The 71,351-nt window shown below is 38.3% G+C and overlaps 6 protein-coding genes and 1 pseudogene across 9 annotated transcripts; 4 read left to right on the top strand and 3 right to left on the bottom strand.

The window, feature by feature from the left end:
* Window positions 1–993: 993 nt before the first annotated feature.
* Window positions 994–6,355, top strand: LOC143597417 (glucose-6-phosphate 1-dehydrogenase, cytoplasmic isoform-like). 2 transcript variants are annotated; one of them, XM_077075924.1, is made up of 14 exons: window positions 994–1,069; window positions 2,009–2,289; window positions 3,184–3,250; window positions 3,333–3,519; window positions 3,604–3,761; window positions 3,863–3,990; window positions 4,113–4,149; window positions 4,240–4,311; window positions 4,409–4,556; window positions 4,672–4,767; window positions 5,302–5,372; window positions 5,461–5,576; window positions 5,661–5,706; window positions 5,998–6,355. In XM_077075924.1, the coding sequence occupies exons 2-14, from the start codon at window positions 2,039–2,041 to the stop codon at window positions 6,163–6,165; spliced, it is 1,545 nt and encodes a 514-aa protein (XP_076932039.1). In that variant the 5' UTR covers window positions 994–1,069; window positions 2,009–2,038; the 3' UTR covers window positions 6,166–6,355. The 2 variants fall into 2 exon arrangements, with proteins under 2 accessions (XP_076932039.1, XP_076932040.1); XM_077075925.1 differs by lacking the exon at window positions 994–1,069 and adding an exon at window positions 1,224–1,238.
* A 17,186-nt stretch (window positions 6,356–23,541) lies between these two features.
* On the top strand, window positions 23,542–25,773 carry LOC143597411 (F-box protein SKIP14-like). Its single transcript, XM_077075918.1, has 2 exons — window positions 23,542–24,411; window positions 25,108–25,773. Exons 1-2 carry the CDS (start codon window positions 23,542–23,544, stop codon window positions 25,639–25,641), a joined length of 1,404 nt encoding a protein of 467 aa, XP_076932033.1. The 3' UTR covers window positions 25,642–25,773.
* Window positions 25,774–27,947: 2,174 nt separating this feature from the next.
* LOC143597413 (glyceraldehyde-3-phosphate dehydrogenase, cytosolic-like) lies at window positions 27,948–31,135 on the top strand. Its single transcript, XM_077075919.1, has 9 exons — window positions 27,948–27,986; window positions 28,052–28,152; window positions 28,476–28,591; window positions 29,133–29,232; window positions 29,314–29,460; window positions 30,210–30,270; window positions 30,360–30,457; window positions 30,541–30,683; window positions 30,777–31,135. Exons 1-9 carry the CDS (start codon window positions 27,959–27,961, stop codon window positions 30,991–30,993), a joined length of 1,011 nt encoding a protein of 336 aa, XP_076932034.1. The 5' UTR covers window positions 27,948–27,958; the 3' UTR covers window positions 30,994–31,135.
* An 8,357-nt stretch (window positions 31,136–39,492) lies between these two features.
* Window positions 39,493–41,738, bottom strand: LOC143597412 (prohibitin-3, mitochondrial-like; annotated as a pseudogene).
* A 6,682-nt stretch (window positions 41,739–48,420) lies between these two features.
* Window positions 48,421–55,019, top strand: LOC143597416 (lysine histidine transporter 1-like). The gene is made up of 8 exons (XM_077075923.1): window positions 48,421–48,482; window positions 50,986–51,143; window positions 51,982–52,368; window positions 53,295–53,688; window positions 53,790–53,895; window positions 54,395–54,486; window positions 54,553–54,621; window positions 54,712–55,019. Exons 1-8 carry the CDS (start codon window positions 48,426–48,428, stop codon window positions 54,808–54,810), a joined length of 1,362 nt encoding a protein of 453 aa, XP_076932038.1. The 5' UTR covers window positions 48,421–48,425; the 3' UTR covers window positions 54,811–55,019.
* Window positions 55,020–56,209: 1,190 nt separating this feature from the next.
* Window positions 56,210–60,722, bottom strand: LOC143597414 (transcription factor GTE9-like). Of its 3 annotated transcripts, none has more exons than XM_077075920.1 (11): window positions 60,665–60,722; window positions 58,996–60,502; window positions 58,848–58,896; window positions 58,612–58,743; window positions 58,258–58,334; window positions 57,448–57,508; window positions 57,263–57,346; window positions 57,075–57,175; window positions 56,859–56,916; window positions 56,632–56,762; window positions 56,210–56,567 (listed from the first exon to the last, which is right to left on the bottom strand). In XM_077075920.1, the coding sequence occupies exons 2-11, from the start codon at window positions 60,190–60,192 to the stop codon at window positions 56,280–56,282; spliced, it is 2,178 nt and encodes a 725-aa protein (XP_076932035.1). In that variant the 5' UTR covers window positions 60,193–60,502; window positions 60,665–60,722; the 3' UTR covers window positions 56,210–56,279. The 3 variants fall into 3 exon arrangements, with proteins under 3 accessions (XP_076932035.1, XP_076932036.1, XP_076932037.1); XM_077075921.1 differs by having other exon boundaries at window positions 58,996–60,214; window positions 60,665–60,715; XM_077075922.1 differs by lacking the exon at window positions 60,665–60,722 and adding an exon at window positions 60,549–60,605 and having other exon boundaries at window positions 58,996–60,214.
* Window positions 60,723–69,554: 8,832 nt separating this feature from the next.
* LOC143597410 (uncharacterized) lies at window positions 69,555–70,040 on the bottom strand. Its single transcript, XM_077075917.1, has one exon. The coding sequence runs from the start codon at window positions 70,038–70,040 to the stop codon at window positions 69,555–69,557; it is 486 nt and encodes a 161-aa protein (XP_076932032.1).
* Between the last annotated feature and the right edge of the window lie 1,311 nt (window positions 70,041–71,351).

Genomic DNA, 71,351 nt, shown 5'->3' with positions numbered 1-71,351 from the left:
CACCCCTAATATTAAAGCCTATAAAAGCCTATGTGGTAATGAAAACGCCAAGGTACTAAGGTAGAGGTGCACAAACCGAGTATTTATTAAGAACCAGAACTGAGTAGGAACACGTTACGAGTATGGTCAATAAAAGTCAAAACCAGGTCGGGTAGTAACCGGTTCTGGGTATAGTCAGGTATTTGACCGGATTTTTTTCTGGTAGGGTCGAGTCAGGCTTTGATCGGGTAAAGGTGAAACCGATTCCGACAGGTCCGGGTCGTGTCCGGTTCCGGGTACAAGTCCAAGAAGAAACCCAACACCAGGCCATACCCACATGTAGGAGCCGGTTCCAAATCATATACATAAGGTCAGGTCCGGAACCATGTATTTTGTGTACCTCTAGCCCAATAGCCCAAGGCGTTGTTTTGTAATTCACAGTCGTATTATATTTCACACCGTAAATAATATTTTAAAATCATATTACACTTTAGGGGTGCGTGTGGTGCAGCTCGGTACAGTTTCGGGCTAAAACCAAACCGAAAACCAAAACTTCGGTGTTTGGATTTTTGAAACCGTTCGATTTCGGTTTTCGCTTGAAAAATTTAGACGGAAAAGAAAGTTGGTCGAAAGTAATAAATTTATGTATAAATAATTTTGTTAAATGTTAACTATTAGACTATTATACATTTGAACACAAGTATTTGAGTTACATATTTATTAGTTTTTTTAAATTATTTAAAATAAAAAATAAAATCTAAAAATTCGGTTTGGTTTTTTTGATTTTTATTAAATGCAAAACCAAAATCGAACCGAAATACCATAAACCCAAGACAAGTGGTGGTATAATACTTTCCCGGTCAAAGCCCGTGGCAAACAATTTACGACACATGACGTATTGCGTCAACCGCGTGGCGGCTGTCCATCAAGGTCAACAAACTACAACCGTATTACACTCCACGTATACATAACTTCTTCTACTGTTGCATAGTTTGGTAGTTGGTGGTGACTACTACCAATATTAATATTATTAATAACAACTTAAATCTTCACGAATCAATTCCATTCTCACCACCACCATCTTCATCAGGTACTACAACTTGTAATTTGGATCTATTGTTTATAATTATATCACTGTTTGTTAAATCTTTTAATTGCTAGTGATTGAAACTACAATTACATAGTTTGGTGGTTGCTGGTGACTGCTACCAAAATTATTAATAATAATAATAATAATAACTCTTCACCATCTTCATCAGGTACTACAACTTGTTTTATTCGAATTCATTTGAGTTCATAGTTTATATCGCTTTGTGATATCAATTGTAATATAAAATTCTAATTTGGATCTATTGTTTATAATTATATCACCATTTTGAATTGTGAGTACTGAGTAATATAAATTGTAATTTGGATCTATTGTTTATTATATATCACTGTTTGTTAAATCTTTTTATTGTGAGTAATATGAATTGTAATTTGGATCTTCTGTTCATAAGTATATCACCATTTGTTAAATCTAATATAAATTAATTTGGATCTATTGCTTATAATTATATCACCATTTTACTAATTTTGACGTTATTTTACTATTCTCGTGAAAATAACGTTAAAAGTGGCGGAAGGTTAATTAGGCATCATGTGGTGACGTTGATAGCCGAAAGACAAGGGTACATGCACCAATCGGTCGATGTCCCGATGGTTAAGTGTTATGTGCCTTATGTCCAATGCTTGATGCAAAACTACTATTGAGTCGGGGGTCTCACCGGAAGCAGCCTCTCTATTCCTACGGGGTAGGGGTAAGGCTGTCTACATCTTACCCTCCTCAGACCCTACCATAGCTTTGCTATTGGTGGGATTTAGTGAGTACGATGATGATGATGTAAAATCTTTTAATTATTAGTATTATGAATTGTAATTTGGATATATTGTTTATAACTATATCACCGTTTGTTAAATCTTTTAATTGTTAGTAACTGAACATGATCTGAGTCATATAATACTAATCTAGATAGTTTGATTTTATTAGGTGTTGCTTAGGGTCTAAGCAAGCTTAATTATGGGGTCTGGTTGGACTGTTGAGAAGAGAGCTCCAATCAGGAGTGATTCTTTGTTGAGTGAGTATGTGCCGGAAGTCGGGTGCCTCTCGACTATCGTGCTTGGTGCTTCGGGTGATCTCGCAAAGAAGAAGACGTTCCCTGCACTCTTTCATTTGTATCGTCAAGGGTTTATTCAGTCTCATGACGTGCATATATTTGGTTATGCGAGAACCGCAATTGCAGATGACGATTTGAGGAATCGAATCCGCGGGTGAGATTTGATTAAATGTGTTTTGTTACAAATTTACAATCCGAAGTATGATGGTTTCAACTTTCAATGTACTTAATTACTAGTCAAGGCTAGGGCTATTCAAAAAGCCCGTGGCTCGCTTGAAGCTCGCTCGAAAATAGCTCGAAAAAAGCGCGGCTCGGAAAAGCTCGATTCTAAATGAGCTCGGCTCGATTTCTAAACGAGCCGAGCTTGAGCCATGGTCAGCTCGGCTCGTGGCACGGTCTTGGCTCGACTCGTTAGCTCGGCTCGTTGGCTCGTTTAGATTAAACCCTACATTTTAATATCTATATATAATAATAGCATGCCAAGAAATAAATAAATAAATAAAATTATACATATATTATGCCACACTCGATACCTAAAACCTTATAAAAGAATAACTAAAATAAAACATTTAAAGTTATAAATTCTCTACTTTATTAATTTTATATAATATGTATAGTAAAATTAAAATTTTTGTCTTTTATATATCAAAATTTGTAAAATATAAAATTAAAAAAATAATAAATAAAAATTTAAAAAATTAAAGGAGCCCAGCTCGACGAGCTCGAGCTTGATAAAGAAAACGAGCCGAGCTCGAGCCAGCTCGATTAAGTTTGAGCTCAAGCTCGAGCACACTCTGGCTCGACTCGGCTCGTTTACAGCCCTAGTCAAGGCCAGCTATGAGGCAGGGCCAGGTGGTCGGCCGACCCTGGTCCGACACCTCGATAAGCCCGAATTTTTATTTTTCTAAAAAATTATATATATTATTTTTAAAAAAAAATATGTATTTTTAATGTTTAAACCCAATTATTCAACTAATTTAATGCCGAAAAATTTTTCACGATTCTTGGAAACGGCCCTGTTACCAGTGTGTTTTATTTGTTATTGCAGGTATTTGACACCATGCAAAGGATTCGAGCAAACACACGAGGAAGATGTAGCACAGTTTCTGCAACTGGTAATAAAATACTCAACATCATTAATCACTATCAAACTTTGTGTTTTCGGGTTTTAAATTATTTTAAAACTTTTATGTATAGATCAAATATGTATCCGGTCCTTGTGATAAAGAGGAGGGCTTTCGTTTGCTAGACAAGGCGATATCTGAATACGAGCTCTCAAAAAACAGTATTGAAGGGTCATCGAGACGACTCTTCTATCTTGCTCTTCCTCCGTCTGTATATCCGCCTGTCTGCAAAATGATAAGAAGCTACTGCATGAACAAATGTATGCATTTTTTTTGCATTATAAGCAGTATAAAAATAAACCGGTAAAAGGTTAATAAAAGTTAGATTATAATTATTCATACAGCGGATCTTGGTGGTTGGACTCGAATTGTTGTTGAAAAGCCGTTTGGTAGAGACTTGGCGTCTGCTGAAGAACTCAGTTCTCAAATTGGAGAATTGTTTGATGAACCACAAATCTACCGTATCGATCATTATTTGGGAAAAGAGTTGGTGCAAAATTTGGTAATAGCAATGTTTAAAAAATTAATATCCTAATTTTCTTTTGAAGTTTTGTTCAAACTTCAAATATTGGTTTTTGTTGACTTTTGTTGACTAATATGCAGATGGTTCTTCGTTTTGCGAATCGCTTCTTCTTGCCACTATGGAACCGTGACAATATTTCTAATATTCAGATTGTGTTTAGAGAGGATTTTGGAACTGACGGGCGTGGAGGATATTTTGATCAATATGGGTAACTTACTAACTTCTGTCATTACCCGTATCTTGTTTTAATCGGTTATCTTTTAATATTCTTTTTGTTACTTCTCGTTACTCTTTCAAGTACTGAAATCCTTGTGCTCTATATTTTAACAGAATTATAAGGGACATTATACAGAATCATCTATTACAGGTAACATAATAATAATAATAATAATAATAATAATAATAATAATAATAGTTTATTATAGAAATATACTAAGAATTTTTGTTCATAATGTAGGTGCTTTGTCTAGTTGCTATGGAGAAGCCCGTGTCTTTAAAGCCTGAACATGTTCGTGACGAGAAAGTGAAGGTGCATACATTGACTTTTTTGTTATTATTTATTTATTTTGACTTTTTTGTTACTAATATAGTAAGCTGACCGATTAAAGTATGGTTATATGATTTAGGTACTTCAATCTGTTCTTCCGATTGAAGACAGTGAAGTCGTGCTTGGACAATATGAAGGCTATACTGATGATCCAACGGTTCCCGATGACTCAAACACGCCCACCTTTGCAACCATGGTTCTCAGAATTCATAATGAAAGATGGGAAGGTGTTACAGCTTATTAGTAGTATCTTCATATCTACATATTTTTAATACACATTCTGAGGACTTAATGCCTATATATAGTCGTTTATGCGTAATTGTATATATATATATATTGTAGGTGTTCCTTTTAATATGAAGGCTGGAAAAGCATTGAATTCAAGAAAGGCAGAAATTCGTGTGCAGTTTAAGGATGTTCCCGGCGACATATATAAATGTATGTTAAATAAATGAGTGGACTGCGGTTTCGTCTCTGTGGTTTGTCCAAATATGCGGTTTTAGTCCGATAGTTTTAAATTTGCGATTTTAGTCCTTCTGGTTTCATTTCACTTGCAATTAAACCCGAATTCATTAACTCCGTTAAGTCTGGTCGTTAAACTCATCAGCGTGCCCCTCATGTGAGGGGCATTTTTGTCCTTTTTGTCCTCAAATAAACCCCAACCGTAATTCGCAAGCCCCCCTCACCTGAGGGGCTGAGGTGTATTTGGGGAAAAAAGGACAAAACTGCCCCTCACGTGAAGGGTAAGCTGTTGGGTTTAATGACCACACTTAACGGGGTTAATAAATTCGGGTTTAATTGCAAGTGAAATGACAGAGACTAAAATCACAAATTTGAAACTACTTGACTAAAATCGCAGATTTGAGCAAACCACGGGGACAAAAACCGCAGTTTACTCTAAATAAATTTTATTTTGATAAAAATTAAACTTAAGATTAATCAATATTCAATATTTATTATATACACCTTCAGGTCAAAGACAAGGTAGAAACGAGTTTGTCATTAGGCTTCAACCTTCAGAAGCCATGTACATGAAGCTAACAGTAAGTACCCGTATTGTCGTATTTTCATCCATACTTGAAGGGCATTTTAGTCATTTGACAGTGTGTCGTAACATGATATCCGATGTAGGTTAAGCAACCGGGGCTTGAGATGACAACTGCTCAGAGTGAGTTAGATTTGTCATATGGACAGAGGTATCAAGAAACCATAATTCCCGAGGCTTATGAACGTTTGATTCTTGACACGTAAGTATCAATAAATAATTAAAAGCTTAGCTTCATAATTAGATAGCTAAAAAGTTTTAATAATTAGTTTTATTTTTTTTACAGAATAAGGGGTGACCAACAACATTTTGTTCGTCGAGATGAGCTAAAGGTATAAATCAACTATATAGTTTAGAGCCATTTAGAGTATTAACTTATAGGGGAAAGTTAACGTGCAAATGAAATTAACGTGCTAATTGTGAGAATCAAGTAGAGTAATTATGTAATTAAATCATAGCGTAATTATATAATTACTCTATGGTGTAATTACTAACTACTCTACTGTATATATAACTATATAAGTACTTTACTTGATTCTCACAATTAACACGTTAATTCATTTGTACGTTAACTTTAATATTAAATAAATGATCTAACATTATAATATCAAATAAATGAGCAGGCGGCGTGGGAGATTTTCACGCCTCTTTTGCACAGAATCGATAGAGGTGAAATGAAACCGCTTCCATACAAGCCCGGGAGCCGAGGGCCTGAAGAAGCAGACAAGTTGGCTGCAAAGGCGGGTTATGTTCAAACTCATGGGTATATATGGATACCTCCAACTTTGTAGAGTCTACACCTGGTGTCCGATACGAATAAGGTATGTCATGATGTTCTGTGTATCACTATGTGTGTTTTTCGGGGGGGTTTTTTTTATCGATGGGCCGAGATGAGTTGGAGGACATTTATGCAACTAGGCGGTATGAATGTGTGATGAACTCGAATTTGGATGCCAATAATTATAATGTTTGATCAATGAGTTACAGACTTACAGTTAGTTTGGCTAGATGTAAGTTGATTATGCGGTATGTTTGGTTAAGTACGGGTCGAGTTATAATTATATTATTTTATATACGTATATACTTATTCATATATACAATATAAATATTGAATACTTAATGAAGAAACGTGGATCTACTCACTGGTAGCAGATCTACTTTCCTCGGGTGTGATTATACTATTTCACCGATGGTTCTTCTGGATCTGTGTTCTTCCACCTACAAAATGAACAGCGCCGTTACTTACCCCTCAGAAAGGGACAGAGGGGTCCTCTTTGGGGTAACCCTCCGGCGTGAGAATCAGTATATTGTGGAGAAGATGATAATGTGTGTAAGGGAATCTCAAGGGTGTTGCTGAATAGCTCAATACCCTCTGATTGTGAGACTGTGTTTGTATGTAACTGACTGTGAGTGAATGTAATTCAATATGATTGAATATGAATATCACTGCCTGTAACTGTCAATGATTGAGTATGAATGTGTCATCAAAGTGGAGTTGATGCTGTATTTATAATGCTAGGGTTTCCACTGATTGGGCTCAACCTCGTTGGCCTCCTCCAATCGCACTGCGCCACGTGTCCTCTGGGACACCTGGCGCTTTCTCGTTGGTTGTAATCACGTGGTAACACATGTGTCATGCTGAGTTGTCGACCTTTCATTTGGCAGCTGTCAACATCAGCATATTCTTTCTCCTTAAAAAGATGCCTTCTGGAAGGTTGTCTGATGTGCACAATCAAGGTTGCCCTAATCCTGATTTGGATAAGGACGAGGTTGATTATGTGCACGTATGATATGCGCCCACCCTGAGGATGCGCGAGGTCTTCTCTTTATTCTCACGCGCAGATATTTCATGCGCAGATGTGATATGCACGAGCATGTGATATGCGCCGCGCGCTGATGCGTTGCGCCCATATGTGATGCGCGAGCATATGTGTGCCTGGGCAGATGTGATACGCACGGGCATGTGATATGCGCCGCGCGCTGATGCGCCGCGCGCATATGCGATGCGCGAGCATATGTGTGCCTGGGCATATGATGCCTGAGCATGTTTTGTATGCGCCATGCGCATAGGTTTTGGCTTTGTGCCTTCATAATGTCTTTATCTTGTGGGTTGACGCGCCTTGCTCGGTGTTGAGGCGGGTACATACCTCTTCAAGCCCCCCCAGTCTAATGTGTGTCTTATCTCGCGCGAGCGCGGTAAGATGGATATTAGACTTACTGATTTGGTCTTTTAAAGGGGTTTTGTCGTTTTATTGGTTGTTTCCATCGTTGCGCGAAGTTCTATCCATTTGGTTGAAAACGAAGGGTCCGAACACGTGGTTAGTTGGTGGTGACGTGCGCCGTAAACATGTCAGACGTTTCGTGTGCTCGAGGTGCTACAGTTGCCTTTCACGTCCCCTCACACAGCTGTCTTGAACACGTGTCGCGCTCGCATTGGTTAGCACCTGCGAGTGGGGGCGCGTCTCTGCTCCGTGGCAGGTCCGTTACGTTTTTATGTCCCCTCAACAGTGTTAGGGACACGTGCCGCGCCCTCGTTGGCTTACACCTGCGAGTGGGGGCGCGTGAAATCCCATCAGTTACCACTTTTCTCTCTCCTGGGCCTATAAAAGCAGGCCCTTAGGAAATTTTTATCTTCATCTTCATTGTTTCAAATTTTCGATTTTCTGCCTTTCATATTCTGAATTGATTTTTTTCATCGTTTCGAATCTTCTATTATTTGCTGCTGCAGTTGTATGTCTGATAGTTCAGACTCGTCTAGCCCCTCAATCACCTCTATTGCTTCTCGAAGACGCCGTGTGAAATCTGTGGTGATGTCGACACTAAAGCAAAAGGGGAAAGGGAAGAGGGTTGTTGAGACCACATCGGAGGAAGTAGGGAGGACCAAGGCCACCAAAAGGTGGAATGAAATCCCCTGCAAATTGAAGCAGGCCGATCTCGACAGCCTCATCGCCTCTCAGGGCTTTCCCACCCTGTTTGGCTGCATGTTGCCTAGGTCCGGGCAAACGGCGGCGGACCCGCCTGCCGGCTATATATCCCTATATAGCCACTTTTTCACCCACTGCAACCTTCGTCTCCCGATAACAAGGTTTGTGGGTGCACTGCTGAAGTTCTATGGGATTCATATATCCCAAGTCCATCCGTTTGGACTGGTGCGCGTGACTCACTTTGAGTTCATGTGCAAATCCCAGCGCGAGGAACCCACTCCTCGGCGCTTTCAGTATTTTTACAAGCCCAAGATCCAAGACAATTAGATCTCTTTTATTCCTCGCAGTCAGAAGGTGAAGTGCTCCACTGTTTCATTCAAGAGCCTTCATGACTGGTCTGAGAGGTTCTTTTACATAAGGGCTGGTGTGATCCCCATCCGTATGACCATGCGCTCTATCTCTTCTGCGCCTGCGGATGAGGGTGTCCTCAAGAACCCAACTGGCGCCTGGGTTAAGAAACTGACCGCCGAACCATCCCCCGCGAAGAAAATTTGCGAGGAGGCGCTGGTGGGGGTCGGCATGAGTAAGCTATGGGCCGACAGCGCGCTTGAGCCCGTTATCCAAGTCGACGGGTTGTGTAAGTTTATTTCATTGCTTTATTTATTTTTTCTGCGCGAACATAATTCTTTTGCTGATATCACTTGACTTGTTTTTGCGCAGTCACCAAGGATTATGTCCTTGCCGCTTATGATGATCAAGTGGAGGGTGGCTCCGTCGCGCTTGGCGCTGGGGAGGTTGGTTTCCCAGATCGCTTCGATGACATGTTCATCCCAGTGGATCTGGAATTTGACTTTGACAGTGACGCGCCTGGTAAGCCTTCGCACTTATGCTCATTCCTTTAGAATACCCAAGTTTATTTTTTGTTCTGTTGGTTGTTTTTGCAGATGCGCTTGAAAACTACGAGCTGGAGCTCGCGGAAGAGGAGGAGGAGGAAGAGGAGGCGCCCCTATTAAAGCGCAAAGCTAAGGGGAAATCTGGCGCAGGGGCCAGTAAGAAACAGAAGAAAGATGACACCCCTGTCGCTCATCCCCATGCTCAAACGAAGGGACCTAAGGAAACCCAGGTGTTTACCACCAAGGTTTCTTTAGCTTCCCTGCCTGTGAGAGTGGGCAGACCTCCTGTCCACTTGAGGTATGGTGGCGTCACCTCCTCCGTTCGCGCGGCTGAAGAGAGAAGCAGTGCCGCGCCTGCAACAGGTATACTTTGCTTGTCTTCATGTGGTTGAATTGTTATTAAACCTTTGTTCGTTTGAATGTTTGCAGAACCGGCGACGGTAGCAGATCAGCCGCAGGCGCCACAAGGTGCTGAGGCTGCGCCGGGTGCTGCTTCGGAGTCCCCTGTTCTACCCTCTGAAAAGGGTAGAATGAACTTTATGGCGATGTTCGCCGCGCGAACAGAATTGCGCCAAGGTATGTTTTGCACATTTGTCTTCTGATTTTTTTCTTTTGGATTCTGTCATAAACCATTTTTCCTTGTTGATTTGTTCATAGGAGTTGTAGCTGGCGTACAAGTTGCCGGTGACACTCCTGGCGCCATTGGCGGCGCCGCTGGTTCTGGTCCTGCTCCTGCTAGTGCCGATTCTCCCCTTATTGGGGTTACAAAGGAGTAGGAAGCCGTATTGCGCGCCGAACTGGCGGCGTCGAGACCTCCCTCGCCTCCTCCTACGCGCAGCCCTCTCCGCGAGGCTGGTTTGGAGCCCCCCAGGTCGCAGGAGAAGAGGCCTATTCAAGAAGATGAGGAGGATGAGGGGGCTCAAGCTGAGGACTCCTTGGGAGACCGCGCCAGCCCTGCGATGCCACAAGTCTTCGCAGCGCATACTTCTGGTGGGGCTGGCGCTGACTTTTCTGCTTCATCCCCGCAGGTATGTTTTAATTTGTTGCTCCGCTGCGCGTACCTCCATATAAGTATGTTTATGACTTAGAACATTTCTTGTGTTTTGTAGGAAGGTGACCACGTTTATCGCCCGAGATGGAATATTAATGAAGACAGTTCCTTCCAATCCATGGGCGTATGCGAGGACTTCTGGGCTCATGCCGTGCCTTTTACTGAAAGGAGGTATCAGGAGGAGCGCACCCGCGCTGACTTGCTCAACGATCACATTTTCGCTGGGTCAGCTTTCTTTGCTGCCTCCCAAGAGCTTCATCGCGATTATATTAAAGTACGCGATGCTCTTGTGGCAGCCCAGCAAGAGGCTAAGGTGGCTGCCTGGAACCTTTCTGATGCTCGCGCACGAGCTGAGAAACTCCAGGCGGAGCTCAGCGAAAACCGAGCAAGTGCCAACACCGCCTTTATTAAGCGCGGGCATGAGCTCCAAGCTGCGCGGGAGAAGTAGCAGGTGGCGGAGGCCGAAGTTGCCAAGTACGCGCGTAGGGTGCGTGTCTTGGAACAGCAGGCTGAGGCGCGTGACCAAGCTATCGTCCAGAGTATCACTGAGAAATCATCACTGGAGAGCGAGGTTGCGCGCCTGAAGAGGGAGTTGGCGGCCGCGCAGGCCGATAGAGATGAAGCCTTGGCGACGGCGGCGTCCAGCCAGGAAGCACTTGGTGCTGCGCAGGCGGAGAAAGAAAACATTTTGGCGGCAGCAGCGTCTGATAAGGAGGAGCTAAAAAAGACTAAAGAAACTGTTGAGTTATTAAACTCCCAGGTTCCTGTCCTCGAGACGTCTGTTGCTGGCCTCAGCGCAGGATCGCCAATGGCTGGTGTCACAGGGCATGACTCGCTGCGCTTTGGCGATGAAATATTCCGCCGAGTTTCAGGCCCTTGTGATGGACTGCAATGCCGCCGCGCGCTTGGTGGGCCGAGCTGAAAGGTTTACGGATGGGTATGAATATGGCATGCTGAAGAAGAACCCATCCGAGTACCCTTACAAGAGCGACGCGGCCTGCGCGGACATGGCCGCGGTGGGGGAAAAGTATATGAATACTCCCATCCCCATCCTTATGCAGGTACCTTGACCTTAATGAGTTTTACTTGACTAATTTTTCCAAGTGTTTTGTACTCAATACTTTTCTAATGATTTGTAGATAGCTGCGCTTGCTGACCAGCCCGACCTCGGCGCGCTAAAGAAGTTGCTCGATGAATGCGAGAGGGCTGGTAGCGATGATGGTGGCGCGGGGGATGTTGCCCCTGCCAGCGGCTCTGGCGCTGCGAAAGAACCTGCTCCTGACACCGTCGTGATAGAAGACTCCAATGAGGAGGAAGAACTTGACTATGGTCAGTTCGGAGATGAGGAGCAGGCCGCGCCAGATGCTGCGGGAGATGATGAGGGTGATGAAGTGGCTGACGTCGACGTGGAGACTTGAGAAGCCCTTCATGAAATTTTATAATTTTTTTTTTATACTTGTAATTTGTAACTCATCATACTTGTAAATTTCAATGCTATGGAATGAAACTTGTTTTCTCTTTTTACATCTTGCGCATTTCCATTCATCTCTTCATGTTTGCTTGTATAGATATAAGATATGCTTGCACGTTAAAATAAGAACAAGGTTGTAAGGAAATTATTCACTTAACCATAGTCCTATTTTGTAAGTGGTTTCGCAGTATCTTGTTTATGCTGACATGCGCGATAACTTTTCACAATTCCTTTTTCGCGCGTCGTTGTCGCGCGGTTTTTAGTTGGAAGTATGAGTTTTAGCCATTACATGTCAGCATGTGTTACTCAGATACCCACTATGATTCCGAGCGCGACCTCGACCAAAGACCTTAACAACTATGATATGGCATGTAGTTTGCCTTAGTTGTGTTTAAGGATTTTTATGATCAGGCTGCGCGGGATGTAAGATGGATATTTGTGAGTGCTTTGAGCTAAGGCTCTTTGTTTTGGGCTAAGGCCCTGACGTTTTAGAGTTAAGACTCATTAACGCGTCTGAGCTAAGGCTCGCGCATGTATGTTTTACTTCGTTTTATTTAGTTTTGAAGTCAATATAGTGTTGTCATATTGCTCCAAATTAATAAAGGAAGTGTGAAACATGTATGCAAAGGTAATAGAACAAATATTGAAAGATAGCGCGAATCATCATTCATGATGGCTTAAAAGCCTTGATTACATATTTGAACTTTTACATGAAGCATTTTCTAAGTTGTGCCGCGTTCCACGCGCGCGGTATCTTTTTTCCATTCAAATCTTTTAAAGTGTACGCGCCTTTCCCCAAATCTTCTGAAATTTGATAAGGTCCCTCCCAATTGGGGGACATTTTTCCTGGTGGTATCGCGCGGCTAGCTTCATTGTTTCGAAGGACAAAATCATTTTTCTTGAAGTGGCATTCTTTAACACGCTGATTATAATATTTTTCCATCTTTTTCTTGTATTTGGCTTCATTGATGATAGCCGCTTCTCTGCGCCCTTCAAGCAAGTTGAGGTCCAAACTTCTTTCGCGCTCGTTATCAGTCTTGCTCATCATGAGTACCCTATGGGATGGGCATCCAATTTCTGCTGGGATCATAGCCTCTGTCCCATAGGTTAGGCTGAATGGAGATTCGCCATTGCTAGTTTTGCTTAATGTCCTGTGCGCCCACAGGACATTAGGTAACTCTTCGACCCAAGAATGGGATTCTCCCTCCAACCTTTTCTTCAGCCCATTTAACAAACTTTGATTCGCGCGCTCCACTTGGCCATTCCCCTGAGGGTGGTAGACCGAAGTGAAGATTTGGTTGATGTGCAATTCTTTGAGCCAGCTGGATATCTTCCTGTCAGTGAATTGTTTGCCATTGTCGCTCACAATTTCCATAGGAAGGCCAAAACGGCAAATGATGTGGCTCCAGATAAATTGCTTCATCGCCTCAGCTGTGATTTTTGCTAGTGCTTGGCTTCAACCCATTTTGTGAAATAGTCTACTGCCACTACCAAAAATTTCACTCGCCCTTGCACTTGCGGCAGGGGCCCCACAATATCAATGGCCCATTTATGGAAAGGCCATGCGGAGGTCACTGGAACCAAGTTGTTCTTTGGCCGCATGGTGTTTGGCGCGTGGCTCTGACATGCCTTGCATTTTTGGATTTCTCTTAGCGCATCCAAGTACATGCCTGGCCAATAGTAGCCTGCGCTCATTGCCTTGGTAACCACCATGCGCGGGCCAGCGTGTATTCCGCAGATTCCTTCGTGAATCTCCCTAATCACATAGCTTGCGTCTTCAGCATCCAGGCATTTCATGAGCGGTCCAAGATAAGAGCGTCGATATAACGTACCCTCAAGTAGTTCATAGTTCTGCGCCTTGTGTCTTATCTTCCTCGCCTGTGCGCGATCGTCTGGTAATTTCCCCTCCTTCAGGAATTCCATTATTGGAGTTATCCAGGATGAAGGGGTTGTATGAATTACAAGGACCGATTGCGTTTGCACTGACGGCTGCTCATTACTTCCACCCTGACATCTTTGCCGAAGTGATCAAAATTAGTTGACGCCATTTTACTCAACGCGTCCGCGGACTTGTTTTCGCTGCGCGAGATGTGTATGATTCTGAAGAAGTCAAACTGCTCAACAAGCTTTTTGCCTGCTCTAGATATAGAGGCATTGTGTTCTCCTTGGCGTCATATAGGCCGTTGACCTGAGCAGCTACCAAGTAAGAATCAACATGTGCCTCTAGCCTTTTAACTCCAAACTTGCGCGCAATGCGCAGTCCAGCCAGCAGGGCTTCATACTCAGCCTCATTGTTGGTACTCTTGAAGTCCAACCTAATAGCATAAGTATATTCATGATTATCAGGGTCCACCAGTTTGAGGCCTGCGCCGGACCCTTCGCTGTTGGAGGCTCCATCAGTGAATAGCCTCCAAACATCTTCTTCATCATTTGCTCGCGGAGGGTCTACCTCGCGTTGAGCTTCTTCAATCTTTCCCTCTGGGATTTCCGTGATGAAATCCGCTAAAACTTGACCCTTTATTGCTGGACGGGGCTTATAGGTGATCGTGTGTTCACCTAATTCCAGCGCCCACTTTGTCAGCCTTCCGGATAGCGCAGGACGTCGCAAGACTTGCTGGATGTTGTAACCAGTCAGAACTTCAATAGGATGACCATTGAAGTATCTATGGAGCTTGCGCGACGCGTGTGTTAATGACAAAACTAACTTTTCCATGATGGAATAGCGCGTCTCAGGGTCTGTGAGCACCCGACTCACATAGTATATTGGCGTTTGGATCCCCTTGCGATCCACCAATAATACTGCGCCGATGGCGCGATCTCCAGCTGACAAGTACAATGTAAGGGTTTCGCCAGGAAGTGGAGCTGTGAGCGCGGGCAGCTTTATGAGACATTCTTTTATCTCAGTGAAAGCTTGCTCAGCCTCAGGCGCCCACTTGAATTGGCTCTTCTTCAAGCAGTTCCTCAAAGTGTTAACGAATGGAGTAGATTTGCTGGCGTGGTTCGCTAGGAACCTGTTGATTGACACCAGTCTACCATTCAGCTTCTGAACCTCTTTCTGGTGGATGGTGAAGGCATGTCAAGGATGGCTTCCACCTTTTCAGGGTTCACCTTGAAACCATCCTTAGTGACCATTACACCAAGAAATTTCCCCTCTTCCGCGCCAAAAGTACATTTGCTCGGGTTGAGCTTCATGTTAACTTCCGTTAGGCGCTGAAGAGTTTCCTCGATGTCTTTGAGCATTTGTCTCTCCTCCCTGCTCTTGATCACCAAATCATCAACGTAGACTTCTAGATTTCTTCCGATTTGTTCACTGAAAACCGAAACCATAAGTCTCTGATAGGTTGCGCCTGCATTCTTTAAACCAAAGGGCATTTTTGTGTAACAAAAAACACCCTTGTCGGTTCTGAAGGCAGTCTTGTCTTCGTCCTGTGGTGCCATTTGAATCTGGTGATAGCCTTTGTAGGCATCCAGGAAACATTTGAGCTTGAATGGCGCCATGGAGTCCACCTTTGCGTCGATGTTTGGGAGGGGGTAACAGTCTTTCGGACATGCTTTGTTGAGGTCCTTGAAGTCAATACACATCCTCCATGACCCGTTGCTTTTCTTTACCATCACAGGATTGGCTACCCACGTCTGGTATCGGATCGGGCGGATGATGTTTGCGCGCAACAGGTCCTCCACTTGCTCATTCATGGCCTTCGCCTTTTCATCCCCCATGATTCTCTTTTTCTGAGCAATTGGCTCTACCGACTTGAACGTGTTAAGAGAATGTTGCGCCAAGTCTCGCGGGACCCCCGTCATATCGGAGTGTTGCCACGCGAAAACCGACGTGTATTTTGTGAGCAACCTTTTCATTCTCAATCTCGTTTCGTCTGAAATGGTAGCGCCAATTGTGACCGTTTGCTCGGGGAATTTTGGGTTTAAAATCCACTTCTCTGGCGCATTGTCCGCCATTGGAAGTTTCATTCTCCCTTCCCGCGGCGTACTTGTCACTGCGCACAAATGATCGCGGTAAACAAATGTTACGCCTGTTGGTGTAGGGAACCCCAATGCGCCGTGCGCTGGCGACGGTACAGCATTAAATTGGGCAATCGTTCCCCTACCCAGGATCATATTGTGGCATGACGTGGTGGGCAAGACCAAGAAGTTGACAACTTCTGCTCGCTTGTGCTCATCATCCCCCATAGTTAGTTCAAACTGAATCTGGCCTAAGGGAATGGATGATTTCATTTGAAACACCACAGATTGGAGCGTTCACAATTTCGAGCCGCGCTTGGTCTGCCGGGTCTAACTTTCTGAAACATTGCTCATACATAATGTCAGATTCGCTTCCAGTGTCCACCAGGACTTTTGACACTTCGTAATGAGCAATGTGTGTGGTAATGACGAGAGGACTGCTTATCGAAGGGCCTCCCCTGATTCTTGGGAAGATGACTTGCTGCTCGCGCCAATCCCCGTGGATTTGCGCGCTTCTCTTTTTTGACGTCTGCCCTTGTCGTCCCCCCTCAGCCACACAGATTCTTTTGTATTTCTTACTAGCAGAGGCTCCTTCCGGTTGCTCGTCGTCTATTCTTTGGTTTTTCACCAAGTGAGCCAGCCTGCCTGATTTTACATCCTTCTCGATCGCATCCTTTAAATGATGGCATGCATCGGTGTTGTGGCCCGGGGACCTGTGAAATTCACAATATTTGCCACTGTTTTGCGGTCCCTTGTAGTGTAGCTGCTTGGGGGGCTTGAATTGGACATTCTCAGTACTTAACACCTGTGAAGGTGTTTTAGTGAGGGGTGTCCATATTCTTGGCAGAGGTCTGCTAGGATCTCTGCCGCCCTCCCTCTTGTCACCCTCCCCGCGATTACGAACCTCTTTTTGGGGCTGGGGTGAGCTTGGTAGCGCTTGTTTTCCGCGGAAGAAAAACTTGTTGGCTGCAACCTGGACCATACAGAGTTCTGTTTGGCCCTCTTCTCTTTGCTGCGCGGTGATTCAGCCTGATGCGCTCTTTCTCTTGCCCTATCTTGGGCAATCTGTTTCTCATTTCTCGCGAAAACTCGCGATGCCTCCATTAACTTGGCCCACGTGGTGGGCATACCATCTTTGCTTACGAGAGCCCGGCGGAGTTGATCACTGCGCGCAGCCTTGTATAAAGGCGACGCGCAGGAGCTGCTCAGTTATACCCCCGATTGCCAGGGATTCCTGATTGAAACGAGTGATGTAATCTTCAATCGTTTCATCATTCCTGCGTATGCAGTGCATGATGTCATCAGGATCGCGCGTGTGCCTGCGCTGCTGTACGAAGTGGGCTTGGAACTTTTCTAATAGTTCCTCGAACCCATCAATTTGCCCTGTCGGCAAGCTCTCGAACCATACCCGCGCTGCGCCCGTGAGGCAGCGAGCAAACATATGACACCATGTTGGCATCGTCCAGCTCTCTAGGTTTCCCGTGTTATAGAAACCTTGCAAAAAGTCATCTGGATCTGTTGTGCCATCATATTTGCCCAGACCACTTGGCATCTTGGTCTTGTGCTGGATGGGAGCCTGCGCGATGCGCGCAGTAAACTTTGAGTGTTTTACCAGGATGGCTGGTCTGTAGGGCGTGGTTACGTCCACTTGCCCTCTGACCGGTGGGCTGTACGGCATGTGCAGATCCAGATCTGCTCTGGCTCCAGGCGCCATGTTCACAGGCGCGCGGAGCTGTGAGCCTCCTGCATGAGTATCCCGTGTCTTCCTCATGCTATGCACTTCTTCATCACTGAACTCAGTGTGTGCAGTGTGAACAGAATGTCCTTCTTCCGGCGCGCGCGGCCTTTTTGTAGTCTGCTTATCAAAAGCTTGCCTTTGTGTTTGGTCGGCTAGCTTCTTCTGCTTGACCATTTCATTGTACTTTTCCATCAGACGCCGCTGCTCGTTTATGAGCCATTCATTTGGATCATTTGTTTCTTCTTCTGGACCCATTGGTCCTTTCAGTTTCGCGCCGGCCATATTTTGTAACGTGAGATCATCTGGAGGAGTTTCAGTCTGGCCGTGAGGGGTTGTGACGAAGGGACGGTTGCTGGTGGTACGCGTAGAATCACGCGGAACCCTCAGAACCTGCTGTCCGTCGTTAACACCCTCACGTTCAATATCCTCCAGAGCTTGATCAACGTTACGAACTCCAGAAACCATGGTGATTGATTTTTTTTTTTTTTATAGATCTGATGAGATCTGATTGCCGTTTGTAACAGTGGATGGCGCCAATGAAGAAACGTGGATCTACTCACTGGTAGCAGATCTACTTTCCTCGGGTGTGATTATACTATTTCACCGATGGTTCTTCTGGATCTGTGTTCTTCCACCTACAAAATGAACAGCGCCGTTACTTACCCCTCAGAAAGGGACAGAGGGGTCCTCTTTGGGGTAACCCTCCGGCGTGAGAATCAGTATATTGTGGAGAAGATGATAATGTGTGTAAGGGAATCTCAAGGGTGTTGCTGAATAGCTCAATACCCTCTGATTGTGAGACTGTGTTTGTATGTAACTGACTGTGAGTGAATGTAATTCAATATGATTGAATATGAATATCACTGCCTGTAACTGTCAATGATTGAGTATGAATGTGTCATCAAAGTGGAGTTGATGTTGTATTTATAATGCTAGGGTTTCCACTGATTGGGCTCAACCTCGTTGGCCTCCTCCAATCGCACTGCGCCACGTGTCCTCTGGGACACCTGGCGCTTTCTCGTTGGTTGTAATCACGTGGTAACACATGTGTCATGCTGAGTTGTCGACCTTTCATTTGGCAGCTGTCAACATCAGCATATTCTTTCTCCTTAAAAAGATGCCTTCTGGAAGGTTGTCTGATGTGCACAATCAAGGTTGCCCTAATCCTGATTTGGATAAGGACGAGGTTGATTATGTGCACGTATGATATGCGCCCACCCTGAGGATGCGCGAGGTCTTCTCTTTATTCTCACGCGCAGATATTTCATGCGCAGATGTGATATGCACGAGCATGTGATATGCGCCGCGCGCTGATGCGTTGCGCGCATATGTGATGCGCGAGCATATGTGTGCCTGGGCAGATGTGATATGCACGGGCATGTGATATGCGCCGCGCGCTGATGCGCCGCGCGCATATGCGATGTGCGAGCATATGTGTGCCTGGGCATATGATGCCTGAGCATGTTTTGTATGCGCCATGCGCATAGGTTTTGGCTTTGTGCCTTCATAATGTCTTTATCTTGTGGGTTGACCCGCTTTGCTCGGTGTTGAGGCGGGTACATACCTCTTCACTTAATTTTATTCATAATAATACTATTGCATATTATGTATTTTGTTAATTAAAAAATGTGTATGTTATAGTATTAGGCTTATGGCTAAACTCCATATGTGCAAGTTTGAACTCATTAAGACTGTGTTAGAGGAGAACCGACTAAGGAGCGCTACCAGGTGGAGCCTCTCCACCTTAGGGGCGTTAAACGGTGACGGTAGGTGTGCAGAGCAATGTCAGATTTACTTATCAACTTTGTCAGCGAAGTATAAATTAGGGCAGCTTTTGTTTATGTTTTATGTATCGGATACTCTTAAGCAAAATATTATGACACCCAAAAATCTAAAACATTATTTAGGATACTTTTGAAATTTTCTTCCAGATGTGTTAGGGGAGTAAAAGAGGAGAGGGCGATAGCACAATAACGCCTGAAGGGGTGGAGGTGGTAGCGCAAAGGGGACGTTACAGGCCCCTACGGACGGTCTAATAAATTTAAATTAGAGCCCTTTTGACTTTACTTTGTTTTAATTTGATTCTTCTCGTTCAACCATAGGCATTTAAATATTAAGTAACCATCGGCGGCTATAATTAGAGGTTCATGATTAGCTTAATCGTCATATATTCATATAAAACAAACGTAAAAGAAATAAAAAAAAAAGTTGAGTATACAAGAACAAAATAAAGTTAAAAAGGGATTAGTTTATTGATGACATGACAAGTTTACATTCAACAAGTTTACATTAAAAGAATTTCATAATTCTGAATTAAATACAAATATATATTGTTATATATATACAGCAATTTATAATCTTTTTACTTATGGTTTAGCCATTAAACATTTACCTTAAATATTATAACTGACTCAATTTATAATTGGTAATTTATTAAAAAATAATATATTCCAATTTAAAAAATTTTAATCATAAAGAATTAAAGATTATCTTGACCTTTTTAATTGTTTGTAAACAAAATATTTTCTATAGCTAGATGATTATTTACAAATATATAATCACAAGAAAAGGTTTGAGGCACGAAATACATTACTTTAACGGCACGAAATATTGATCCAACGTGATGATCACAATTTTGTAAAAAATCACGTGTCATTTCAGTATTTCACTATATATAATTTATTCAAATTCAAATCTTAAGGTTATTTATAAATTCATGATGCATGCTTTAAGATTAATTTATGAATAGTGAATATTATACAATATCATGATTTTTTATAATATATATAAAGGTGTCGGTGTAGTTGTCCATTCAGTATAAAAATTATCTACTGGAGAGCACTTTTATTGGCTAGCAAAGTTTCATTAAAGATTATATAAATACTTGTGAAATATAATTAACTTAATGCATGTCTTTTAGTTAAAGTATCAGTGAGACACTGAGTTACTTTAGTGATTTCTATCATAACCTGTTGAAGTTTAATCTTGTGAAAGTAGTGATTTTTAGTTTTTTATTTTTATTATTTTCTTAATGGTAACAAAGTATTTGTCATAACCTATTGAAGTTTTATCTCATGGAAGTTGTGATTTATATATTATCTTAATGGTAACAAAGTATTGGTGGATTCCTATTAATTTCTAGTGATGATTCTCAGGATTAAAAGAAAATAAGTGAAATTGTAGTATGGTTTTGGTTTATAATAATAAAACATTTCACACTTGTCACCTGATTATCAGTTTATACTTTTTCAATATGAAAATAATGGAAAAAGAGTTTGACAAGTCCTTTTTATATTATTATCATCATCATCGTACTCAGTATATCCCACCAATAGCAATGCTATGGTAGGGTCTGAGGAGGGTAAGATGTAGACAGCCTTACCTCTATCCCATAGGGATAGAGAGGCTGCTTCCGGTGAGACCCCCGGCTCGATAGTAGTTTTGCATCAAGCCTTGGACATAAGGCACATAGCACTCAATCATCGGGACACCGGCTGATTGGTGCATGTGCCCTTGTCTTTCGGCTATCAACGCCACCACATGATGCCTGATTAACCTTCCGCCACTTTTAACGTTATTTTCACGAGATTAGTAAAATAACGTCAAAATTAGTGCAATTTTACTTTTGCCCACCCGAGGGTTCACACATATATACATTATATGCGCTCACCGCAAGCAGGGCTAATGACAAGTCCTTTTTATTTAAACCTTAATTATGACATTATTTTCATCCTTTTCACACCCCGGTACAAAATTATTGTATTGATAAAAACATGCAGACAACTTCTTAACATAAAACGGCTGGGCAAGGGGTAAGCATACGTGTGTTGACCTCACTGGGGTGTTCCCGTTGGTGGGGCTGAGAGACAGTGGCTTCGTACCGCGACAGGCGGTTTTGAGAGCGGAATCTCGGAAGGTTGCTAAGCATGAGACAGCGTGTTTGGAGAATCAGCACGTGTTCATTCCATTTGCCTTCGACACTTTTGGATCCCTAGCTCCCGAGGCGGTTCGCTTCTTGGAGTGGGTGCAAAAGGTGGTCCACAGTGACTCGCAAAGCCCGAGGAACCAAGGATTTATATTTAGTAGAATAGGCTTTGCGATTCAAAAGGGGATAGCGGCGCAGCTTGTTGCTCGCTTACCCATTATCTAGATGTAACTCGGTTTGTATTTTATATAAAAGTATCAAATTATGTTATTTAAAAAAAACGGCTTAATTGTTTTTTGTTTATTATTTTTTTAAATAAAAATTATAGTGGGCCGGTTCGATTATGAGCACGTCCGAGTTTTATCACAAGTGGACCTTCGAGCAAGTGGGTTTTCCTCGTAATTGAAGATAACTTAAAGGTGCTTAAGGACTCCGTATTGTTGGGTTGGGCCAGCTAGCGGTGACTTTTCACCAATAGGTCACTCGTACGAAGTATCTAGGCAATTCTCTATTTGTTGGATGTTAAGAAAAAGACGATTAGAGCCACTGAGTCACTGACCCACAAATTATGGTGTAACGGGAACTCTTTTATACCATAAAAGAACTACATGACCTGGATTATAAAGATACTTATACAAGATTAAGATAATTTTAGTTGTTTGTTAAAGAACTCATTACTATGTTCGTAATAGAGTGTTTTAAGAAGGAAAATTACTATAACAGGCACGTTTGACATAAGTTTCTCTAAAAATTGCAAACAAATATTTGCCAACTATTATAGGCATAACAAATAAGATGTTGGTAGTTGTCACATCTCCTCCCCCCCCCCCCCCCCCCCCCCCACCGATAGGCACCAACGTAGCCCATACGAAATTTCATACAAAATGGTCTTAGGAACACCATATAATAAGTGACTCAATTAAGCTATACAAATGCCGTAACATGAATAAAAAGGTTAATGCTTCAGAGGTGTGGGATGTTCCCTACCATGAAATCTACCTGACATTTTTTTAAATAGGTTAAAAAAGTGTCGTGACAATTTCTATCGGACACCTTTGTAGTTTTGCCAGACAAGGCAAAGCCTTAGACAATGTATTCACGTTTAGACGTCTACATAGCTTACTTGAAGCACATGTCATGATAAGGGAAGTGTCAACTCACTTTTTACATGGATTTTCGTTCTAACTTGTTTAGTGTCTAGTAGTTAAAAAAAAAGATTATGTGTTGAAGTTCTGCTATCAACCTTTTTTTTTCTCTACACCTATTTTTAAAGAAATTTGGGTGGACTTATAACAACACTTTGGGAAGGGTATTGGTGGCTCAATAAAGAAATGTCTGGATCTTTGTAATCTCCAGTTCCATCCTGAGGTGTCCACGTTTAAGCACCAGTGAGCCTTTGAGCAGGTGGGCTTTCCCCGTAACTGAAGATAACTTGGAGACGCTTAAGGGTTTCGTGCGGTTAGGTTGGGCCAGCTGGCGGTGGGTTTTTGCCATTGAGTCCCTCCGTACGAGATAAATAGACAATTCTTTATTTGTTGGCCGTTAAAATAAAAAGAAAAAAAAAAACTTAAAATTTATATTAGTGTAACTACTTTTCAAGCCAGCTTCAAAGAATCTTATCTTAATTAAACATGATCATAAAGTTTAAAATTTTGAACTTTATTAAAAATAAAATTAAAAAAATCCCATTTAAGAATTAGGATAAACATTGTATAATGAAGAAAAAAAATCAAGTTGTTATATAATTTATTCATTCCAATCCAGCAAGAATAATAATAATAAAAATAATCTCCATGGAGAATGGAGATATCGCCATTGAGCTTTGACTTTGTCTTCTGCTCATGGCTTCCTTTCTTCTCTATACTCGTTTATACACATATACATACATATATACATACATATACATACATGAATAATAATATTATTATTATTAATAATAATATTCTTCAATGAGGTCAGATCTCTTTCTTTCTTCTTCTTCTTCATTCTTCCCAGAATCTAATTAACCCCCAATTCAATTTCATCAAATTTCATTCACAATATTCTTGATATTAATCAAACACAAACCCACTTTTGTTATTTTTATTATTATTATTCCTATAATTTCTGAGCTATTTCCATCCAATTATTGGTTTATTTTTTGCTTATTATTAATTAGCCTCATTATTATATTACTATTATTAATTTGGGGGTTTATTGATTGATTCCATGGATGATTTGGTAATCAAGATTGGTGATATGGGTTTTGAATCTTTTGATGATTGGTTGAATCTTGATGTGGTTAATAAGCTGCCTATTGATCCATTTGAGATGAATATTAATAATAATAATAATAATAATAATAATAATAATAATATTACTGGTGGGTGTACAATGATTAGAGGCTGGATTCAAGAGGTTGATGATATTGGGTTTATTAATATTAGTGATGAGAAATTTGATGAGAAAAACGGGTTCTTTTTGTTCGACGAGTTGTCGAAAAAAGCCTTGCATACAATCAAGAAACATGATGATGATGATATTGGGTATATTAATATTAGTGAAAGATCTATTGGGGATGAAAAGTTTGATGATAAAAATGGGTTCTTTTTGTTCGACGAGTTGTCGAAAAAAATCTTGCATCCAATCAAGAAACTTGTTGATGATGATGTTGGTGATATTGGGTATATCAAGATTAGTGATAAATCTATTGGGGATGAAACATTTGATGATAAAAATGGTTTCTTTTTGTTAGATGAGTTGCCGGGAAACGTCGATGATGATGATGGTGGTGGTGGTGAAGATGTTGGTGTGCCTCATGATGCTTTGTTTTTAGCTCTAGGCCATTTGGGAATAAGGGATTTGTTATCGGTTGAACGCGTTTGTAAATCGTTTCGTGATGGTGTTCGTGACGATCCGTTGCTATGGAGGAATATAAACATTGATCAACCGGTTGGTGAATCGTTTAAAGATGACTCGCTTTTAAGGATTACAGATAGGGCAAATGGTAGTCTGCAGTCTTTGAGTCTGTTCAGGTGTTTAAAGATTACGGATTCGGGCCTCAAGAATGTTTTCCAGAAAAATTTAGGGTTGATGAAGGTTAGTATTTCGGATCATGTTTATATGTTTACATTTGTATATATATATATATATATATATTTTAATTATTTAGGGCATAATTCGCTTTATTTAGCAAGCACGAAACGTTATCATCATTCATCAAAATGCAGATTATATTTCCTTATAATGTTATCGTTTTTTAATAAATAAATCTAGGGTTGTTCGTTATTAGGTTAGGACTCAATAAAATCGAAAAACGAACCGAACTGAGTTTTTATTCATTCGGGTTGTAACTGAAACCGAATTCTTATACAGTTGTGCAATATTTAAATTTTCTTTATTCGGTTTAACCGAATAACCAAATGCCCATTTTTATAGTTTTTAAGTTTTATATACTTGTAGTCACAACTATTTATAAGTTTAATACATTTTAGTTTTGTTTTGATTTTAAAATTAAACTCTTGGTTTTAGGTCTTAGGTTATGTTAACGAAAGCGTTTTTTGAAATTGTGATTCTCGGAACATAAACAGAAACCAAAAGCTTGCCAAAATTTTATTCACTCAAAATCGGTTATTTAACCGTAACCGAACCTAATCTTATTCCGTTATTCATTTCAGTTAAAGCATTTTACTCACTCGGTTAGACTCAGTTTTCGGTTACGACTGAATCAATGAACACTCCTAAAAAAAATCTGTATTCATCGTTTTGATATCGTATAAACAATTTTTGATGCAGCTAAACGTGGTGGGGTGTAACGGGCTAAGTATGGAAGGTCTATTAACCAACATGAAGTCATTCGGTGGAAGTAAGATCAAGCGGTTAAGAATAGGCGGGCTGCATAGTATAACAACAGAACAGTTTCAAGAATTATCCGAACTATTATCCTTAAACAACCAAAATAACCTTGGTCCACCTAAACCGCGGTTCTTTAACGGCGGTCAGTTATATCTTTCATTAGCTGATAACCGGCCGCTAGACATAGAATTATGCCCAAAATGCCAACAAATCAGACAAGTTTACGATTGTCCAGCGGCTGGTTGTGGCGGGAAGCGTAGTAACTGCAGGGCGTGTACTTTATGCATACCTCGGTGTACTAGTTGCGGGTGCTGTTTTAACGAGCGGGATTACATCGAGACGTTTTGTTTGGATTTACTTTGTTTGGATTGCTTGACTCGGTTTTTGAGGTTTCCAGACTGTGAAGACGACGAGGATATTAGCATCCGCGGGTTTCATCAGCAAGCAAGTTATCATTTTTATCTTTATGGGTAGATGGTTGTTTATGGTTTGTTGGGTATGTCTGGTAAGAGTGTGAAAACTAGACACTTGTGTAATAGTGCCAGTTACAATTTGATGGTTGGTTTTTGATGAAAACATATAAGTTGGCAGACCATATATGGGTAGATGCTTAAAGAGGTTGTTAAGAAACTGGGATATTCTTGAAAAGAAGACATATATGTTTAAAACTGTGTTTTAAATAAACTTTGGTTGGTTGTATTTGTGGGTGCTGCTCTTTACCTTTTTTCTCACTCATGTCCATATTGATTAAGCTCGAGATCGAGTTCAACTCGTTTCGAGCTCTATACTGAAAATCGAGTCTGAGTTGATAATTTGTCAAACTCGAACTCTATTTAGACTCATTTTCTATATATTAAATATTTATCATTTGATCTATGTTGATGTATGATTGTTATACATGTACAATTATATTTTTATGTGACAAAATATATATTACTTAGTTATTTCATCGTAGTTATATATATAAAGTATTTATTATATATTTTTCATACATAATTAAAACTTATATATTGATGTAAATAAAGGTTTGTTTAGGCTAACGAAACTGGGTTTTTCAAATACCCGATTAATACCCGAAATTACCTAAAAAATACCCTAAAAAGTTCAATTTTTTATAAATATAATCTATACCAAAAGTCTGAAAAAACCCGAAAATAGTTTTTTTTTTCAATACCCGAAAATATGATATTCAAATACCCGGCTTTAAAATACCCGATTCTATACCTGACCCGAACCCGATGCATAGGGTATGATTTTAAAGAAAATACCCAAACCCGACCCGGTTATTGTCAATACCCGATTTTCCAATACCCCGTCATACCCAAACCGGTTCCATACCCGGAATCGCGCATTTCCATACCTGAAACTGGATATTTAAAAACCCAATATGTGCACCTCTGCCTCCACATCTAAGCCAATATCTACATTTTTTTCAGAAAGGATACAAAACCAGAAAAGGTTGTAATAGAACTAAATGTTTACAGGCCTATTTGACAACAAGATTTTAATTCAATAAACGACTAAAAATGGAAAGCTTTCTAGTCATTTAGTTATATGAACAAACACGAGCACAAGCATGGGTGACACTCAATGCTGGATTGGGAGGGAGATTGGTCTTTTGAGCCCATGACGTTGTTGGCCGAAGCAAAGTCCCATAAGATAGTCGTCTCGTGCCATTCATTTTAGATCTTGAGTAGAACATCTTTCGAATTGCCCCTGACACATCGTTGTGATGATAGCTTCAACTAGAGACCCATGATCACGCACAACTACACGCTGACTTATATCAATAAGCGGAGGAAAGAAACTTAAACGATCGCTTAAATGACAACAAACATTAAAGGGGTGTTTGAGATTCCTTATTTTTACCTTCTTAAGACTTATATATAACTTATAAATTAGGGAAATCCCAAAATAACCATTTTTTGACCATGGTTTTCCACAAATAGCCCAAATACCAAACAAAATACCCAAACTAGCCAAAAAAATCTGTCGGATCCGACTAAAACCATTTCTGATCCGACTGAATTTTTGGACCTTTAAAATCGCGCCACGTATCACCGATTCAATGGATCCGGCTGAATTTCTTAAAATTCGGTCGGATCCGACTTGAAAACCCCCGAATTGAAAAAACTAGAACTCAAAATCAAAAACCCCTTAATTGAAAAATCTAGGGTTCGTCAGACAAATTAAACAGTCGGATCCGACGGAAGCGTGAACTGAACTGTCAGATCCGACTGTCTTTTCCTCCGACGGTTCTTCCGACTAATCGGTCGGCCAAAACCTTAAAATGTCGGATCTGATAGAATGTCTGACAACGTGTTAGTGTTTTGGTCGGATCCGAAGGAAGAATATGGCTAGTTTGAGAATTTGTTTTGGTCTTTGGTTAAAACTGGAAAACATTTGTCAAATATGGCTATTTTGGGGGTTTTCCCTATAAATTATTGCTATAAGTCATAAAGAAGTAAAAACAAAAAAAAAAGAAATCCCAAACACCCCCTAACAATGATTTTTAATTAACAAAAGAATACAAACAAGAAACTATCTATAACTTTGAGAGGGTCATGTGCAACATGGACATAACTTGAGGGACTTAACTAAAGTACTATCCGATGATGTCTTCATGTAGACCGAAGCTCACGGTCTACGTTCAATTCAAACTATATATCCGTATTTCACTGTCCACCTTTGAAGTTATCATTATATACACGTACACACATGCATATTACACCATCACTACAACCTTTTTATTCCTAATAATAATCTCTTTCTTTCTTTCGTTACACTAAGCATGGCAAAGATCAAGATCGGAATCAACGGTTAATTTCTCATCCTTGATTAATAATTTTGTTTGATTCGACTTTTTCTAATTTGTTTCATACAGGATTTGGAAGAATCGGCCGATTAGTTGCCAGAGTTGCGCTACAAAGCGATGATATTGAACTTGTTGCTGTTAACGATCCGTTCATCACCACTGACTACATGGTGCATTTCTCTCCGCTCTTTATGATAATAAAAACGATATAATTCATTAGTCTGTAAGCGCTTAATATAAAAAGCGAACAGGTTAATTGATAATGAAATAATGTTCAATTTATAAAAACGTTTTACGAATAACCTTTTTTGTAAAAAGAGTTATGGAATTTATTATTTAGAAATGTCACGTGACAAATAAAAAGTTACGCTTTTATTATGTAGCATATATATATACGATATTATGTTGTAGATTTTAACCATTTCAAACAGTTTTTTCTAGGTAAATGCTTAAGATGATGATTGTTTGTTAATGTTTACTTTTTTTTTTCCAGATTTACATGTTCAAATATGATAGTGTTCATGGCCAATACAAAAAGGATGAAATTAAAGTTAAGGATTCAAAGTCTCTTCTCTTTGGTGACAAACCTGTTAGCGTGTTTGGCATGAGGTAAGTTTGATTCAATTCGGTTCTCCATCTTTTGCTTTTTGCAGCTCACCATACATGAAACAAATCATACTAAATCTAAGCAGTTAATGCGGAAAAATATCAGATGTTGGTCAATGACCGATATTTGAGATATTATTTATCTCGTGGAATATCGGTAATTCTAATATCATGCAGAATTTACACACACACGTGCACACACACACATATATAAATATGACAATTTAACACTAACAATTCAATCAATATATTATTCTACGATTAACAAATTAACCTTTTACAACTTGCAAAACACTAACAACTGTAGCAGTAGGAACTTATTAAGACTTAAAACACTGTTATCGAAAATATCGATGATATGTCGGTCAAATATCAGTCAGTATCGCCGATAATATCGAGATCAATATTATGACCGATATGGTGCACCGATATTTTACCAAGGAACTGGTAACTGATAACTAATATGTCACCAATATATTAGTGATATATCGGCGATATCAATTGCATAGTATTAAATTATTAATAATATTCAACTAACTTGCAGGAACCCTGAGGAAATCCCATGGGGTGAAGCCGGAGCCGAATATGTTGTCGAATCGACTGGTGTGTTCACCGATAAAGAGAAAGCTGCTGCACATTTGAAGGTTATTAATGTTAAATTATTGGCTTATTGCAAGTTTGATGCAATTAAAGAATATTATTATTAATGTTTAGTTGTTGATTAGGGAGGTGCAAAGAAGGTTGTGATCTCAGCTCCAAGTGCAGATGCTCCAATGTTTGTTATGGGTGTAAATGAAAAAGAGTACAAATCTGATATCACCATTGTTTCTAATGCCAGTTGTACCACCAATTGTCTTGCTCCATTGGCAAAGGTTAGATACATTATTTGTAGCATACTTAGGGCTGTTCATGAGCCGAGCCGAACCAAGCGGAGGCTTGCTCATTGCTTGGCTCGTATACAACCGAACCGAACCGAACCGAACAGCTGAAATTCGAACCGAGCGAAAAACAAAACGAGCCAAAATCGAATCGAGCATTTTTCGATCGAACATCGAGCGATTTCGAGTATTATTAATTTCTTTTTCACATTAAAATTTTCAATAAGAAACAAGTTTGAAGGTTGTAGATAATATATTTTGTAAATAAATTAATAGTTTTAGACAAACGTATAATAGATTGTAAAATTTTAGGAGAAAGAAGTTTGAAGTGAGATATAATGAACATGTAAACAAACGTTTAGTATTCTGAAAACTTGAATCGAACTAATAAAACTATAAAACTGACGGAATAGGAAAAACTTTAGAGGGTTTAAAAAGTTGTATACTTATATTTTGTGTGTGTTGTCTATATATTTGTATATTTTTTCATATATATTTATATATAAAAAATTAAAAATTTCGAGCCGAATCGAACCGAGCAGGCCTTTGCAAGTTGCTTGGCTTGTTTACAAACTAAACCGAGCAGAGCGGCTTGTTTACAATCGAGCAAAAAAACGAGCGAGCATTTTCCAAGCAATTTCCGAGCGAGTTCGAGCGGCGAGCGGTTTGGATGGCGCTTTGCATACTTGTCACATTTTGTTAATAGATTTATAAAGTTTAATGTTCTTTGTATTATAATATAGGTCATTCATGACAAATTTGGCATTATTGAAGGCCTTATGACCACTGTTCACTCCATCACAGGTTAACATAACTTTTATACATGTTCATACCCTATAATGTAAACTTATAATTCATACTAACTTTATTTATTTATTTTTTAAAATGTTTAGCAACTCAAAAAACTGTTGATGGTCCATCAATGAAGGATTGGAGAGGCGGAAGAGCCGCTTCTTTTAATATTATTCCGAGTAGCACTGGCGCTGCTAAGGTACTAGCGTGTGCGATTATGACGTTTTATTTACATATGTTATGTGAACATATGTATGATGTATCATCACTTTTTTTTTGAAGGCTGTGGGAAAAGTCCTTCCTGCCCTTAACGGGAAACTGACAGGAATGTCGTTCCGTGTCCCCACGGTTGATGTATCCGTGGTTGACTTGACTGCTCGGCTCGAGAAGCCTGCTTCATATGATGATATTAAGGCTGCTATCAAGTAAAATCATCTCAATTCTTCATAATGTTATGAATGATATTTTAACTTTTAAGTTTCGGTGTTTGGTGTAGTGGTTAATGTTATGTCGTGCAGGGCTGAGGCCGAGGGAACTTTGAAGGGAATCCTAGGATACACCGAGGATGATGTTGTGTCTACGGATTTTGTGGGTGACTCGAGGTCTAGCATATTTGATGCAAAGGCGGGTATTGCTTTGAATAACAACTTTGTGAAACTTGTGTCTTGGTATGACAACGAGTGGGGATACAGTAACCGTGTTGTTGACTTGATCCGTCATATGGCTAAGTTTTGAGCTGTTGGTGATGTTCGAGTTGCAAAAATCGTGTGCCGATTGATGCAGCTTCATGGTTATGGTTATGGAGTTGTTTGGGGAATAATTAAGAGTTATATAGTTTGGTTTTTTACATTTTGGAACAAACACTCTTGTTCACAATTTTGATAAATGCAATGGTTTATTTACTTTTATTACTTTTGTGAATGATGATTGATGAATAATAAGAAAATCTGATGGTGAGTCATGGAGACTCTTCCACAATTACAAGTGTTTTCAAATTATGCTTCTAATTAAACACTCATATGAGTGTTTAATTTTGATTATTGGCTCAAAGTCCATATCTATTAATGCACCAAGTTGATTAGCATTTAACACCACCGCCGCAGCATGACCACCGCCACCACCATCGTTGTCATCATTGTCATTTTTATTTTGGTAAATTTTCTTTATTATAAGGTATGGCATTTTTGTCATTTGTATTTCAATCATGTGGTTATTTATTTATTTATTGCTACTGAACAATATAACCGAACATGACAAAGGAATTGTAATAATCAATTTCAGTCCCCTATCAATTCTATTATCTTGTCCATTTCGTTACCTCTTACCAAACAGACCCTTAATGTAGCAATATAAATGTTTTTAATTAAAACTTTGTATCAATACTTACGTTTTTAATCAAAGTTTTGTACCAGTAGTACGTATTCATCAAATTTTTTTACCAATAGTCACTTCTTGGCACATACATTACTTTATATACACATATGTGCGTGAACTCATTACAATATTTACTAATTTTACGTTTCTAAAGTGTAAATACCATTTAGAAGTTGGACACACCAACATCATTACATATAGTATGCCTGACTATACCCGGAACTGATTCCTACCCTGACCCGGTTTTGACTTTTGTTAACCATACCCGGAACCGGTTCCCAGTTCCTGAAAATAGCCGCGGTTTATGCACCTGAAGAAGCGTGGATCGACTTACCTTGTATACGATCTACGTTCCTCGGGTATGAGTGTGCTATATCACCGATGGTTTTCCGAGATACGAGTTCTTCCACCTACAAAACGAACAGCACCGTGAGCTTACCCCTCAGAAAGGGACAGAGGGGTCCTCTTTGGGGTAACCCTCCGGTGTGAGAATAAGATATTGCAGGAGAAGATAAGAATGTGAAAAAGAGTAAAGGATTCAGAATATATTTCTTGCCGTGACCCCAACTGTGGAGGTGGTGTGGTATTTATAGTATTAGGGTTTCCAATGATTGGGCTCAGACCCAATTAGGGTCTTTTTGGCCTCCTCCTATTGCTTCGCGCCACGTGTACTTAGGACACCTGGTGCTTTTTCATTGATTATTCTCTGACCAAGGTATTTTACCTGACCCATGTGCCATCACGTGGTGGCACATGGGTTTTGCTGAGTTGTCATTGGCAGCTGTCAACATCAGCACATTCTTTATTCCTTAAAAGATACCTTCTGGAAGGTTGTCTGATGAGTACAATCATGGTTGTCCTTTATGCACCTATCCCGGGGATGCGCAAGGTCTTCTCTTTATTCTCACGCGCAGATGTTTCATGCGCAGATGTGATATGCGTGAGCATGTGATATGCGTGAGCATATGTGATATGCGCCACGCGCGGATGTGATATGCGTGAGCATATGTGATGCGTGAGCATATGTGATGCGTGAGCATATGTGATATGCGTGAGCATATGTGATGCGTGAGCATATGTGATATGCGCCACGCGCATAGGTTTTGGCTTTGTGTCTTCGTGACATCCTGATTTCAAGCCTCTTGTCTATATCTTGTGGGTTGACCCGCCCCGCTCGATGTTAAGGCGGGTGCATACCCCTTCAAGCCCCCCAGTCTAATGTGTGTCTTGTCTCGCGCGAGCGAGGTAAGATAGATATTAGACTTAATAGTTTGCTCTTTTAACAGGGTTTGTCTTTTCTTTTTCATTTCTCATATGTGCGTTGCGCGAAATTCTATCCCTTTGGTTAAAACGAATCGTCAATGCACGTGGTTGGTTGATGCTGACATGCATCAGAGATGGAGACGTTATGTGTCAGACCTTTCGCGTGCTCGAGGTGCTACAGTTGCCTTTCACGTCTCCTCATACAGTGTCAGGAACACGTGTCGCGCTTATGTTGGCCTACGCCTGCGCATGGGGGCGCGTGAGCGTAGATCTGATTATTACTTGTTTCTCTTTCTCTCCCCTGGGCCTATAAAACCAAACCTTTTGAACGGTTTTTTCTTCATCTCCATTGTCATTTTCAGAGCTTTTGCTTCTTCAATTTACATTCCGATTAAGAGCCTTTATCTTTGCTTCCAGATTTCCGTGCTTAAAGTAACCATATTGTTCGATTCGCAATTGTATGTCTGATAACCCAGACACCACAATTTCCCCTAGTAAAGGCCGTGTAAAATCATTGGTTATGTCTACTTTGAAGAAGACCGGCAAGGGTAAACGGGTTGCCGAGGCCTCGTCGGAGGAGGGAGGGAAGAACAAGGCGGTGAAGAGATGGGATGAGATTCCCTGCAAGTTGAAACAATCTGACTTTGATAATCTCGTCGCCTCTCAGGGTTTTCTCCCTGAGTATGGCTGTCTGCTCCCGGCGACCGGGCAAACGGCGGCGGATCCTCCCGCCGGCTATATCTCTTTATACTCTCATTTTTTCACCCACTGTAATCTTCGTCTTCCAATGACGAGGTTTATAGGTGCGCTCCTCCAGTTTTACGGGATTCGTATATCTCAGGTTCCTCCCTGTGGACTAGTGCGCATGACTCATTTTGAGTTCATGTGCAAAGCTCAGCGCGAGGAGCGCACCCCTCGGCGCTTTCAATATTTTTATAAGCCGAAAATCCAAGATTCTTGGTTCTCATTCACACCGCGCAGTCAGAAGGTTAAGTGCTGCACTGTTTCCTTCAAAAGCCTTCATGACTAGGCCGAAAAATCCTTTTATATCAAGGCTGGTGTGATTCCCATCCGCATGACTACGCGCGCGATTACTTTTGCGCCCGCGGATGATGGCGTTCTTAAGAATCCATCTGGCGCGTGGGTTAAGAAGTTATCTGCTGAACCATCCCCCGCCAGGAAAATTTGCGAGGAAGCGTTGGTGGGGGTTGGCATGAGCAAGAGGTGGATTGACAGCGGGACTGAGCCTGTCATCCATGTTGATGGCTCGGGTGGGTTGTTTGTTCATTGCATTAATTTTGCGCGAGTATAATTCGTTTTGCTGATATCACTTGTCTTGTTTTGTGCAGAAAGCAAGGAATACATCCACGCCGCCTATGACGAGCATACGGAAGGTGGCTCAGTCGCGCTGCGCGCTGGGGAAGTTGCTTTCCCTGATTGCTTCGATGATATGTTCATCCCTGTCGATTTAGAATTTTGTTTTTACAGCGATGCGCCTGGTAAGCCTTTGTATTTGTGCTTAGGCCCTTAGAGTACCAAATTTGGTTTTATCATTTCTGTTGCGCGTATTGTAGATGCGCTCGCTAATTATGAGTTGGAGCTTGTGGAAGAGGAAGTGGAGGAGGAAGAAGCTGAAGCGCAAAAACTCAAGCGCAAGGCTAAAGGCAAAACTGGCGCAGGGGCCAGTAAAAAACAGAAAAAAGATGATGCCTCTGTTGCCCAGAATCTTCCTCCTACTCAGGCGAAGGGACTTGAGAAAACCAAGGGTTTTACTTCCAAGTTTTCCTCGTCTTCTTTGCCTCAAGGTGTGGGCAGTCCTCCCGTCCACACGAGGTATGGTGCCGCCACCTCGTCTCTGCGCGCAGCGGACAAAGGAAGCGGTACTGTGCCTGATGTTTCGTCTTCTCCAACAGGTATACTTTGTTTATTTTTTGTGGTTTTATGAGCGTGATTCTGATAGTCATTAATGAAGCTTTGTTCACTCAAATGTTTGTAGAGCCGGCAACGTTGGTGGCTCAACCTCAGGCGCAGCAAGGTGCCGAGGCTACGCCGAAGGTTGTTTTGAAGTCCCCTGTTTTACCCTCGAAAAGGGGGAAAATGGACTTCATGGCGATGTTTAATTCGCGGACTGCGGTGCGCCAAGGTATTTATTGCGCTTTGATTGTCTGATTTTTTCTTTTAGTTCAAGTCACGAATCATTTCTCCTTGTTGGTTTTTTAATAGGAATTATAGCTGGCACACAAGCTGCTGGTGGCACTGCTAGCGCTGGCGCCGTTAGTTCTGCTCCTGCTCCAACAAGTACTGAATCTCCTCTCATTGGGATCACTAAGGAGCAGGAGACTATTTTACGCGCTGATCTAACAGCGTCAAGACCTCCCTCACCTCCTCCTGCGCGCAGCCCTCCTCGTGAGACTATTTTTGATTTTTCCAAGTCGCAGGAGAAGAGACCTGTTATAGAGGATGATGAGGAGGTTAATTTTGAAGATTCTGATGGTGGCCGCGTAAGCCCTATAGCGCCACGAGATTTCGTGGCGCAGCCTTTTTCTCATGGGGCGGGCAGGAGCTCACCAGCTGGCGCTAACCTTTCTGCCGGTTCTCCGCAGGTATAAGTTTATTTTGCTCCGCTGTGCAGACTTCCAAATTAGTGTTTAGATAACTAAAACCTTTCTTTGCGTTGCTTTGTGTTTGTAGGGAGCCGATCACATATACCGCCCGAGCTGGAATATCACTGAAGAGAGCTCGTTCCAATCCATGGGCGTATGTGAAGACTTTTGGGCTCACTCTGTTTCTCCAGCTGAAAGGAGGTTTCAAGAGGACCGCGCTCGCGTGGACTTGCTTAATGACCACCTTTTTGCTGGGTCTGCGTTCTTTGCTGCCTCCCAAGAGCTTCGCAATGATTATATAAAGGTACGTGATGCCCTTGCGGAGGCCAATCAAAAGGCTAAGATTTCTGCTTGGAATCTTTCTGATGCCCGAGAGAGGGCTGAGAAACTCCAAGCAGAACTTAGCGAGAACCGGGCAAGTGCCAACGCTGCTTTTGTGAAGCGCGGGCTTGAGCTGCAAGCTGCGCGGGAGAAGCTGCAAGCGGCAGAGGCAGACGCGGCCAAGTACGCGCGTCGAGCGCGTGACCTGGAGTTGGAAGCAGAGGCGCGTGACCAAACTATTGCGCAGGTTAATACTGACAAATCTTTATTGGAGAGTGAGGTTGCGCGCCTGAAGAAAGAGCTCAATGCTGCGCGAGCGGAAAAGAATGAAGCCTTGGCGGCAGCGGCGTCTGACAAAGAAGAGCTAAAACAAGCCAAGGAAACTGTTGAGTTGTTAAACTCTCAGATCCCTGCTCTTGAGACGTCTGTTTCTTCCCTCGCGCAGGACCGTCAATGGCTGATCTCACAGGGTGTGACTCGTTGCGCTTATGCGATGAAATACTCAGACGAGTTTCAGACCCTTGTGATGGATTGTAATGCGGCGTCGCGCTTGGTGGGTCGAGCTGAAGGGTTTAAGGATGGTTATGAATATGGCATGCTAAAGAAGAATCCATCCGACTACCCCTATCAGCTCGACGTTGTCTGCGCTGACATGGCTGAGGTGGGGGAGAAGTACCTGAATACTCCAATTCCCATCCTTGAGCAGGTATTTTAACCTTAATGAGTTTACTTGACCTATTTTCATAATCTTTTGTACTCATACTGTTCCTTGTGACTTGCAGATAGCCGCGCTTGCTGACCAGCCCGATCTTGGCGCTTTAAAGAAATTACTTGATGAATGTGAAGGGACTGGTGGCCATGATGATGGCGCGGGCAACGCTACCTCTGCCAACGGCTCTGGCGTGGCCAAAGGACCTACTCCTGACGCTATCATAATAGAAGACGACTATATTCAAGACGAACAGCTTGATTATGGTAAGTTTGGAGATGACGAGGAGCGGGCTGCGCCAGATGCTGAGGGAGGAAGTAATGATGAGGACGATGAAGAGGCTGATATTGATATAGAGACTTGAAAAGCCCTTCTTGTTTTTTTTTTTTTTTTGTATTTGTAGTTTTTACCTCATCATTTGTAAATTTGTAAACTTCTATGTTTGTGGAATGAAATTTTGTTTTTCCCTTATTCGCATCTTGCGCATTCCCAATTCGTCTCTTTATATTGCATGTTTGTGCTCATTGAATATAAGGTATGCTTACACATTGAAACTTGGACAAGGCTGTAAGGAAATTATTTTATTTAATCCTTAACAGTTGTCATATTTCAAGTTATTTTGCAATATTCTGAATATGCTGACACGTGCCTTAACATTTCATTGTTCCTCTTTTGCGCGACGTTATCGTGCATTTATTATAGGGAATTATGAATGAGTTTTTTAGCCTTTACGTGTCAGTATGTGTTACTCTGCTTATATCCATTATAATCCCATGCGCGGCCCCGACCTGAGACCTTAACAACTATGCTTTGGCATGTGCTTTGCCTTAGTTGTGCTTAGGTATTTTTATGGTCCAGCTGCGCAATACGTAGGATGGATGCTATGAGTAATTTGAGCTAAGGCCCTGAGCTAAGGCTCATATTATTGGGCTAAGGCCCTGACGTTTTAGAGTTAAAACTCGTTAACGCGTTTGAGCTTGAAGCTCGCGCATGTATGTTTTACTTCGTTTTATCTTTAGTTTGATGTCAATACAATGTTGTCAGATGCTGAGGGAGGAAGTGATGATGAGGACGATGAAGAGGCTGATATTGATATAGAGACTTGAAAAGCCCTTCTTGTTTTTTTTTTTTTTTTTGTATTTGTAGTTTTTACCTCATCATTTGTAAATTTGTAAACTTCTATGTTTGTGGAATGAAATTTTGTTTTTCCCTTATTCGCATCTTGCGCATTCCCAATTCGTCTCTTTATATTGCATGTTTGTGCTCGTTGAATATAAGGTATGCTTACACATTGAAACTTGGACAAGGCTGTAAGGAAATTATTTTATTTAATCCTTAACAGTTGTCATATTTCAAGTTATTTTGCAATATTCTGAATATGCTGACACGTGCCTTAACATTTCATTGTTCCTCTTTTGCGCGACGTTATCGTGCATTTATTATAGGGAATTATGAATGAGTTTTTTAGCCTTTACGTGTCAGTATGTGTTACTCTGCTTATATCCATTATAATCCCATGCGCGGCCCCGACCTGAGACCTTAACAACTATGCTTTGGCATATGCTTTGCCTTAGTTGTGCTTAGGTATTTTTATGGTCCAGCTGCGCAATACGTAGGATGGATGCTATGAGTAATTTGAGCTAAGGCTCATATTATTGGGCTAAGGCCCTGAGCTAAGGCTCATATTATTGGGCTAAGGCCCTGACGTTTTAGAGTTAAAACTCGTTAACGCGTTTGAGCTTGAAGCTCGCGCATGTATGTTTTACTTCGTTTTATCTTTAGTTTGATGTCAATACAATGTTGTCATATTGCTCAAAATTAATAAAGGGAAGTGTGAAACATGTATGCAAAAGGTAATAGAACGCATATTAAGAGAAAATAGCGCGTATCATTATTCATAATGGCTTAAAAAGCCTTGATTACAAACTTGACAACCTTTACATGAAACATTTTCTAAGTTGTGCTGCGTTCCATGTGCGCGGGATCTTCTTTCCATTTAAATCTTTTAAAGCGTATAGACGTAGATCGTATACAAGGTAAGTCGATCCACGCTTCTTCAGCACCCATAATTAACACTTTTAAAATTTAAAAGCAAAGTTTACATTTCCAATTACATACACAACTTGCCATAATTTCGTCACCAAATCAATTAACATTCATTTAATGAAATACATTACTAAGAAAACATCTACACACCACAAGAATTATCAAACACATGTGATTATGTGGACTCATGCATGTGATGATGTGAACATGCCATACGTAATCACGTGAACTTCTAATCTCCAAAAGCCTTAAGTTTTAAGTTGAAAATCACAAACATGATCACACAACAAATATCAAATTTATATGTAAAATTGATTAAAAAATAAATAGAGTAAATTGCGGTTTTCGTCTCTGTGGTTTGTTCAAAACTGCGATTTTTGTCCAATAGTTTTAAATTTGTGATTTTCGTCCATGTGGTTTAATTTCACTTGCAATTAAACCCGATCTCATTAACCTCGTTAAGTCTAGCCATTAAAGCCATCAGCGTGCCCCTCTCACATGAGGTGCAATTTTGTCCCTTTTTTTTTCCAAATACACCCCAACCCCTCACGTGAGTGGGCTTGCGAATTAGGTCTAGGTTTTATTTGGGGAGAAAAATTACAAAAATGTCCCTCATTTGAGGAGCACGCTGATGAGTTTTAACGACCAAACTTAACAGGGATAGTGGGATCGGGTTTATCTGCAAGTAAAATTAAACCACAAAGACGAAAATTGTAAATTTGAAACTGTTAGACTAAAATCGCTACCGCATGGACGAAAACATTGTAACAACTATAAGAAAAATACATTAATTATCAGTTTCAGATTGTAACAACTAGATGACTCATTCAAAACCTAACCTAATACAAACTCTATAGAAGATTCATATTTATTAAACCACTACTAATCCCTTGCAGGCTTATTCAAATTAGCTGATCTAACACGCGTTCATATCATCTGCGCGCTGCTTAACGAGAAGGATTAATCCCTAAAAGCATCCGGCTATCGCTACCGGAAGATAAGTCACACTATTACTCTTTCCCAATGTTGCAGATATCTCCCTAGAAGCCTCAATCATCCTAAGTTCAATCAACCCATTGCCTGCAGCCGCAGTCGCCTCAGATATCAGCTTAGCAGACTCACTCTCTCCTTGCGCCCTAATAATCGCTGCCCGTTGTTCTTGCTCCGCCTTAGCCACCACATACCTGGATCTCTCTGCCTCCTGCTGTGCCACCTGCTTCTGCTCAACCGCCTTTGAGAACTCTGGCCGTATCCTAAGTGTGTGATCGCAACGTCATCTAGCACAATGTTGAAATCACGAGCCCTGCGGATTAAGCTCTCGCGAATTAAGGCTGAAACTTGATTACGCTCGGTGAGAAGTTGCTCCGCATTGAATTGAGCTACAACGGCCTTCAGTACCTCGTTACCTGTTAGAAAATTATTATTATTATGTGTTAGGGTTTGTTAGTATGACGTTGTTTATAGTAATGTTATGACATAAAGATCTATGAATCTAACACTACTTTTTATTTATTAGTATGTGTTATGGCTTGTTAGTGTGGCAGCCTTGATCAGTATCTTGTTACCTGTTAGAAATTGTTATTAGTTTAGGTTTATTAGTATTATGTGTTACGGTTTGTTAGTAACATATTTATAAATTATAATTAATAATGAACTATATGTATGCATGTAAATAAACCGAACGAATATGAATGGGGTGTGTTCGTTTCTTGATTATTAACCAAATACGTATACGAACATAACGATGAACATATAATCGAACAAATTTTTATGTTCATGTTTGTTCACTAGGAAAACCGGCATGTTCCCTATTTGTTCATTTAAAACCTAAACCGGCAGTTCAGGAACGTAAACAAACAAAAACATATAACTTAAACGAACACGATAGAACAAACATAAAAGAACACAAAGGAACATATAATTTAAACGAGTCCCTTTTATGTTTATATTTGCATAACTATAAAATACTTAGGTATACTAAAATCTAATGATACGAATAAAATAGACGGTCATGAACATATATGAACGAATAAAACGTGTGTTTCATGATCGTTCTTTAACTAATATTAGTGGCGTAGCTTAGTTGGGGCCAGGGGTGGCCCCGACCCCTCCGTTTTTTTCGCTCGATGATGTAAAATTATCCTTTTCCGGCCGGCCGAAAATTTTATACATAGTGTAACCAATTCCGACAAAAAATTTAAGCCTGGCCCCCTCCGTTTTTCGCTCGGTAGTGTACATTAATCCTTTTTGGCCGGAAATTTTTATACATAGCGTAAATTTACACATTTTCCGACCGAAATTTTGAGCCCGGGCCCTCCGTTTTTTTCGCTCGGTAGTGTAAATTTATTTTTTTTCGGCCGGAATTGTTTATACATAGTGTAAATATACCCGTTTCCAACCGAATTTTGAAACCCCCCCCCAGCTTATGAATTGTTATACATATTGAGTCCGGCCCCCTCGACGTATTATCCAAGCTTCGCCACTGACTAACATGATAGAACAAACATAAATGAACATAACTTTCCAAACATAACCAGGTATACATATGCATGCATATATTTATGTTTATAATATTATATATTTTTAAACGAACGAACATAAATGAATGCACATTAAACATACTGTCCTATCCTGAACATGCACGAACAAACAAACAAAACGTGTGTTCATGTTCGTTCATTTACTAAACAAAATAATTTCGGACATTACCGATGGACGGTGAGAACCTTCTCGTCATACTCAACGCCGAGGGTTTTAAAAATATACCGACAACTGGGCAACATCCAGTCTCGAGAGAACACGTAGCGTAAGATTAACCATCTGAAGGTCTTTGGTGCCAGATATCGATGAGAACGTGTGATGTCTGGTACGTATATCGAATATATAGGGTGTTTGGATCAATGGGATGAGGAAAATGGGAACCTTCACCTACTGTATCGTCAAGAACACCGCGAAAGCGGTCGAATAGGACGGCGCGTTCGCCGCCGTCCACGGTGTAGAAGGCGGACTCGGCGGCGATGGCGGCTCCGAGACCGACGGTGGCGCGTGTTAGGTTGGTTAGGAGCTTTACGGCGGCTTGTTTGGGTCCCATATTTTACGGTTGGATTTGGAGGAAGCAGTTAACTGGTGAACTGGAGTGGAGTGGAGTGGTGGTTAGATATAAAATAATATAAGATTGAATAATATTATAGAGTGATTGTGTTTATAACAAATAAGCCCAACTAAAGTAGATTCTAAGCCCAATGGAATGAGTTTTGAGTTTTGACACATGTTGTATATGGTCATATGTAGAGGTGCACAAACAGTTTAAAAGTTAAAACCGGTTTGAGTTAATACTGATTTGGTTTGGTTAAATAAAGTCAAAACTGGTTTACAATCAGTCTTGGTTCGGGTTAAAATCGGTTTCTTATCATGTTGCCATCAGTTTCGGTTCAGTTTTTGATCGGTTTCGGTTTGGTTAACCAGCTTTGGTGAAGAAAATTACAAACCGGTTCAGAACCTATGGTTTCAATCGGTTCCGAACCGGTTTCTACATAAAGGTTCAAACCGGTTCGGTTTCAGTTCGGTTTTCAGGTCGGTTCGCTTAATCGGTTTATTTGCCCACCTCTAGTCATATGGGTCAAGTAAGTATTAGTTGGATATACTGTACCTGTCGAGATTCCAAATATTTTTTTTATTTTTTTAACGGCCAACAAACAGAGAATTGCTTAAGTACTCCGTACGGGGTAAACCAATGGCAAAAGGTCACCGCCAGCTATCCCAACTCAGCCGTACGGAGCCCTTATGCGCCTCTAAGTTATCTTCAGTTCTGGGGAAAACCCACCCGCCAGAAGGCCCACTAGTGGTAAAATCTGGACGCCCTCAAGATCGAATTTGAGATTACAAATATCACAGTCTTCCTTCATTCAGCCACCCATAATCCTGGGTTTCCATTTAAAAAAACTTATTTCATACCATTAGACCATATTGTTTAGATAATAAATTTTTGAAATATATTTTTTTACTATTTAATTTTAAAAAATATATTATGCAGAGAGATTAGAAATACAAATATATAGACTTAAAATTAGTGAATTAGTAAATTAAGATGATGGCAATTTGGTGTATTTAAAAGGGAAGGTATATGTTGGTGTTCAACTATAAGTCAGCCCGTTTAGAAAGTGTGATGGATAAGATAAAATGGTGGGTTTAAAGTGTGGAATAGATTGAGGATGTTCACGATGTCTTGAGAGGATTGGCAAGGGTTTAGAATATAACTTTTTTACGACGTTATTTGTTCTTGCTTGGGTGGTTGTACGGGTGGTGTCAGGGCCGGCTTCGAGAAAGCAAAAAAAATTTGGGGCCGAAGGCGAAATTTTTTTTAGGCCTTAATTAAAAAGGAGTATTTTGTTGGTCTAAACAATTAATTTTTATATGGGTATACCTGGTTATAATTTGGATTGTGTAAAAAACTTTTTTTATAAAAATAAGATTAAACATGTCTCAAATGAGACTAGAATCCATAATCTTTTGGCTGAGAGACTCATTTGTCACTAGACCAAGCTAATGGTTATGTAATTAAGTTTAAATATTAAATATACATATTGTTTTTAATAAAAATAAATATAATTAAATAAAAATTGGGCCTAACTTAGTGTAGTGTCGGGCCTGTGACCGTTCGACCACCCTGCCACCCCTATAGGCAGGCCCTGGGTGGTGCAAGTGTAGTTTATTGATGGACTCGTTTTTAAATTAATAAGATTATTTGTTATTTGTTCAGAAAATATAGTGTATTAGTAAGTTATTAAATACGTATTAAAAGCCAAGTTGGAAAGTTTGGAACTTCCAAATTTGGCCACAAAAAGTTTAAAAAATAACTTGAAAAGTTGTAAACTTATAAAATTAACCACCAAAGTTATTTATTTGTTCTTTAAACTTTAGCCATCAAACTTTCATGCGTACACACTTTTTGGTACTAGGCATTTAGCACTTCAACTAAGCCACAATAAATTTTTTTGACAAAACTGTAACAAACCAAACCGAACCGATACTGACCTAGTTAGCTCCCTGCCCCGTCACAACACATCGATTTAAAACATCAACAAAGAGAGGGTTTGAATCCTCTCATGTTTCAGCGTAAGCATTAGTGTTCCTTCGCGAGTTAAGTTCAAGCTGCTACAACGCACCAGGTCTCCAACTTGCTCTATAATCAAAAATAAAAAAAGAAAAAAAAACATATTTACGGGTAAATCGGGTATACATGTCTAGGATAAACGATCTATCACCTAATATCATACCAAGATGTCTTAGATTTGCCCACTAGGTTCAGATTCGTTTGCTCACTAATTATCAGGTAGCTGGAAAAAAGAGTGTTTTATAAAGGGGCTAAACCGGATTGAAAGGGTCTAGAGATGAAAGGATATTTTTTGTTAAAGTTGGTTTGTGTAGAGGTAAAAACAATAATTTTTAATTTTTTTATCGGTTGAAAACAGTGATATTAGTTGAAATATTATAAAAAAAACTTTTAAAAATATAAGCATAAAAGGGTGTGAATTTATATTTTTTGAATGGGCCCCACCTCTCATGTCCAGATAGGGTTTGTATTCCTATACGACACACATTTGGGCGTCTCTCACTTATGATCAAATGTTCATAGAATATCTATACGGACCATCCAAATAAGTCCTTATAGATATTCTAAGAACCTTTGCGGTTTGTATCATGGACTTATGAAGGTACCAAGCTCGTATGAATTAAAACTAAAGCACAATTAGAAGTTATATATGTGATTAAATCTATATCTATATCTATAATATACAACTATACGATAATAACGTAGGGTTTGCAGAGGAAAAACCCAAAAGCAGCTGACTTGCCTTTTTTAAAGTCATTGGCCATTTGGCCTTACATCATATAGGTTGACAACGTAATCACCTTTTCATTATGCTTTCAAATTATAAACAAGATTTTCTTCATTTCACACTAATGATATTTTTTTGTGATTTGGAATATATATGTGGTAGCTTGACTAAAAAATCAATAACGCGACGTCATTGTCATATAAGCATAAGGGCTTTTACTAATTTTTTTTTATAAAAAACATGTAATAGTTTAACTAACACCCAAATAATTATATAATCTTCTTTTTAGACCAAGCGTAGTGCAGGCCTTATAAAGGCGTTATGGGTTAAAACGCCGAAGCCCCCCCCCCCCCCCCCCCCGGCATTATGGCTTATTTTTTTTTGGCGTTTTGTACATAACGCGCATGGAAGGCAAAATAAAAATAATAAAGTAATAAAGTTATGGCTTTATTGAGGCTTTATGACTACACTCTGTTTTTGTATAAAACCATAACTCTGACTGGGCGCCACGTGTCGCATAATGCCTGGGGTGAAACTTTATGACTACACATGGTCTTATATAAAAATTACAAAAAAAACATTTGTTTTGATTGGTTATAGATGAGCGAGCCCTACACCCCTTGCCATTCGCGTCGTTACCTGATCAACGCCTACTCTAGTCTAACTTCAATTTATTTAATAATCGAGCGCATGCCTTTGTTTCAAACAATGATCTTGATCAAGGCCGGCCATGGCATATGGCGGGGTAGTCGACGGCTATAGGCCCCGACTACCCGCTAGGCCCGGAATTTTTTTTTAAAATTATATGTATTTTGATGAGAAACTATATCTATATTTAATGTTTTAACACAATTACATAACAAGTAACTTGTTCTAGTGGCAAAGGGGTATGGCTCTCAACCAAAAAGTTGTGGGTTCTAGCCTCATTTTTAAACATGTTTTAGCCTATATTTATACATTAGTTTTTTAAACAACCCAAATTATAACCAAAGAAGCCAATTTAAAAATTAAATTGTTTAAACCCAACAAAATACTCTTATTTACTTTAGGTCCAAAATGTTTTTCGCCTTCGGCCCAATTTTTTTTTTCAATTCTCGGAGCCGGCCCTGATCTTGATTACACTCGTAAGGTGGGAATAGCATATTATTTATATAAATACTTAAATAATATATTATTTAAGATAATTTATAATTATATAACAAATAAATATATAAAACGAGTGTGTCCCGATGTGACCCATTTAAAAGATTCGTTGGTCGTTAATAAAAGCTGAATTCAAGCTTTTAATTTACTCTGAAGTTGAACTAACATTTGTTAAGTTAAACGAGTTAAACTCTAACTAAATTAAATTCGACTCAACTCTTCTACATAATTACACCCTTCATTTTCTTAGTCCTTTGATTTAACTATATATGAAAATTCCCTAAAGCATTCACAGCCCATTCCCTACCATATATTCATATATATCATATAATTACACTAAAAAATATTGTATTTTCTTTCTCTTGTTTAATTAAATAATAATTTTTATACATTTATCATTATATTTTCTCTCTCTCTCTCTCTCTCTCTCTCAACTACTTTTAGAAAATATTATACAGTATGTACAGTGAAACCCTAAATTTAACTTTCTCATATAACATTTTCTCTCTCCTTTACTCACAATTACTCATAATTATACCATATAATTTACAAAACCCCCTCACATAAATATAGGAAATATGCTGAGAATGTTGAACCTTATAAATTTAGCTATATGTCTATATCACAAGTTCACAACATTACAAGTGTACAACACCCTACAAAAAATTCAATTAGCATATAAAATATAAAAAACAGAAGTAAAACATTCTTGTTGTTTTTGTCAAGTTATGTCAATTTTTTACAAAATTGAATGTCGACAAATAGAGTTTAAAAAGGTAACGCAAACAAAAACATGACAACAACTATATATTTAAAAGTCAAAGTCGTCTCTCAAATTTGCCTTAATTTCTAGCTGGCTTCCTTTATGCTTGTATCATGATACTACCCCACTACACTAAATTCTAAAGTCTGCACTTGTATCTCCAAATTCCTATTGTACTCATTATATTTAATATTACATATTTGAGGAAAATTAACAAATAAATAAAATTAACGTGTTAAACGTTCTTTAAAATGTTTTTTGCTTCTTTAAAATGTTTTTTTGCTTCTTCAAGTAAAGTAAGGGGATGTTTGAGATTGCTTATTTAAAATGTTTTTTGTTTTTTGGATATGCAAAATGTCCAAAATGTTTGGAGGGGCATTTTGGACATTTTGCCTCTCCAAAAAGCAAAAGGTATTTTAAAGACGCAATCCCAAACATGCACTAATTATGTATTACTCTATGATGTAATTACGTAATTACTCTACTTGATTATAATATTTAGCATGTTAATTTCATTTGTGTTTGTCCAAAACCATGTAATTATATATACAAGTGAAGTAATTATGTATTACTCTATGATGTAATTACATAAAATTAACGTGCAAAAAGATGTATTCTTGATGTCACTCGTCATTTTTGTAATTGAGCAATGCTTGTTATAAATAATTTCTCATCTTTCAAATCGTCCTACACAATGTTTTAATAACCGTTATTTTACTCGTATCGGATTTAGTTCAAAAATAGTATAACCGGTTGAACCGGAACATACCGGGAGGTTCAACCGGGTTGAATAATTACCTTGTAATCCATATATATACAATTACAACTCAAAAAATAACCCAAAAGTACATTAATAAAAATCAAAGTTGAATCAAATATCACACATGAACAATGGTTGAGTCATATGAAAAGTTTATACTTTGTATACAAAATTAGTCAATTACAAAAGATGTTATTAAACCAACATTCGATTTGCATGATACAAAATTAGTTGATTAATGAATCGCCTTTTACCTCGTGTACTCGTTTCACTTTTATCCGCTATGTTAAAAGTCATTTTTAAAAAAATATGAGTCGCAAAATGTATCAAAAATCATTTGGATTTAAAACCGGTTTGCCGGTTTAAACCGGTATTTTAAAAACCAACGGTATGATGTTCTAGCAAACTGTTCAAAAATATCTGGCTTTAACTATCAGTTGTCTTGCGAAAATCTGGTATAACCGGTTGCGTATCAGTTTTAAAACATTGGTCCTACATCCCCCCCCCCCCCCCCTCTCCCCCCAAAAAAAATAAAAAAGATGGCTTGAATGGCCTCACTTTTCTCCTTGAATAAATATGAACATTTAAAAATTACAAAAGAAAATGATTCAATTTCAAGCGCCTGTCACATTATAAAGAAATGAAATCTATGACAACGAATAAGTCAAACTTCTACATAGATATTTTTAGTTTAATCCCCGCTTGTACGAGTTAAACAACGAGCCAACAAGATTTAATTAGATTAAATAGAATTATATGAAAAACAATGTTTTTTTTATAAGATGGGAAGTGAAAATAAAAATTAACTTACGAAATATACAAACTTGAGTAATTATTATTAATTTACACTTTTAAACTATATTAATTATCTAAAAAAAATAGAGAGAAGTTACCTTAATTCAAAAACTTTAGAAACTTTAGAGTAATAATATAATTACACTGTTTGCATATGATCCTAACATGTGTTAATATAATCAACACAGTATAGTTTTTTGAAACGTGAAAACCAAACAAGTTCAATAATTTGGAGCCATAATATAATTAAAATGAGTTTCACTTATGATATCCAAGAAATTGCTTTTATATTCAATATTTAATTTCCGTTAAAAATAAACTAATTATATTTATGACATTGAAGCTAGCCAATACCGATCGTTGACTAAATCAACCACATGGATCCCATGATTCCAGGGCTTCCTGGATACAGCTAACCACAAATACAATTGACTACCAATTGTATGTTCAATTACAATGAACATATCTTTCTCTATAAATATACACACATATATACACTCACCAAAACTTCAAACCTCACTCCTTTAGATTGGTTTTTGTTTATGTCACAATGGTTAGTGATGGCACCATGACTAGCACACAAAACCAACAATATGCCGCCGACAAGGTATCGCGATCGCTTCTTTAAGTAACATAGTTGTTTGTGTTCATTGATGTTTTATAAGTTTCTGAGTTATTATATATGTTATATGTTGCCTCTTGTATTTGCATCTTCATCTTTATATGTATAAGCCACCATCTTAATTATTTGATACAAATTTCTGGGCTAAATGACTCCATACACTATATTATATATAATAGTGTGTTTTGTCCTTTTTGTACATGTTAAAAGTATTATTTGATCTTTGTACAACAATATTTTACTAGACTCATCTTAAAATACTAAAATTTTTATAATTACTTGGAAAAATATAAAACTACTTGGTTAATAATTTTCTTTTTTATTATTAAAAATAAATCAAGTGATGGAAATAATAAATTAATAACCCATCTTTTTTTTATATCTTAAAAGTGTTATTCGAATATTCGATAATTACCACTTTATAAAACAACTAGTTTTTATCCCCCGTATTACGGGGGTCGTGTTTCTTTTTCGTGTCTAATATTCATATTTTTTTTTTTGCATTTTTATTTTATGTATTATAAAAAAGTTAATAATATACTTAGGGTTTGATGATTAAATAGTTCACAAATAAATGACATGATATTTTTTTTACCATAAAAATGTTTCTTATTATAAAAAATACATTTTTCTTAAAAAATTGGATATTAATATTTAGTATATCCCTACTTTATAAGATTTGCATATCAAATACTTGATGAGATTTATTTTTAAAACAATGAGATGTTATAACTCGTTTTAAGGTAATCTAGGTATGGTGAGACTCATAACGTGAATTCGGGTCAAATGCACTTGAAGTCTTCATTTACAAATAAAACAATATGATAGCTTGAGTAAATGTGAGAAACAATCATAAAGCTTTTAAATGTTTCGTTTATTTACAGAGGTTGTTTTATATTATTTGTTTCTAATATTTATTTATGTTTTGAATTTTTATTTTTATTATTGTATGAAAGTTAATAATATACTTATGGTTTGATGATAAATTATTTCACAAATAAATGAGATGTTATAACCCGGTTTAAAAGCTATATGGTTTGATGAGACCTAATACCCGTTTATTTTTTTTACTATAAAATTGGTTTTTTAATTATAAATAGTATATATCTTTTTAAAATAAATCATATTTTAATTTTAGTATATCCCTACTTTATAGGATTTTTATATCAAATATTTGGTGAGATTGGTTTTTAATTTAGTGAGATGTTATAACCCGTTTAAAAATATATGAGTTTGATTAGACCCATACCCATGAATTCGGGTCAAATGCATGGGAAACATTAATTTAAAAATCAAGGAAATCTGGTGACTCCAAAAAAATGGGGAGCGACCACATCGCGACACGTAGAATTTTTGTGTTTTCGTTTTTATATATTATAGATAGATATATTGCTAGAATCATCTTAAAATCCTAATATTTTAATATTACTTGGAAAAATATAAAACTACTTAGTCATGGACACGTCCTTTAATACCCCTACACCACACACTCAATTGCATGGACACCACAAGTTGATTCTTGAACAATCAATTAGAAGACTTTTAAGTTTAACACAAAATTATTTTTAATATAAACCAAATAAAAATCATATAAATATTTATATATTTTTTATTTATAATAAATAACTCAGTTATTTAATCTCTTATTATACTTTTATCTTTTTTTCATTATCAGATTTGTTATAGTTCTTTATATAAAATTTGAAATTGTATTAAACATGTGACACGTCAATGATCATTTACCCACGTCAATGATCATTTACCCTCTGATGTAACATCCGAGGGTATAATGGCACGATTTTATTTGTGGTTCTCTAATAGGAACCGCAAAGTTAATATCAATTGGTTGGTATGATTATAAAATCCAGTTTTATCAATGTAAATGCTTTTTTCTGGGGCTAGTTTCTTGCTAGACGGTGTTTTAAAATCCAGTTTTATCATTTATTTTTTTATCAAAAACCACTCTCTCTTTTACACACTCTTTCAACTATTCATACAAGTAGGGACACAACCGAGCAACGTTAGTCATGAGTTGCTTGAGATTGAATCAATAGAAAAACTTGAAACGAGCCGAGCTTTTCTGAGATCATGCTCGAGCTCGAGTACCAAATAAAGCTCATGTAGTTATTAAGTTCGACCTCGAGACTTGCATATTGTAGAGCTTTACCTATGTATTAATTTCGCATCACACAACCGAGCTTGAACCGAGCTTTGGCTCGATTGTGGTACTACATTAGCTCGAGCCGAGTTTAGGGTCGTCTAAGATTACTCTTAAAATATAAAAATATAATTAAAAACATATATAACATAAATAATAAAGTAATAAACAAGCTGAGCCTGAACTTGTAAAAACAACTTACAAGTCAAGCTCAAACTTTAGGGAAAAAAACTTCAAACAAGCCAAGCTCGAGCTTAAGCTCTCGTAAGTCAAACCAAGCCGAACTCGAGCCTAGTTGAGCACGCTAACAGTAACATTCGGAATGAACAGGTCGACAACAGAACCGAGAAGGAGAAAGCCATCGACGCGTGGCTTCCGATCACATCATCCCGAAACGCAAAATGGTGGTACTCCGCTTTCCACAACGTCACCGCCATGGTCGGTGCTGGCGTCCTCAGTCTCCCGTACGCCATGTCAGAACTCGGCTGGTCAGTCCCTTCACTTTCCCCTTAAATACTGAAATTTTGGACATCCAAATTTTGAATGTCCAAAATTTCAGATATTTTGAATTCGAATATCCTAACGGCTATTCGAATTCTAAAAAAATATTTATCATGTACTAACTTTTTAAAATATATTTAAAAATCTTAAAAAAAAATATTTCAAATATCCGAAAATTTAAACAGTAAGTGACTGAAGTGAGTGCAGTGGCGAAGCTTGGACATACACGTCGAAGAGGCCGGACTTAATATGTATAAAAAAATCATAAACTAGAGAGGGGTGAGCTCATTATTTCGGTCGGAAACGGGTAAATTTACACTATATATAAAAAATTTCGAACAAAAAAGGATAATTTTACAGTACCGAGCATAAAAATGGAGGGGCCGGGCTCAAAATTTTCGGGTCGGATCGGGTAAATTTACACTGTTTAAAAATTTTCGGCCGAAAAAGGATAAATTTACCCTTCCGAGCGAAAAACGGAGGGTGTCGGGCGGTCAGAAACAGGTAAATCTACACTATGTATAAAAATTTTCGGCCGAAAAAGAATAAATTTACACCTTACACCACCGAGCAAAAAAACAGAGGGGGGTTGGGGGGGCCTCGAAAGTTCGGTCGGAAACGGGTAAATTTACACTATGTTTAAAAATTTTCGGCCGAAAAAGGATAAATTTACCCTACGGAGAAACATGTAAATTTACACTATGTATAAAAATTTCTGCCGAAAAAGAATAAATTTACACCGCCGAGAAAAAAACAGAGGGGGCCGGGGCCACCCATGGCCCAAACTAAGCTACACCACTGAGTGAGTGTTTACGCAATTTTCAGGGGACCCGGTGTTGCCGTGCTAGTAATATCATGGATAGTAACTTTATACACATTATGGCAAATGGTAGAGATGCATGAAATGGTTCCTGGTAAAAGATTTGACAGATATCATGAGTTAGGACAACATGCTTTTGGTCAAAAGTTAGGCCTTTATATTGTGGTTCCACAGCAGTTGATTGTGGAAGTTAGTGTGTGTATCATTTATATGGTCACTGGAGGGAAATCATTATATAAGTTTCATCACTTAGTTTGTGGAGATCACTGCAAGGATATTAAACTTACTTATTTTATAATGATCTTTGCCTCGGTTCATTTTGTTCTTTCGCATCTACCGAACTTTAATTCCATCGCTGGTGTCTCGTTGGCTGCAGCCGTCATGTCTCTCAGGTAAAACTAGGCCTTGTTCGTGTTCGTTTGTTAAGGTTTTATAGGATAAGTGGATGGTTCGTTCATGAAGGAAATAAACTTGTTCATGAACGGTTCACAAACATAAACGAACACAAAAATTGTTTATTTGATTTGGCTAATCGAGAACGATCAGTGTTTGTGTTTTTTTTAACATCCATATTCATATGTTATACAAAGCAATCGCATAATACTTGTATATATATACTTTTTATTGTTAATAAATTTTCGAGTGAACTGCGGTTTTCGTCCCTTTCGTTTGCCCAAATTTGCAGTTTTAGTCCAATAATTTCAAATTTGCAATTTACGTCCATGTGTTTTCATTTCACTTGCAATTAAACCCGATCCCACTAACCCCGTTAAGTCTGGTCGTTAAACCCATTCTTGTGCCCTTCACGTGAGGGGCAGTTTGTCATTTTTTTCCCCAAATAAACCCCAACCGTAATCCGCGTCGCCTCACGGGAGGGTTGGGGTGTATTTGGATAAATAAAAGGACAAAACTGAGGGGCACACTGATGGGTTTAATGATCAGGCTTAATGACGTTAGTGTAGTTGCGTTTAATTGCAAGTGAAATGAAACCATGGGGACGAAAATCGCAAATTTGAATCTATTGGACTAAAACTGCAAAGTTGAACAAACCATATGGACGAAAACTGCAGTTTACTCTAAATTTTCATAAATGTATATCATAAGATCAGAAAAGTCATTAAAAATCTAAGTAACCTTTATTGAACAAGCATTAACGAAAATAAACGAATGCAAAAGAACACAGTTGACATGGCCTTTGTTCTTGTTGGTTCATTTACTTCTTTGTTAATGTCTGTTCATTTATTAAACAAACGAACATGAAAAGATTTTAACTTTCAATGATTACTGGTTTAACTATTTTATTTTGTTTACAATGTAGTTACTCTACTATTGCTTGGACAGCAGCCCTAGGAAAGGGTGTGAAACCGAATGTAGAATACGGTTACAAAGCTAAGAGTACATCTGGGACCATGTTTAACTTCTTTAGCGCGTTAGGTGACGTGGCATTTGCATACGCGGGACACAATGTGGTGTTGGAGATTCAAGCGACGATCCCATCAACACCTGAGAAGCCTTCGAAAGGTCCTATGTGGAAGGGTGTTATTGTTGCATACATAGTAATTGCATTGTGTTATTTTCCGGTTGCACTTGTTGGATACTATATATTTGGAAATGGGGTTGATGATAATATTCTTCTTACTTTGAATAAGCCAACTTGGTTGATTGGCATGGCTAATTTGTTCGTTGTGGTTCACGTTATCGGTAGTTACCAGGTTAGTAGTTGTTACATTCGTTAATGTAGTCGTTTACACAGTCGTTATTAATATTATAATATGGTATGATCTGATATGAAATTGTTGTTTTTGTTATGTAGATCTATGCAATGCCGGTGTTTGATATGATTGAAACCGTGTTGGTAAAGAAGTTGAACTTTGCGCCTAGTTTCATGCTTCGGTTTATCACGAGGAATTTGTATGTTGGTAAGCAAGCAAATTAGTTAGGTAACGGGTATATATAAGCAGTGTTGAAAATCCCGACTAGGCGCGAATAATCGCCAATCCTCACTTCACTGATTAATTTTGGGCTAATCGACCAATTAATCAGTCAGTGGTAATATCCGGCCAAAATCAGGATTAATCGGACTTAATTGGCTTTTTCTGATGAGGTTCCGACCAAAATCAGTGATTTCCAGCGAGATTCCAGCGAAAATCAACAGTATGCAGCGAGATTTCAATCAAAATGTGTTTGTGTTTGTGTGTTGTGTATGTATAAAAATGAAAATTACATATAAAAATGTGGGTGTGTGTATATAAAATTGAAAATTATACATTAAAGTCCGATCCAGTTAATCCCGATTAATAGCTACCCCCACCCCCACCCCCACCCCACCCCCCCCCCACCCCCCGACTAGCGATTTTTACAACACTAGGTAGAAGCACTTTAATAACCAATTAAATAATATGTTGATCCGGTTTGCAGCGATTACAATGTTCATCGGCATTTGCTTCCCTTTCTTCGGTGGATTACTTGGATTCTTCGGAGGGTTTGCATTCGCGCCAACAACATATTTTGTAAGCAACTTATTCTTTGTTTAAACATCGGATTCATGGTTTCTTAATCTTGTTTTTTATGGTCAGTTGCCTTGCATCATGTGGCTTTCGATCTATAAACCTAAACGATGGAGTTTATCGTGGATTACCAATTGGGTATGTTCGATCTTCTTAAACATGCTAAACGAAACATTCTTTCTTGCTACATTTTGATCGGTTTTATTGACATAAATTTATAAATCTTAGATTTGCATTGTGCTTGGAGTTGCAATAATGGTGGTGTCACCTATTGGCGGGCTAAGATCGATCATTGTTCAAGCCAAAACCTATAAGTTTTTCTCGTAAGCATCAAGTTGCGTTTCGGATACTATACTAAAAGTTGCTCGGACTGGGAATGTCCTTGTACATGTTTACACTCGTGTTTGTAGATGTGATTCTACGTAGAAGTTATATCAGTTATATCCGGTTTTACTTACTACAAAACTCGGGTTTTTACCAGCTTTGCTTGTAATATATTTCGACATAAGAGGGAATATTAAAGGTCTTAGCTTTTACAAATTTGTCTAAGTATTATTATTTGTCTTAAGTGTTATTATTGATTGTGTATGATAAATTGATAACTGTAATGTTTTTTATCATTCATTTGCTACATAAATGTATAAATTTATTGACAATCTTACTTTCAAGTTAGGCCAGAAATTATTAATAATCTCAAATATGATAATAATCCTACCTGAAAAATAGTTGTCACAAGTTCCGCCTTTCACCTTTTCATTGAACATTTGTCAAAAAAAAAAACTTAACTCCGTTGAGTTTTTTTTTATTTCAAACTAATTATTTAGAGCTTTTAATCTGAAGATACAAATTGACTGATATAAAACTTAGTAACTTACCTCGAAACGATGTTTCATACGACTTGATTTTTGTTAATTGAAAGTTTAAGCATCTGAATTAAAGCACCGTGTCGTCTTTTAAAAGAACGTTTCTAGATTAGTTTTACATCAATCGAGTTGTACCCTAATTCCATATAAACTCTAAAAATTCAGTTTGAAATTCGAAAAAACCTTAACGACATTAAGTTTTTCTTGACATATGTCCAATGAATATAATTAGTGTGAAGAGAGACCCATGACAGCTATTTTACAAGGCATAATTATTATTGACCAACTAATAAAATTCTTTAAAACTCTTAAAACAGGCCATATAGATCCACTTTTTAACAGGTCGTGTTCAGATTAGCGTACTTTCTAAGTGAATCGTGTTTGGATTAACTCAAGAAAACAAGTCGTTCAGATTAGCGTACTTTCTAAGTGAATCGTGTTTGGATTAACTCAAGAAAACAAGTCGTCTCAACCATCAACCAAGAACCTATATTTTCCTATCGTGTTCGGAAACTGTACCATGTATAATTGAGTCGCATTTGCAAACAAGTTAAATATCTTAGGAACAAGTTACATATAAATGTGAACAGTTAAAAGAGTATCAATTAGTCGTCTACCGAAACTTCTTAAATGTCACGCACAAGTAACACAGCCAAGAAAACGAAACAGCTTAGGTCTCAGTTTAGGTCTCACCGTTACAACAATAAAATATAGAATCAACTAAACACAATCATTCACATATGCAGACATCAAAACCACATGATAATGAATGTTCATCATCATTCTATAACTTCACTTCTTTTTTTTTTACTTTTTTACTTTTTTGATTTTTTAACTGCTTTTTTGATTTTTTTCCCCAAGTTCCTAAGTAGGCTTAATTGGCCAGAAATCATTTCTATACATAACACATAACACTAATTATTCTTAAAACACCTAATCGATTTCGCCTTCTTCAACATCAGCGTTAACCTCATGACCTGGAACAACTGTTGGCGGTTCGAGCTCACCATCATCATCATCTTCATGTTCATCGTCCCTTTTCATGTACAGACCGAGCTGTTCCAAAGGATTGCTGGACCCAAAGTTAAAACTGCCTAGCGCGTCCAGTGACCCATGATCAGGGCTTGTTTCATCTGCTGAAATTGGCAGTTGCTCGGTCCTCATCATTTCCAAATCCTCAATAAACCGTGAAGTCTCATCAAGTTCAACCGTTTTTTCAATCTGTAAACAAACAATCTGTTAATAACCGATTCAACTCTGTTAATGTTATCATAATATAGAATACCTTCAATAAGGCTTGGCGAGCTGCTTCCCTCTCGAGGTCTCTCTTTCTCTTTGCCTCCAAAGCAGCTTCTGCTTCGGCTCGCCGTCTTGCGTTTTCTGCAGCCTCTGCTGCTGCTTGCAACCGAGCTTTTTCTGATTGTACATTAACAGGTTCATAATTTAATCAGCACGTTCACAGCCTCTTAAAATAATTGTATTAACAAAAAAAGAATTCAAACGAAATATAACCTTTTCTTTTCTGGTTTTCTAGCTCCTCTTTTTCTCGACGCAGCGTCTCAGGATCCCCCTGTAACAAGTTCATACATATCAGTTTTTCAAATCATTTAGATAGACCCACGCACTTGACCCATTTGATCATGTTTGAGATAGAAAACAACCCAAACCTTCAAATGTAAACGGGTCAAATTGCAACCTCTTAACTATAAATTACATTTTGTAACCAACCTGGTTGAGCGTCTTTTCTCGAGCCTTGAAAATTGTATCAGCGAATCGATTTTTTAAAACAGCAGCCCGGTATGATCCAGGTGAAACCGGAGCACTATCCCCTAAATCATGCAAACAAATGCGTTAGTGATAGCGAGAGAGTGATTAACTAAAAACAATTTTTACACACATGAATGTGTGATTCTCACCGTCATCTTTCTGGCTATCAGATTCAACAGAATTTGGTTTCTGTTGGGACATATGTTCAACTTGGTCCAACCCGCTAACTGACTCTGAATAGCATGCATAACAAACAACCAACCATAAGTAAAACAGCGAACTGTGAACAAACTGTGAAACATCTAAAATTTAATTTGTGTGAGTGGAAACCCACGATTATCGATTAAATCACTTGTGGCTGCCTTGTCCTCCAACTCTGCTCTAGCAGAATCATTCTGCAGATAAATAACCGAAACTGATATTACTAACATATAAAAAAAATGAATTCACCCAATGAAGATCCAAAAACATTGAATTAAATGTCCAAAATACCCGTCATAATAGACAGAATTAAATAGATACCATATTTATGAAAAGCAATTGACTTTGCCGCCTAGGCGCAATTTTCAGGCAAGTCAATGGTAAACCGACTCTTACTGGTCAAGGCGTTTTTTTAAGAGAAAAGTTTGTCTTTTGAATTTTTATTTTTAAGTTACTTTTAATTTCTTTGGATTGATCATTAACTGACTGATGACAATTACCTAAAACAATGGATTTAATTAATTTACTCTAATCTCTCTGTATATAATTATCGGCTATTCTGGTTTCTTATTGTTCACTATAACAATATGTTTCTTGTATATAGATTGCTATAAAATAACTTAAATTCTAATTAGCAATATTGGTATAAAGTAATTTGCTTTGGATATTTTGGGGTTTTGTGCTTCTGGTATTGGTTAATTTTTGGTATTTAAACTATGTTATTCAAATTTTGGTGGCTCTAAACTTTTAGTATTGGTTAATATTTGGTAATTAATTGGAACTAGAACTATGATATTCAAGTCTCAAGATATATAATATATTTAAAAAAAAAAATTTCGTTGCACGCTTTTTTTTCTCAAGCCCTCGCTTTTTTGCGCCTTGCGCCTAGGCAAGGCCTGTGCACCTAGCGCATTGATAACTATGATAGATACACAATAGGTACCTGTGGCAACTTTAATAGGCTAGAAGTTTTAACATCATCAGTTTGTCCATTTTCAGAAGCATTTCTAGAATTAGTACCTGCAGATATCATAATTACCAACTTATCATAGAGTATAACCATAGAAACAAAAGTTCATGCGTTCAGAACTCCTTAGATTCTTAGAAACAAAAGCAGATGTGACTACTAGTAAATCAAAATTGTACGGTTATCATGATAAACCCTTATTTTCAAAATTAGTAAAATCATATAAAGTGTTTGGAAGCAAGTCAAAATCCTGACAACAGCATACAGACAAGTTGACATTTTAGTGACTATACTTCTAATTTCATCATTATACTTCTAATAAAACTATACCACTTGATGTTCTTGATGCCGTCCCCAAGTCATTTTTCTTGCTTGTCCCATTTTCTTGTCCAGCTGGAGTATAGCTTGAAACAGGGGGCTCATTCCCCACTATATCAGCATCCTCATCCACAGGATCATTCCCTGTAATAAAAAAACACATACCAACCAACCAAGATTCATGATGAACTGTTGATTAACAGTTATTAAGTACACACAAACTTGACACTGAAAAAAGGACTATTAACCTCTATATAGTTGCATGGTTGAATTGCTAATTCCTGATTCATGTAGCAGCTGCAATCAATAAAGAAACATAGTTAGATTTCACTAGTTTTTCACCAGCAAATAAACGGTCGCCTATTGTTGCAATTTACAGTGTGGAAAATGGACAACCTCAATAACACAAGGTTCTGCTTTTGCATTGTTTTGTAGCTCACGCACATGATCATCTAACATCTTGCGTAATTTGAACAAGGTTTCATCGTTAAGATCATTAATATCAATTTCTATTTCATCTTCACCACCTTCATTCCCACCTGAGCTGTGTTGCCTCAAGAATTCAATGATATTATCTGGCAAATCTCCCAAATGAGCCTCCAATTCCCTGCTTAGATTATGCTTTTCTTCACTGGTCATAACCAACTTAACTGGATCCGGCAGCTGTGCTTGTTGTATTGAATCAATCTTTCGTTTCTTTGAATGAGGAACTGGCTTAACCAAATCAATCTCTTCATGAAGCAGATTCTGTTGAGGATTTTCAACCGGTAGTTTCTTTTCAATCGGCTTCCATCTTAGCTCAAAGAACTTGCTAAGAACATCTGCCATGATATGAACATCATTGCCAGGTGGATTATATGTCATGGCGTTAGAGAAGGTAAGCCTGACATCAGCAAGAAACTCAAGTGGACTTGAATATTTGCCTGAGCTAAGTTTTTCTTTAATCGTCCCAAAATCCATGGGATTCTTAATAACATTAAAGTAATCAGGGATCTTCAAAGCAACAACATCAACCGGTTTATTGAACACCCATCCATGTTGATGAGTCATCAGCTTCTTCAACAAATTTTCACACTGTTTCTTCAATATTGGACTGAAAGTCGCTGTCGAAGTTGAAGTTGACTCATTGGCAGACTGAAACCTTCCCAGAACACCTCGATTAAGAGCCTTAGACTTCTGATCAAATCTTTTCCCAGAACCAGAAGATTTCTTCCCGTTCGTTTGACGGGACGGTTGAACATTATTAGCAACAAAAACATCATTGGAAGCCGACATCGTAACGACATTACCCTTATCCACATCAACTCTCTTCTGAAACATCCTAAGTTGATCAAGTTCATTCCTCAACCGAATCAACAACTTCCTTTTCTCGACAGGCGCCAGCTTCGTCAAAGGAACAACTCGTACCGGTACACCAAACCCATCATGCAACGCCGAGCTTAACTTGATCCATTTCTGCCTATGCCCACTCGACTCATCATAACCAGACGCGTACATGTTATCCCGTCCCGAGCAACCAGATCCTTCCGACTCATCATTAGGAGGAATTAAACCACCGGAACACGCATCAGGAAACATGTTCTTCTTCAACATATTGATATCAAATATCAAAACCCTAGCCAAATTAAATCACAGATCCGTAATCAAATCCTTTAATCCTTTCACCAATTAATATCGCGCGGACTCAATTCTCAATTCGCCGAATACGCCTAAATTCTACAGGTTGTCATCATTTCATGTTCATACACCAATCCTTATAGATCTCAATCAATCACGTACAGGTTCAATATCATATAACCAATTAATACGTTCCTACGCAATATAGATTCTTCAAAAGCTCAAATCAAACCCTAATTCACCAATTTCTCCAATCAAACCCTAAATTCAACCATTCAAACACGTTCTTTCGAAATCAAACAAACAAAACGTAATAAATAACCTAACCTTACCGCAAATCACCTCTTCGAATCGTTAAATCAGCCAATTTCGTCGTTAAAAACCGATTGATATCCGCAAACAAGCCAATTGAACGTAACTGAAACACGAACCACGAACAATAACTCACCGGTAACGAGTATTAGCCTTACGAATCGAAGATCTGTAGTTCAATTGAAGCTAAAGAAGCGTGAAACTGAAAACCCTAGGTAATACGATTGAGGCGAAAAGAGGGATCTGAAACGAGAGGATTTGGGATTTGATCGTACGGTGGATATTAATATTATTATTATTAATAAATATAAGGTGAAATGAAATGAAATGAAATAATAATAATATAAAGAGAGTATAAGTGAGAGTTTTATACTTTTATTATTATAATATTATAATAAGTGGCTCTGAATAAATGATGGCCGTTGATTTACGCCGTCTTTAGAGTCAAAGGTGTGGATGAAAACAGATCACGTGATGTAAAGGCGGTGGCTTGCTCGGGAAACTACGGTATTATTATTTTGTGATTTGTGACCTTTAGTTATGGGTGTTTGTAAGTTTAGGGGTGTAGCTTATTATTGATACCGATTTGGCCCCTTGAGAATTGGATATGGACTAAAAACTTAGACGGTGTTAGTTTTTTCTGAGGTAAATTATTTGCATAATGCTAATCACATCTGCAAACACCGGTAGAAAAAGAGGTGGATCAAATTTCTGCAGTATGCAAGAAGGTGATTGTTTGTTTTTTAACGTCTTTAAATACTAAAATAAACTTGTGGTGGTGTATGAACGGTGGTATGGGTGGTGGACAGTGGTGATGGTAGACGGTGGTGGATAGTGGGTGGAGGTAGGTGGTGGTGTTTAACCCTGTGCAAACCTTATAAGATCTTAGAAGTTGATGAGCCAAGTCTGCACCAAGAAGAATTCGGGCATACGTTTTTTAATGAAACGTCTTCAAAAAACAAATAGTCTGTAATGGCAATGTCTACGCGGCGCAGACAAAAGAGTCCGCGCGTACCTTTTTTAGGTAAAAAGAAGCACCTTAAGTCATCAATAGCATGAGAATTAATGGTTTTTCTGCTTACGTTGTACCGGAAGGCGACAACTCGTTTTGTAGTTCTATAAGCGTTTAGGGATGGATGAAAGAACTATAATTTTTTATTTTTTTTTAGAAAAAGTATATCATGCGCTCTCTATTAGTCACGTGAATTATATGTTTATTGAAAGCACGGGACTTGAATTCACACATCTTAGAAAATAATTTTTTTTACTCAACTTTAATACTACTACGTCAAAAGCCCTTTGGTAAAAGAACTACAATTGATGGGAAATTTTTAATACTAAAATATTTGGAGCTTGATGTAGTCATAAGTTTAGTTATAAGAAAAATCTGAATCGAAATCAATATTCAAATTTCGGATATCCAAATCTCAAATATCCTAATTTTCATATTCGAATAGTGAATTTGAAAATATAATTTATAAATTTCAGATAATTTTTGGATATATCGAATATTTTTTCAGAAATCTTGGATAATATTCGGATATTTAGGTAATTTTACGGATATTTTTCGGATATTTCGGATAATTTTTTGGATATTTTGGATATCCGAAATATTTTTAAAAGTAGTTATTTAAATGATTTTTACAATTATTATTTTTTCGGATATTTCGAATATCCGGTTCACAATCTAATCGGATATCCGAAATTTCGATTCGAATATTAAAATCCACTATCTGAGAGGTCCATATAACCTACTTTGAACACCTCTATCTGTCGGTAAAATTTATCAGTTTTCAATAGAAGAAAGTATCACCTACAGCCAGTATAATGATGGAGTATCACCAACTATGGATTTGTTCGTTCGTGATACATTTGGTTTTTAGTAGCGTAAAACAATTAGAAATTATTAAAAATTTAAGTATATATTGAAAATCATGATAAAATATAAATTAGTTGGGAATCTTATCTATAAATATCCCAATGAATTACCAAGGGATGTCTAGTATGGAAAAATCCCCACCCGTCAAACGACTGAAAAGAATAAGCATGAATCTTAGACGAAATTTTATCTTCACTAATCACAATCACCGACAAAGTATTAAGGGTTGTCCTTTCAAATTCAAGTCCTCTCTTGACAGTTAATGTTATGCTTACCAATTTCAATAGTCGTTCATAATCCGTTAATGATACTATCAGTTTTATGGGTTACTTTATCTGTCGACGATATGTCATTAATAACTAAGAGATTACCTACGGTTAGTTTAGTTATCAGCTATTTATTTTTAGTTATTTACGGATCATATGTGTCGTTAGTCCTCGGTAATTTTGAATGAAATTTAGTTAATGATACTCATTTTTCTAGCAGTGATAAATATTAAAACCGCCAATATATTACTTTCCGTCTTTTCCGTGTTATCTTCCATAAACAAACTTTATAGAAGACATTAAAACTATAATTTATTAGTTTTCTTGATAGGTATCTCTTTAAATTAAAGATCTTAACAAAGGCATATATTTGTAGTGAAACTTATGTCATTACCAGTAGCTTTGCAATAAAAAATGTGACACGCGAGACACTAGATACTTGGCCGTGTACATAATTAATTATATCTCATGCATAAAATTGATTTAATTATTATGGGGAAGGATATTTTGAGAACTTGATAAATTGTAACAACTTTAATAACTTAATTTTAGATCACACATTTAATTAGAATGTGTGACTGAGATTAAATTTGATTAAAAAATGAATCAGGAGAGAGAATAAAGATTTTTGTTGATTACACAAGTTTAAACTTTAGTTACACATGTGTAAAAAATCGATTCGGTGTGTAAAAAATTGCGATAATTTTTTGTACATTACTTACACTTACGTATTACACATGTGTAAAAAGAATTCAAAAAAAAAGTTGTGACGTTGAGTTCTTTCGAGTTCTTAAAACTCAAAGCGGTTTTTAAAATAAATCAATTCTAATTATAGACCAAAGAAAGGTGTTAAAAGATATAGACCAAAGAAAGGTGTTACAAGAAGAAACAAGTAAGCGCAATAAATGTTTTAAAAGACTTGATCGTTAAGTAAAAACAAGGTAATAGTGTACTACATGAAAAGGATTTTGTCTTGTAGGAAATTTTGACGGGTTTATCATGCTACGTATTATAGCTGTCACAAAACAAAGAACACAAAGCCAGCAACACTTGTTGTTAACCGATTACCGTTGTCCCAAGAACCGGTTGTCATGGCCGAATACAACACTACCGATGGTGGAGCTGACATTTAACCGGTTCACCGACGATAGCGCCTCGACGGTGGCTATAAGCAGTGGACTGGTCGTCGTGGTTTTTACCATCAAGTATGACGGTGACGACAGTGACGGATCCATGAATTTTTTTCAATGGGTTCACTGTTCGGATCAGTTATACGTTTTGGGTCGTTACGACTGTTTAGATCGCTTCGATGATTCGGTTGGTTAGGCGGTTGAGGTCGATTAAGTGTACCAAGATTGAGATTTTACTAAAGATCATCTTTGTTTCCTCAAAATAACGACGGAAACATTCTTTTATAAAGGCTAGCCTATCTCTCTTTTCGATGTAATACATAGAAATCAGATTTTGCATGCTAGTTAAGTTGCTAAATATACTCATGTAGCAATTATTCAATTTGTTTGATTTTAGTCGATAAGAGGTAACATAATTTTGTGCAAAGTAAACATATTTAACTAATCAAATGAATGTTACAACATTTGAGCTTGGGCCAAGCATAAGATAGTAAGATACAAACACCAATGATTAAGTACCCAAGCAAGATGTTTACCATTTGACCATGGTTCAACTTTGGTTATGGGTTCACTCACAGGGTTCACTCTCATATTTTATATAGGCATTCTATATAAAATCCGAAACTCAGTATAGGTTCCCGTGAACCAGCACCCGATTACCTAGATCCGCCCCTGGATGACGATAATGTTTGACGATGATTGGGAGCGGCAATTTAGGGTGAGCTATAAAGGGACTCAAACAACAAAATAATAACACAATTTAACATTATTCGGTTTAATTTGACCAACTTCCACATGCTGCAACTAGTGAATACTATTTATGATGTGCTGCTGATTTACAAAAGCACAAAATCCCAAACATATATATATATATAATACCAGGATTCTGATTTCAAGGTTTCATAAGAAAAAAAATCATAAACATGCCAACTTATCATTTAACCATGTCACGGTTTTGCGAAGCCTCTACCCAACATAATGGTGGAATACGCGAATAAATAGTGGTACATGCTATTGTGTCATAGTTAATTATATAGGTATATTTTTTATTCGATTACTATATATAAAAAGTATGATGATTTTTTTATTGTAACAAACATATTTTATGGGTCCTTTTGCTCTTTAACCGTACACTTATACTAAAATTTTATCTAGAATGTGCTCCATGAGTTTAGAGTACCCGAGCCACTATACGTTTTTTAAAATGTTTAGAATTACCTTGTAAAGCCTCGAACCCGGTAGCCTTACTTTAGCGTCGGATTTACTCATAAACACATCAGAGTTCATTAAAACTTTCACGGAATATAAAAACTTTCATGAAACGTTACAACAATCCAAAACTTGCCTTAATTAAACATTCTTGTCTTTCAAAATAAACTCAATTACATTAAAACATCTTGAGTCTTCAAATGCCAGTCTCCTATTCGCCCACCATGTGCCCGCTCAAGCTAGTTGTCTCATTCTACTCACATGCGTGCATACTAAAAGTCAGCTACGCTGAGTGAGTTCTAGTTAATCGGACGCCATACAATACATACACATACATACATATCCGAAGATACATATCCATACCTAACTAGTTACCCTTCTGTTCTACATACATACTTACTACCATACATACATACATATCTACAATCACTAACCTCAGTCTACCGAGAGTACGTTCATAGTCCGCCGGCTATACCTGTACTCAAGGTCGTGAACACGTAAAAGGTCCGCAGTCCTTACCTATGTTCACCATTTATGGTACGTGCAAGGTCCGCAGTCCTTCCCTATACCATCCTACATCCACAACACGTACAAGGTCCACAGTCCTTCCCTATGTTGCAACCTAAACCATAGCACGTACGAGGTCCGCAGTCCTCCCCTATGCTACCACAATACAAATACAGCACGTATAAGGTCCACAGTCCTTTCCTATGCCATCCTACATCCACAACACGTACAAGGTCCACAGTCCTTCCCTATGTTGCTACCTAAACCATAGCACGTACGAGGTCTGCAGTCCTCCCCTATGCTACCACAATACAAATACAGCACGTATAAGGTCCACAGTCCTTTCCTATGCTGATGCCTATCTATAATACGTATAAGGTCCGCAGTCCTTAACTACGTTGTCGTCTATTATCTGTAACACGTATAAGGCCCATCGTCCCTATCTACGTTTACATCTATCATCTACATTACGTATAAGGCCCGCAGTCCTTAACTACGCCATCACAGCCGAGTCTATGTCCGACAAAAGCTAGAGGATTTGCCATCCTAACTTACTATGTCGAACGTAGAACTCACATACCATTCGTGTACCTGTATACACATACTTCACATATACAATAATTACATTATAGCATAAGAACACTCTAGGCGTTCTTTACATCATTCATTTAACAACCATACCCCTTGTCGATACGTGCAATATCCGAAGATTATTCACGCCCCGACAAGTATTCATTTGTAATGTTCATACATCTTCGATATATAATATTCGTACCTTTATTTTTAACCTGACAGTACGCGCAATATCCGAAGATCGTTCGCGTACCGACAAGCAATCATTCATATCCATCACATATATCACATATGGCATACACTTATCACTTAGGATAAATGTATTAACAACACATCGAGTATGCACACAGCCCCGAAAACATAACAAGGAATGGGGCTAGAAACTCACCTGAATCCTGTTACGCTCTCCGTTAATCGTTATTCCCTTCTTGAGCTGTGCACGGCTAACTGTATAATATTTACATGTATCAATTAACTACTACTACTCATGTTGTATTTATATCTTTATACAACCCACAACGAACGGGGGTCCGGGGGCAGCGCCCCTGGCAGCGGGGTCTAGGGGCGGCAGCCCCTAGCAGGGTCCAAGGGGCAGAGCCCCTGGCTGGGGTCGAGCTGCCAGGTTAGCTTGGAAAATTTTTATTTATATTAACTGTCTTAACACATTTTCCATTAGGTTTTTAATTTATTTTCTAATCGAACTTGACTTTTAGGCGAAGTTAAACCTTAGGCGAACTTAGCTTTAGTCGAAGTTAAACCTTAGGCGAACTTAGCTTTAGGCGAAGTTAAACCTTAAGCGAACTTAGCTTTAGGCGAAGTTGTCATCAGGCGAACTTAGCTTTTAGGCGAAGTTGTCATCAGGCGAACTTAGCTTTTAGGCGAAGTTGTCATCAGGCGAACTTAGCTTTGCAGGCGAAGTTCATCAGGCGAACTTAGCTTGCAGGCGAAGTTGTCGGCTGCAGCTACTGTTCGTCCTTAATCATCTTCGTTTCTTAACCAAATAACTCGATTTAGGTATCCACGGAATCGTCTGACCAGCGCCTACAAACCCCAACCATCAAATCGGCCTAACATCGATGTTTAAGGGGTGCGATTTAGCCATATAGGTTACGGGTTCTTTTATCAATCGATTAACCCATCAAATCATATCCATTTTCAGTAAGTTTAGCTTTGTAGGATTCGTTTTTACCATACAAACACCGATCTATCATTTCTATACTAATCCAAACCTAAACGAACATGTTCTCGATATAAACGTACCGTAAATGAGTCGAACTACGAACACGAGCTGGTCTTGTTGCTTTGGTTCGTCACGACGATCTAGCACCAACGAGCTCGGGTCCTCGCCTTTGGATCTTGGTTCGGGTTGTGTGTGTTTTGCAGTGTGTAGAGATTAGGATGGATAAATGGATGGAATGGAAAGGATTGGGGTTTAAGGGGGTATTTATACTCCCTTAAGCCCATTGACCGAAGGCCCATGTTTCCTTTTGGTCCATATCTAATCCCATCTAATTATCCTACTAAGTCTTCATATTTTGCTATTATTATTATCGTTCCACTAACTCGTTTATTTCACCCGACAAAATAATATAATAAATATTACTTTAGAAATTTCGGGATGTTACATACCTCTAATATCTTTGAAAGTCTTTCTAACTCTAAATGTCAATATGACGTCCATATTGACTTTAACACTAGAGACGTAGTTCACATATAAATACTAGCAAGGAGAAACTTAATCCACAATTATAAGAAACTCAAGTCAGATTTCGAACATCTAACCATAATCCCGAAGCCAATCTTTATTTCCAAGTTTAAAGAGTCAACAAAAGACGATGACGTTTTAGACCATCCAACCAACCAACCAACCAACCAAGTAGCTAGATAGCAGACATATGAAAGAAAACATTTAAATATAGGTGGGGCCCACAGGTCACTAATTCTAGGTGGAAACGTGTCACCCCAGTGAGCCTAGTCGTTTAAAAAATTAGGTTGCCGATCGAACGGGAGATACTTGCCCATTTAGATATTAGAATCCAGTTCAATAATATAATATAAAAATTATATTATTATTGATGTATATGTTATTTGAATATATTTCTATTCATGGATGTGTTCCTAACTAGACTGCATTCTCCACTTATAGTAATTACATTCCTTTATTCCACGTGCCTTTCTTTCATTCAACCAAAACTAGCAACTATTTTGATAAATGTTCAAAATACTTATATATATTTGGTTGTTTTAGAAATATTTTTAAAAAAATATATTTTATATGGTTTTAATAAAATACAATTGGTATGTTGCTAGTGTACAAGTAGTCTAATTTAATTACGCTACCTGTCTTTTTATAGTTTGATCGTAATTATGTAATACGTTTAATTACCAAATTGTCACCAGATAATTCTATCTCTTTGTTTCACACATTTTGAACGAGCGTCTCACATTGTATAGTAACACGTCTCTCTCTCTCTCTCTCAAGTTTTTTTTATGTTAAATTATGTGTTTTTACCTTTACTGATAAAAAGTCACTGGCTGAATAATCAGTCTATTTAAACGACTTATCCCAAATGGATCATACCAATTCCAAAAGAAAAACTAACATTTTAAGATCATGAATGATAAGTTGGTGACCACCGAGGAATAAATATCAAATTATCAAACATCTTACCAAATACCAAAGGGACAAAACGGATAGATTTCAACAATCCGTTGGTGATACATAGGTCATGATCACTAACGGATCTCCGAATGAGGTATATACAATTAAACTTTCATTTTTTTTAATCAAACATTACATAAAATAATAACGAAAATTTAAATTTGTGTGGGTAATTCGTTCAAGAACCTGTCTTGCGGTGATGATTGACATCCGTTTGTGAAGTCTTTACCCACGATCGAATTTTCCGCTCACCAACTGTTCAAATAACACAATGTAGCTCGTTCACATAGCTTTCTTCTTGTTATATACTACAGTTTTGATTTGATGCATTAAATATATATATATATATATATATATTGATGTGATAATCATATAGATTGAGATATAATAACAGTATTATTTCTTCTTAAATAAATATATGGCATCATCAAATAACCATCATTTTCTTCATTTTGGTTTTCACTCCACATCTTTAACACCTGCAAAATAAAACTTTCAAATGGATTGAACAAATCATAAATATATATAAAAAACATTTACAGATAACCAAATTAATAAGAAATATTATCTTTTAAAATCATTTATATCTACTGTTCCACCAGCACATTACTTCTTTTGATATTAATTCATCCATCAACTTTATACAAATTAAAACATAAAATAAAATAGTAGCATAATTAGTGTTGTAATAAACAACTTAATTACTAGTAACATATGTAAATATACATACAAATACATACACTTATACAACAAATATATTTACGTGTTTGGATAACTGATTTTGATCCTATTAATTCCGATTAATTCAACCTCCCAAGGCTCAAAGCAGCTTTGACATCAAGCCGCCATGCATACCCACCCGAATCCATCTTCCAGACGTCACACGGGACCGTCATCTGCTTCTTCTTCTTCTTCTCAGACAAATCATACTCCAGTCTCACTCTGCATGAGAAAGCTGGCCGATACTCGAAATCAATTTTTTCAACCTTGACATACAACCACACCGACACCTGAGGAGGCGGTGATCCGCCACCAGGATTCGGATCCACCATCCTCCGGTAGGCCAGATTGACCCACCGGACCTCATCAAATCCATCAGATATGAAGCCTGGACAATTGTCCATCTCCAGATCTGTGTATCCCCACCCCCTCCCACCGTCCTCACACGAGCCGATAACCGACTCCACCGTGATCCACGACTGACGTGGATTCAACACCGTCGATAGGTCTGCCTCATGCAGACCAGGCAGACCTATCGATGGTGTGACTGTTATCCACCTACTCATAATACTGTCACCTTTACTGTTACTGGTACTGATACTGATACTGATACTGTTTTTTTTCTGACAAGTCAAAACTAATCCACTCTGGTACTCTTCGTACCTGATTTGTACCAAACTCGCTTCGATCCAAATTAGTATAATTATAATTAGCATAACTACTATAATTACACTCTTCATTAATTTTCTTCTTCTTATTCTTATTATTTTGCACACGAACATATTTTCGCTTTACCCACTTCTCTTTAGCGGGTACCAAACCGGCCGAACGCTCAGTGTCCACTGGCCGTGGAGCGATCGGCCGAAATCTCAGCCTCAGCTGATCAATAACTTTTTTGTTATCCGGATCAACCGCGGTCTCAACGCGCCTCTATACACCTCCCATACCGGCTTTAGCCTCTCTCTATAATAACCAGGGGGGGACCCACATAGGTCCGATCGGGGTCCCGGGACACCGATGTTTTTTAAAAATTACTTAGAGACGGTATATTAAATTTTGTAAGGACTCCATAAAAATTAATACTTGGAACCCATACTATTATGATTGAACTGGTACAGTGGAAAGTCCCTTGTTTTACTTGTGAGAGGTTGTAGGTTCAAGCCCCACCATACTCCTTTTTTGTTGTTTTTTTAATATCCTAGTCTTAGTTATTCAGTTAGGGTATTTGTGCTTTTTGTTAGTTTCTCTCATATAGTCATTATCACCATGCAACATATATAATGTTAACATGGATTTTGCATATTCTTTTATCATTTACCTTGTGTATGTATATTATAATTAATCATTTATTTGTGTTAGAGTTATTTTTTCATGTTTTGGTCAATTATGTAAGACCATATATATAGATTACGTTCATGTTTTTCGGGTATGAATTAAAAGTGTATGTTTCATCTAGTTTCTAATTTAGATTCTTTCTACTTACTCGTTTCCAATGACACCATAGTTCCGTGTTTTATTATGTTCCTCGCCTCGACCCGACCCGAATAACGACCGACCCGAAAAATTTTATAAACCGAAAAAATTAGACCCCATTAACAAAATATCCTGGGTCCGCCACTGATAATAACACATTAACATTAACCGGAGATGGTGTGAATAATATGATGGTTTATAGAGAGAGAAAGGTGGTCGCCGGTGAATGTGACACGTGTCCAGGACCATTGATTTAAATGTAGAAAGCATCAGCTATGGTGATTGGTTGTTTTAGATTAGACTGGGCCCACATAAAAAGCAAGCGTATAATTATTGAAGCATTTCGATAAAGAGGACACGTATGTGATTATTATTATTATTATTATTATTTTCTTCTTTTTTTA

Source organism: Bidens hawaiensis, unplaced genomic scaffold (genome assembly GCF_021521415.1).
Source record: "Bidens hawaiensis isolate Kalapana, Puna unplaced genomic scaffold, B.hawaiensis_p1.1 tig00048245_1, whole genome shotgun sequence".
Taxonomy (NCBI): domain Eukaryota; kingdom Viridiplantae; phylum Streptophyta; class Magnoliopsida; order Asterales; family Asteraceae; genus Bidens; species Bidens hawaiensis.
Note: the sequence above shows the minus strand (reverse complement) of the source record. Positions and strands in the feature narration are given on the sequence as shown.

Coding starts and splice junctions, on each gene's coding strand:
- LOC143597417 (XM_077075924.1), top strand. CDS start 2,039: ATGGGGTCTGGTTGGACTGTTGAGAAGAGAGCTCCAATCAGGAGTGAT. Junction 4,312..4,408: donor TTCGTGACGAGAAAGTGAAG/GTGCATACATTG, acceptor TATATGATTTAG/GTACTTCAATCTGTTCTTCC. Junction 5,707..5,997: donor TTCGTCGAGATGAGCTAAAG/GTATAAATCAAC, acceptor ATAAATGAGCAG/GCGGCGTGGGAGATTTTCAC.
- LOC143597411 (XM_077075918.1), top strand. CDS start 23,542: ATGGATGATTTGGTAATCAAGATTGGTGATATGGGTTTTGAATCTTTT. Junction 24,412..25,107: donor AAAATTTAGGGTTGATGAAG/GTTAGTATTTCG, acceptor TTTTTGATGCAG/CTAAACGTGGTGGGGTGTAA.
- LOC143597413 (XM_077075919.1), top strand. CDS start 27,959: ATGGCAAAGATCAAGATCGGAATCAACG. Junction 28,153..28,475: donor TCATCACCACTGACTACATG/GTGCATTTCTCT, acceptor TTTTTTTTCCAG/ATTTACATGTTCAAATATGA. Junction 30,684..30,776: donor GATATTAAGGCTGCTATCAA/GTAAAATCATCT, acceptor TATGTCGTGCAG/GGCTGAGGCCGAGGGAACTT.
- LOC143597416 (XM_077075923.1), top strand. CDS start 48,426: ATGGTTAGTGATGGCACCATGACTAGCACACAAAACCAACAATATGCC. Junction 48,483..50,985: donor AACAATATGCCGCCGACAAG/GTATCGCGATCG, acceptor CGGAATGAACAG/GTCGACAACAGAACCGAGAA. Junction 52,369..53,294: donor GCAGCCGTCATGTCTCTCAG/GTAAAACTAGGC, acceptor TTTACAATGTAG/TTACTCTACTATTGCTTGGA.
- LOC143597414 (XM_077075920.1), bottom strand. CDS start 60,192: ATGTTGAAGAAGAACATGTTTCCTGATGCGTGTTCCGGTGGTTTAATT. Junction 58,744..58,847: donor AACCATGCAACTATATAGAG/GTTAATAGTCCT, acceptor TTTTTATTACAG/GGAATGATCCTGTGGATGAG. Junction 56,917..57,074: donor GAGAAAAGACGCTCAACCAG/GTTGGTTACAAA, acceptor AACTTGTTACAG/GGGGATCCTGAGACGCTGCG.
- LOC143597410 (XM_077075917.1), bottom strand. CDS start 70,040: ATGAGTAGGTGGATAACAGTCACACCATCGATAGGTCTGCCTGGTCTG.